Source organism: Mytilus trossulus, chromosome 6 (genome assembly GCF_036588685.1).
Source record: "Mytilus trossulus isolate FHL-02 chromosome 6, PNRI_Mtr1.1.1.hap1, whole genome shotgun sequence".
In the NCBI taxonomy this organism is placed as follows: domain Eukaryota; kingdom Metazoa; phylum Mollusca; class Bivalvia; order Mytilida; family Mytilidae; genus Mytilus; species Mytilus trossulus.
In genome coordinates, this window is record NC_086378.1 from 52,226,641 (window position 1) to 52,298,729 (window position 72,089).

The 72,089-nt window shown below is 31.5% G+C and overlaps 5 protein-coding genes across 5 annotated transcripts; all 5 read right to left on the bottom strand.

The window, feature by feature from the left end:
• Positions 1 to 28,204: 28,204 nt before the first annotated feature.
• Positions 28,205 to 32,637, bottom strand: LOC134721508 (uncharacterized). The gene is made up of 3 exons (XM_063584583.1): positions 32,521 to 32,637; positions 31,605 to 31,666; positions 28,205 to 30,898 (listed from the first exon to the last, which is right to left on the bottom strand). Exon 3 carries the CDS (start codon positions 30,891 to 30,893, stop codon positions 30,039 to 30,041), a length of 855 nt encoding a protein of 284 aa, XP_063440653.1. The 5' UTR covers positions 30,894 to 30,898; positions 31,605 to 31,666; positions 32,521 to 32,637; the 3' UTR covers positions 28,205 to 30,038.
• A 1,235-nt stretch (positions 32,638 to 33,872) lies between these two features.
• LOC134723525 (uncharacterized) lies at positions 33,873 to 36,846 on the bottom strand. Its single transcript, XM_063587114.1, has 2 exons — positions 36,740 to 36,846; positions 33,873 to 36,164 (listed from the first exon to the last, which is right to left on the bottom strand). The coding sequence occupies exon 2, from the start codon at positions 36,153 to 36,155 to the stop codon at positions 35,259 to 35,261; it is 897 nt and encodes a 298-aa protein (XP_063443184.1). The 5' UTR covers positions 36,156 to 36,164; positions 36,740 to 36,846; the 3' UTR covers positions 33,873 to 35,258.
• A 6,659-nt stretch (positions 36,847 to 43,505) lies between these two features.
• Positions 43,506 to 49,306, bottom strand: LOC134721509 (uncharacterized). The gene is made up of 2 exons (XM_063584584.1): positions 49,201 to 49,306; positions 43,506 to 44,930 (listed from the first exon to the last, which is right to left on the bottom strand). Exon 2 carries the CDS (start codon positions 44,923 to 44,925, stop codon positions 44,038 to 44,040), a length of 888 nt encoding a protein of 295 aa, XP_063440654.1. The 5' UTR covers positions 44,926 to 44,930; positions 49,201 to 49,306; the 3' UTR covers positions 43,506 to 44,037.
• Positions 49,307 to 52,400: 3,094 nt separating this feature from the next.
• Positions 52,401 to 54,731, bottom strand: LOC134721510 (uncharacterized). Its single transcript, XM_063584585.1, has 3 exons — positions 54,651 to 54,731; positions 54,349 to 54,416; positions 52,401 to 53,858 (listed from the first exon to the last, which is right to left on the bottom strand). Exon 3 carries the CDS (start codon positions 53,846 to 53,848, stop codon positions 52,958 to 52,960), a length of 891 nt encoding a protein of 296 aa, XP_063440655.1. The 5' UTR covers positions 53,849 to 53,858; positions 54,349 to 54,416; positions 54,651 to 54,731; the 3' UTR covers positions 52,401 to 52,957.
• A 7,146-nt stretch (positions 54,732 to 61,877) lies between these two features.
• On the bottom strand, positions 61,878 to 65,556 carry LOC134721511 (uncharacterized). The gene is made up of 3 exons (XM_063584586.1): positions 65,456 to 65,556; positions 63,206 to 63,268; positions 61,878 to 62,841 (listed from the first exon to the last, which is right to left on the bottom strand). Exon 3 carries the CDS (start codon positions 62,834 to 62,836, stop codon positions 61,946 to 61,948), a length of 891 nt encoding a protein of 296 aa, XP_063440656.1. The 5' UTR covers positions 62,837 to 62,841; positions 63,206 to 63,268; positions 65,456 to 65,556; the 3' UTR covers positions 61,878 to 61,945.
• Positions 65,557 to 72,089: the final 6,533 nt, after the last annotated feature.

The window sequence follows — 72,089 nt, forward strand, 5'->3', positions numbered from 1 at the left end:
TGCAAAAGAATAGATAAGAATTTTTAAAAAAAAGTAATGATTGTCGTTTTACTGTTGTTTTCTGCATGGAATATCTAATTACGTTATACTCATCTAGTTTGTCAAGTTTATAGTTTAGTTATATGAAAATATGGAATAAATACATGTATTATTTAATTGCTCTGGTTCGTCTTGTGTTCGCGTGTCGTCATAAACAATATCAGAAGCGGTTTTCAATAGATTTGTATTCATGCTTCGGAATGTTTCCAAAATACGACACAAGGTATACATGTTCTATTGCAAGCCTGGAATTATGCATTAAAACAGGAAATTGTAAAAACGGTTTTTTATTTCTTTTTCTACGGTTATGTAAGTTTGAATCACTAGTATTGGGTTTTGGTACTTCAGATTTGATATCAAACGAAGGGCCTCAGTAAGACAACATTGACTTTCATCTGTTTAATATTGAAAAGACATTAACATCAAACTAGATTGAGTGTTTACGACTGTGCTACAAAGATTATGTCATAGATAAAATAATTAACTCATGACACAAATAAAAAGTTATACCACTGTGAATGAATGCACAACGATTTTTCAATTACAATACGAATTGACAATTCGTTTTATTATTTTCTGTCAATATTTCAATGTCATAATAAACGTTAAAAGTTGCAAACAGCACGTTTTTACATGATCTCAATTGGTAAAAAAAATAATTAAAAATCAATGCTTTGCAAGTTAACGGGCGAAAAAAAATACTTCTCTTTTTATATATGCTTTCTGGATATCTTAATCTAGAACTAACTTTAGAAATAAAGTGATATTCTAAAAACAACAACACCATTGCCTCAACTGTTAGACAATGAACAGATTTAAATTTAGTCTCGTTTGTAACAACTTTTTTTTTTAATCTATAATCATTATCATAATCGATACTACGTTTAAAACGGGATTACATTTAAATTTGAATTTTTTACAAATGTATTTTTCTTTAAATTTATTTGATTTGAATGATTTTTCAGTCATTTACAATAGACTCCCATTTACTTGTATACTTGTCATTTAAGGCTGAGATTACCCATAGTGTTTGGTGTGAATCGTGTATTTAGTTTGTCCATAAAAAGAAGACGTGGTATGATTGCCAATGAGACAACTCTCCACGAGAGACCAAAATGAGACAGAAACTAACAACTATAGTTCACCGTACGGCCTTTAACAATGAGCAAAGCCCATACCGCATAGTCAGCTATAAAAGGCCCCGAAATGACAATGTAAAACAATTCAAACGAGAAAACTAACGCCTTTATTCATTTTAAAAAAAAATAAAGAAAAACAAATATGTAACATTCAAACAAACGATAACAAATGAATAACAATATTCTTATAGTGTTCGTTGCAAATATAGATTGATTATATGATTGATGAAACAAAACCATAATTCATAATACATGTATAAATAAACAACAGACTCAATAAGTGCTAAAAATTAGAAAAAAAATAAAAAGGTTCAGATTGATGTTACCTTAATCGCTTTGATATTCAACCTTATTACTTGGAGTTACTTAGTAAGAAGACTAATCATATGATAACGTAATATCAAGCAAATGTTTTAATCATTAACGATTTATTTTGGTGGAATTTTTTAAATACTATAAATTGAGAAACGCTTCTACTACTATTACTATTACTTCTATTACTAAAATGCGGTCGGTGAGTGTAGCAATAAGATGATAAATGATACATGTTCCTTTATCTATCGTAATTCACAATAATTAATCTGGCAAATGTGTATATTTTACAAAATCCATGAGCTCGCTTTCAATAACTGTAAGTTTAAATTAATAAGATTATAGCATTAGAATATATCAAGGCACCAGTAGTTTACCGCTGTTGAAATGTATTCTTTTAATTTCTTATCTTTCATTTTCAGAAATGATGTTTACTTTGTTGCTATGCCATTTTTCTCGATTAGAAATTGAATTCTGACTCCACATTTATAACATTTGTGAACTTATATCCAGCCTCATGTTTATATACTTATCCAAAGTTACGAATTTTTGTTAGAGATTGTCTTAAGTCTTAACAAACTATTTTTGTCCCAGGGTTGTGTGTTGATCATTAAGATTAAGTGTAGTTGACAGAAACCTGATTATCTCTGCCAAATTTATAAAAGAAAACTTCTTTTGAATTAAGGAGATTTAGTCTTGATATATTGCATAAATCGATCAAATAGGGAATCATATTGTTGACGTCTCAATATATAGACTTGCCTTTTGCGTACCTGACTATCTACACGTTACCATATACCCCAAATTACGTTCTTTCCATATTCAATAATTATATGATTCTAGTATTGAACAGTGTCGCATGTTATAACGCAGTCCCACTGGGCCACGATCGCACTTCGATCTGTGAAAAAATGCAAATTTTGATGATCGTAGTACGATCGTGTAGATCGCAGTAAGGTCGCAAGATCGCAATGAGCGTGGTTAACTTTGAACATGTTCAAAACAATCGTGGTGCGGTAGTGGCGAAATCAGGTCGCAGTAGAAGCGTAGTGAGAGCGCAGTGAGGTCGTAGTAAGATCGCAAAGGTCGCTCTTCCATCGTGGCGAACGCGTAACGAAAGCGTGATTCTATTAGGAGAGACTGCGCTACGATCTCACAGCGACATTATTTTGACCTCACTGCGCCCATCACGTTCTCCCTGCGATCCAACTACGCTTCCACTACGACTATTAAACGTTTACACTACGCTGTTTAAGACCATAGTACGATTCTCACACGCCCGTGCCATCCTCATTACGCTCTTCTTACGACCTTACTACGTTCATACTACGACCATTAATCTCATTGTAATTTTCACATAAAATATATTAAATTTCTCCAGCTTAAGTGTGTTTGTATGTTATTATACTTCTTGTCCATTTTCTCTAACGGCTCAAAATCTTCTATTTATTATATCGATTAGACCGTTGGTTTTCCCGTTTGAATAATTAAACAGTAGTGGGTGTGAGCCAATGCTCCTTGTTGAAGGTTGTACCTTGGATTATAATGGTTTACCTTTATAAATTATCACTTGGATTGAGAGTTGTCTCATTGGTACTCATACCACATCTTCCTACATCTATTGACACATCTGTGTCATCTCTGCTATCGTTCACTAAAATATCGTCATTTGAGCTTTAAGGAACAGCAATATGTTGTAATTTAGGTTGGATTGTTCGGTTCAACATCTCTGCTTAATCCGGATTCGTTACTATCAGAGCTCCCTCTGCCTATACATCAACTCCTACCACCACGCACATGTGTTCTAGTAGATGTTGGTGGCATGACAATATTGTTTTCGCAAACTTTTCGTATTATTCAGAAATAGAAGGAATGCAACTGTATTGATATGGAACACGATGTAGACGTTTGTCCTTGAGAACCAGGAACATACATATATAGATATACTGTTCCCAGTTGAGAACGTAGTAAGATCGTGGTATGAACTTGGGAACAATATGTTCCGGTATGAACGTAGTATAATCGTGATAAAAACGTGCTATCATCGCAGTAGAAGCGTGGTAAGATCGTGTTGCAATCGGATAACTCGTAGTGAGGTCGTAGAGAGATCGTGATGAGCGTAGAAAGATCTTGATAAACGTGATGGGGTCGCAGAATAAGCGCGATGAGAACGTGGTATAATCGTATCGGTATCGTTGTAAAAGCGTAATGAGGACGGAGTAGCGTCAGAACAGAAATTCACATTTTCATGCCGCTCGTACCGTGTTTTAATGGGATTGGGGATTGGGGATTGGGGATTTACAAAAGAACAAATATATAATGACACTGGACACTCATAAAAAATAAATTTCATCGCTAAAATTTGCATATGTATCAAAAATACAGTCCTGAAAATGCATAAAGAAATACATTTTATACGAAACTAAGATAAATATTGTCTGAAGTTTCAGTGCTTATTTCATTAGATTGAAAAATATATTGATGTAGAAATGTTACAAAATATATGTAGTTTACGAAGCAGTTATTTTTGTACGTCAAAGACTCTTCTAACAGTTGTATACATCGAATGACAGCAAACATGAGCAAACAATATAATCATACAATTTCACATATAAAAAGACATGGAAATTCGGTTCGAATGTTGATCTGATCAGTCCATTCATCATTAGTATAGATTTGTAAATACCACCACGTGCCTGGTTGAGGGTACGATGGCATCCAGTTTGTGTATACCAAGGGTGTACCATCGTCATATATCCAAACACCATTAACATTTGTTCGGCCCTGGATAGCAACCCTTTCTATTGTTCGACCCTCTGAAATATTGAAATTTATCTCGAATCATAAAATTTGAAAGTATGAAAAGTACTAATAAACAGTGCTTTTTGTAAGCACTGAAGACTAACCGTTACATATGATACATAAAAAAAACTCGTCCAAACATTGTATTGGAAAAGTATAGGATGATATTGTGTTACAAGAATTCAAACAAAAAGCGAAATTTAATTCTTTTAATAATATTTTTTACGCATCGAAACGGTGCTGGCTATCATCAAAATAAATTAAACATAGTTTCTCTGTTGAAATTTTATCACCACTTATATAGCGTCATAAATCAAAGTCAAATTATATTGTATTCCGTCTTCTTTTGAAACTTATATATGATGATAGAGCACACTTTTATTTGTTTAAAAAGTTTTTCCAATGAATTTGTAATCGATTCTGTCTTTGGTGTTGGTGTGTGGAAATATCTCTGTGCCAACTATAAACGGTTACACATAATTAAACGTCAGATAAGAACTAAATGTTTAGGTGGTAAGCATTGAAGTTTATTTGGAATGATGGACCAAACGTAGTTATAAGTATACCACACATGATCTGATTATAAAAAGATGGCTCACTAGTGCATATTCCATTGTATATCAAGTTTATCAGAGTCAATTATACAGGCCTATAAAGTGATAAAATAATTCCAATTATGACGGAATAAGGAAAGAAACAAGTTTTTTTCTATTTTCTTATTGTTATTCTGCATATAAGACTTGAAAAAAAATACTGAATAAATAAAATACAATTAATATTGATTCAACACATTATAACCTATTAAGTTGTTGTTGCTGTTCCAATTGTTTCGATTTTTTTCTTTTTTTGTATGATATTGTTTATATTGGTTGAAATATTATCTCTAAAAATATTTAATTGTTTTATCTCAGTTCGTTTAACCTTTTACACAACCTGTCCCTCTTTGATTATTCAGATGAGACGGCAAGTGTGGATATTGTTGCTTTGTAAATTGATAAAGAATCGTAGTATTCATTTTTTTTTAAATATCGTTTTCTTCATCTGACGATCATAAATTCATATTCAAATACTAGTCGAATTCTGTGAAATTTTCTTATCATTCTCTGACATTTTGATTTATTCTATAGTAATAAGTGATGTATGAACATGTATATAGTTTCTATCACAAATACGGGTCCACAAAAAGGGGTACACATTTAGTCCCATTTGAGATAAACAAAATCTCTGTAGAGAATAAAATATTATTTTAGTCTGTTTGTATTGTTCACATGCTATTGTTAAAAAAAAAGTTTTGTACGACTGTCATACATATGAGTGGTAACGCTGAATGTAAAACAGGTTTTATATACCATATGCTACATAAGAATATGCTTGTTTCAAATCAAGAGTATGACAGTGGTTATCCGTTTGTTTGGTGTGTTTGCGATTTTGATTTACCCATATGAATACAAACTTTCTATTTTGAATTTTCCTCGGGAATAAGTATTTTGTTTTTTTTACTTTTTAGTAAACATTTAAGTGCAGTTTTCGTATTAAAGCAGATTATTTGACGTAGTTAATATATATACATATTTTAGTTACTTTTTAATATGTTTTCCTTTTTCTATTTTTTTATTTAATGGGACAATGAGGCAAAGAGGTAGAAAAATCAATACTTAGAACAAGTACGAAATCACCAATATTAGCCCGAAATCTATCATTCGGTGATAATAACATTTTTTTTTCAAGTCTTTACAATTTAAGAAAGAAGTGTAATATTAGGTATATATAATAGACAGTCAAGCAGTGGAACATCGATTTGAAAACGAAATAAATCTATATTTGTGAGGTATATTGTACATCTACTTCTAAAAAGGTAGTTTAAAGCCTCGGTCACACCTTACCGGATAGTTCCAACTTAACCTTTAGACGTCCGTCAAGATCCGTTGCATGTCCGTTAAGCGTACGTTTTATCCGTCGACCGCGTTCTGTCCGGTGGAAAAATTTGAGCATGTTCAAAACTTTGAACGGACGTCCAACGGATACAAATCTGTTGAACGTCCGTTAGGCGTCCGTTTTGTACGGTACTCGTCCATTTCATTTCCGTTTTGTATGCGTTACATGTCTGTTATACATCTGTTGGAGCTCTGGAAGATAAATTCAACAACGGACTTATACCGGACGCTTAACAGTTGAAACAGGTGTTGAACGAATGAGAAACGGACTTCTACCGGACGTATAACTGATAAAACGGATGATGAAAGGATCTGAAACAGATAAATGCCAATTGAAATAGTTCATGAAATCTTATTATTCATAATCGATCTTACAGTTAAATCACGTCTTCACAATCAAGCAGCTCTTTTTCGGGCCAGACACTGTCCTTTGGCGGAAAAACAAACCAAAAACCAGTTACACAGAAATATTTTGAATATTTATAAGATTTACAGGTATAATTACTGTCGCCTTTAAGCTGGGGTCACACATTCACGATTTTTACTACCGTTCTTGACAGGACCATTCCCGATTAAAATTTATTAAAAGTCTGATCAAGATCCTGTGAATTGTGGATGGAAATTCAAACTAAAATTAAAATTTGTAAAACAAATAATTTTATCACGACACCAATCAGAAAGTGTTCAGGAAGCCCCGATATTCAACCGTTTCTAAACGAATTAGTCCCGATAATCCCGTTCTCAATCAGCTTCTAATCCGATTTGTATTTTTCGCCAGGTAAAATTCGACCGAGTCTGTCACGACTGCGTACCGACTCTACCGAATGTAATCCGACAGAGATCAGACAGTGACCAGACAGTAAACCGACGTTGACAGAAGTTATCCGTTCGAAAACTGTCGGCATATTCGGGATGATCAGGTACTGTCGGAACGTTATCCTATCACGGTCCGCTCTATCGCATTGCAAACGGCTTTGTCGGGTCTCACTCGTATTGTATTCTGTAATTGTCGGGACTGTGACGTGGGTATTTTTGACGAATTTCGTATTAAAAACGGAACTGTTTCGGAACGGTTTCGGCAAAAAGCGGTTCGCAATCGACAATATCTTGATGCTATCTGAACTCAAACGGCAGAAAAACAGCTATGAAAAATTACTCCAGATCATTCCCGTTCCACAGGACACCGTCCAGAATACACAAGACATTGTTCGGAATTCGATCCGATAGAGCAGAATCTGTCACGACAAAGCCACGATTGTAATCCGACTAGACAAAATCGGCTGAGTTGCCCCGAATGTTACGGGACGCACCTAACTGTCGGGGTGCTTTGCCGAACTATTCGGAACCTTCCCGACCCGTAGGAATCTGTTACGAACTAAATCGACTGCGTTCAGAATATGATAGGACATTCCAGATAATTGAGGATATTAATCCGACATTTTCACCTTTCGTGTCGTATTGTTGTCTGATCTTAAACGGGAGCAATAATCGGCAATGTGTGAACCCCGCATTAAGTTTTCCGTATATCTTGTCCATCAGTTTTATCCGGTATGCTTCCGTTATGTGTCCGTTTTATGCGAAACTCGTCTGTTGGATGTACGTTCGACATCCGTTCTTACCGGTACGTTTCTGTTTCTCGTACGTTGCATATTTGGTTTGTATCCGTTATGCATTCGTTACACGTCCGTTTTATTTTGTCAGTGCATCAACGGACTCCCAACTGATAACAACTTTGTCAACGGACAACTTTCATTTTCATCCGTTAGTCGTCCGTTACTGATATTTGCTAAGGTGTGACCGCGGCTGAACATTTATGTTTTTACAGCAGTTTTTTTCCCAAATTGGAGTCAATTTGACAATACTGTGGATTTTTAATATTCGTTGGATACTCTTTTTCATGGAATTCGGTTGAACAGGGTAACCACGAACTAAAATGTTCAACAAATTGCAATTTGTTTTAAAGGAATGTATACATACTTTTACAAAACGGCCAACCTAAATATTCACGAATATGCAAGTTTTCCTCAATCCACGAGTATATTGATACATACGAAAAAAACAGAATCCATAGGTTACGTTTTAGTATTGTATTCATATTGTGTCATTGAGCAAACGTAATCGTCCAGTGAATGTTTACTTGTTTTTGTTTAAATTTCTTTTTGATGGATTCAATTGATATATCATATAGATACTAGTCAACAAAAGAAACTATACACGATTTTGAAATAAAATTTATCGAAAAGTATTGAATATAAAACAAAATGCGATACACTATTTTAAAAAGCTTTCATTTTATTTGCAATGTATGCACATGTGCATACATCAAAACTTGTCGGAAAGTATCTAAATTTCGTGTAAACGATCATAGGGTGCTAATTAGCTTTTGCGGAAAGTTAAATAAAAAATCGACACATAATTTTCTAAGTACTGAACAAAATTCAAATTTGATAAAAAAAAAAAATCAGTTAGCTTATCAAGTTATGTTCATGTTGTAGCTAATGGGTTGAATTATTGTTTTTTTTCAATATTCGGGGAAAAAAGGGTTTTTTGAAATCTCGAAAAATGCATTTTTTTTTATTATTTTCGTCTCAAATCAATGGTATAGATGTAAAAACAACACACAGTAAATTTGGAAACTTTCGGATTAGTTTTAAGATTGTAACCGCTTTTTGAATGTCACTTTACACATACTGTCTATGGTAAATCAGTTGATAATGTATACATTTTAACGATTTTTCGTGGGGCCGAACTTTGCTTAAAAAATAAACGAAGAAAGTGTATGATTTTTAAAAACAAATTGATGGCAAACACTGTCTTTACCTTCAAATGAGAAGTTGGCATCATTAGTTGGAACTTCAGTTTTTAAAATTGTCGTTTGAGGTAAATTTTGTAAAAAAAAAAAATCACGTCACGAAAGCAAATAAAAAAAAGTTTTCAACGGATTTATATTTCCATAATGATTAAGTATAACAACCTTCAATATTGGTCCAATGAACGGAAAACTGCATCTTTAATTTGAAAAATAATCTTGTATCGTTTCTTTCGTTGACCAGTATATATGTTGTTTTTATATCTTTACTTTACACTCCTGTCAATGGTTATAGTACAGGATGGCATCTGTTTAACTACATGAGATTGTCAAAACAGTACAAAATTTACTGCAGTATAGTACTATAGAACATAAAACAGTGGACCTATTGCACATTCTTTGAAATAGTTATCAAAGGTACAATGATTATAATTTATTACGCATGACGCACGTTTCGTCTACATAAGACTCATCAGTGACGCTTTTTTCAAAATAGTTATAAAGCCAAAAACGTACAAAGTTGAAGAGCATTAAATACTCAATATTCCAAAAACATGTGCTAAATACGGAAAAGGTCATCTTTGCCTTGACAAGTAACTCCTTAGTTTTTCAAGAAATTCAAAGTTTTGTAAAGAAACAAAAACTAAATTGCCATATAATAAGTGTTGTCAACTCGTTCACTTTTGCCTAGCCGATGTGTTTCAATTTGAAATGATTAAGCCTGTTACCCGTTTTATCAAGTGGACATTGATTCTATTAACATTGGTTTCATTGTACCTTTTTTTAGTTAGCATTTTTGTTTAAATTATGACGGAGTTTGCACGTTCAGATGTAGGTGTAAACAATATAAGAACAAAAATGAAATAATGAAGAAATTATAAAATTTAATCGTATTACTGATTTAAAGTTACTGTTAAAAAACATGTATTTTGATTATTTTTCCTTTCCTCAGGATCTACATTGTAGCCTTGATTGGAGATCGAAGTTTTAAATAATTTTATATTTTTTGATTAACAATAGCAATCAATATACAGGATAATTTATCTGTCAAATTAATTAACATAACGACGATTTTTAAAGAAAAACATAACTTTTTAATGATTTCACTACAAATTTATAATAAATCTATCAAATTTGAAAAAAAGTCCGGTGAACCGGTTAGCGTTTTTAGTATTCGGTTTTCGGTCGTTCAGACGGTTAACCGCTGACAACACTACCTATAATTGATCTGCATGACTTGTGATTATCAAAATGACCGTTTCAGTTAAACGTTTACTAGTATAGGTGAATCAATGTAGTTGGAAAGCTTACTCATTCAGCTGACTAAGAAATATAACATTATTGATAAGGACAAGCATGTGGACTGTGAATGAATAGATGGAAGGAAATGTAGTTCATAGTTGGTTGGATATATGTTGCATGAGATTATACACTTGAGAATCTGTTTTTAATTATTTTTGTATAATGACCTAACGTCTTTAACAATTTGGACAGGATGGAATGGAGAGGAGAAAAAAAATCCAAAATGATATCCAAATTCATACATCGAAACAAACTGACAATGCATTGGTAAGGCTATCTAACAAATCACGAAAAAAACAAAACAATGTAAACCCAATAAAAAATAATCTGAGGGTTTACGCTTTTTTTTTTACGTGCAGTCTAATATCGGGCATATGACTTGCTGATCATTTAGTGCATGATCTGTAAAAAGTAATCAAAGGTACCAGGATTATAATTTAGTACGCCATACTTGCGTTTCGTCTACATAAGACTCATCAGTGACGCTCATATCAAAAAAGTTATGAAGCCAAACAAATACAATGTTGAAGAGCACCGAGGATCCCAAATTCCAAAAAGTAGTGCCAAATACTTGCTTAAGTAATTTATGCCTGGGATAAGAAAATCCTTATTTTTTCGAAAAAAACAAAGTTTTGTAAACAGAAAATTTATAAAAATGACCACATCATTGATATTCAAGTCAACACAGAAGTGCTGACTACTGGGCTGGTGATACCCTCGGGGACGAAACCTCTACCAGCAGAGGAATCGATCCAGTGGTGTAAATAGTTAACAAAGGTAATTTAAATAGCATAATCGAACAATATAGTAAACGACATTGATAAAAACAAATTGTTAAGTCAACAGTCGGATAATTTTATTTCACAAGTATTATTATTTTATGAAATACAGTATGTCCTATAACTTTTCGTGATTCTGAATCAGTATTTGTATGACGTTTGTTGTATTTATAGAAGGATGTGCTATGTATCGACAAAATCTTACCCCTGACCCGTTTTGACTTCATGAAAATCTCTCAAGCTCTTTCTTGGTTTCAATAATAAAATTGATAAACTGTTTTTTTCATATTTCATACTCACCAAGTGCATGAGAAAAATAGGTCTGTTTCTCATGAGTGTCTATCTTTACCAATGCACCACCATAAGACAAACATGTTGGCTCCATTAAACCATTGTAGTTCATTTGTAATGCTGTATTGAAGTTATGGCATACATTAAGTTCCCTGTATAACAAGAATCCACTGTAGTTGTTATAATGGCATCGACTTCTTGCTGTTAAATTGGAAAAAAGAACTGTGTACAAAAAAATATAAAATCTGTTCACCCATAATAAGACGTGTCACGGTACTTGTCTATCCCAAATTCATGTATTTGGTTATTGATGTTATATTTGTTATTCTCGTGGGACTTTTGTCTGATGCCTGGTCCGTTTCTGTGTGTGTTTCTGTGTGTGTTACATTTTGTTGTTCTTTTTTTGATGCGTTTCCCTCGGTTTTAGTTTGTTACCCCGATTTTGGTTTTTTTCCCATTGATTTATGAGTTTTGAACAGCGGTATAATACTGTTGCCTTTATTTGGCTTTAATTACAGAAATTAAAAGTGATTTCCTCAACCATTCGTATTTATAAAGTTTTGTAGTTTCTTGTCTTTCTAAAAAAAATCCAACTGACATTTTATTGTTGTAGATTATTTAATAGTCTAACTAAAAAAATGTGTAAATTTATCAATGCGGCATGGCAGTTAAGATCACAAATAATCATTGCATAGCAGTTGTAACTATGTGCTTATAATGACCATATTGTATGGTTCTCTGTTTGTTTACTGTCATTATAATAATTGTAATTGTATATTATGTTATTTTGCTATAGCATTATGTTTGCTTCTGCAATAAAACATATTCATTCATTCAATAGTCTGTTTAGACTCACAGCAGATTTATACAATAAAAGTGGCAAAATCCGAAGAAAAAAAAGAAACTCGAAAATTGAAATAGTAAAGGCTTATATGACTTGCATGCATATTAAATTAATACGTGTGCTTTATATTATTTTAAGTTTTAAGTTTTATATCATAATAAAATAAGCCATCAATAATGATTTTTTTTATAGATATTTGTTATCTTACTATCTATAAGTAAGTATGCAATCCATCCTTGTTCAGTTTGGTCTGGATCTGGAAAATGGAATGCTTTTGAATGCAAAACACACTTCTGAGATATATCGTTATAGAAAAATGTTAAGCATTTCAAATTTCTAATGCATCCAAGATAACAAAACAAACGACTTTTTTCTGAAGTAATTCCTACTGCTCCTGAATACTGAATTTTTCCTTCGTATTTTGTTGCCTTCAAAGCTTTGAATAAGAATTTCTCACAATAAACAATAGTTGTCAGTAATATGATAAAACCGCATACATTCGTATATATCATAATTCAATAGTATTTGTGAAAACTATACTCGTAATATAAACTTATTTGTTACTTGATTTATTTGTTGTATAGTTATCCAAAAAAGCTAATCTTCAAATTCGCATAGTCACAATTTTTCTATATATATATATATATGTTTATCTAGGTGAAGATTGAACTAAGTTTGCAATATCCGTTCCCTAGCATAATTTATAGTTAAAAATATTAAGATCAAGGTTCTTGTATCAATGAACAAAACAGATAGTTATAACATGACTGTTCAATCATACTATTTCAGAAATAAATGTTTCCGATTTCAAATCACTATCTATTCAATCAATATTGGAATTACGTTTACCTGCCCGTTTACCTAAGAAATTACACAGAAGTGAGATCCCTGTTTAATTAATGCTTAACGAATGGTTATTTTTTCAATGTTAATTATACAGACTTTTTATCCTGGCTGAGTTATGTATGTGCATATACATTTACACTTATTCAACAGTCATTGTATTGTGTTTTTGTACTATTTTCTTAAGAGTTAGAATATCCGTCTGGTATTTCCAATTGTCGTCTATATAGTCCCGCCATCATCAGGTGTATGATGACATTTTTAAAAATACTAATAACGAATTAGAATTAATAGGAACACAACGTTGTTTGCCAAAGAAAAGGTTAAAAGAGATAACCCAGTCGAGAAATGTTCGTTAAATTAAGTCGGATAACACCGTCCTAAATCCATAAGGTGTCATTCATAAAATTACAATATACGTTAAGTAAAACAATCAATATCTTTCACAATTGCTGGTCAGGAGATCAAAACTTGATGTTATCCGTATTCAGAAGATTGTTTTCGAGTCTTCTGCTTTGGAAAGAAAATCATATATTTTTTAACCTGAAGTTCCTGTTTAATCTTTACTTAAACATTGAAACAACATGATATTTGCTCAAAAAAGTATTTTAACATTGAACTTAAAAATCTTTATTCTCAATTAATCAAAACACCAATTGTGTGTAATCAATGTATACTGAGCCTTAAAATTTAATCAACACATTTCTTTCATTTGTTTTTTGGTTGTTTCTGCAATTATTTTTTTTAAACATCATTGATATAATCCTTAGTTTTGGATGTAATTTTTAACAGTCTTACTTTTTTTCTGGATGATTAATTTCGCGCCATTTTAGCTTTCCACGTGTAATTGATGTTTTACCTTATGTACCTCTACTTTTAAAACAAAATTGTTTTTTTTTTCACTTACGTTCAGAAAAATACAATTGGTAAGAAAAACACAAAAAAAAAATGAAAAAAATTGCATGTGGCGTCAACCTGGCCTCCCAAAAAATGATCGTAAGAAGGCTATTGGAATGTTTGATGCCAGAATTAGTGTTTCTAATGTCGAGGCTTGATTAAATGTGCATTGGTCAACAGTTTGGAGACTTACAAACAGATATCGACAAATTGCAACTGCACGGGAAAGGTCGATATGTCGTAGACCAAGAAAAACTATCGTCAAGGGAGATGCGCTTCTTTTGCTTTACATCAACACGTGACAAGTTTTTACCGGCCACAATAGTAGTGCATTGACTAAGGGCAGCTACTGGTGAGCCTGCCAATCCTTCATTTATGCACTGAGGACATGGCCGAAAAATTGATTTTGAACAACACTATACTTTTTTCGCATTTTGACCCTCCCGCGCTCCATACAAAGAAAATTCTTATGAATGTGAGTGATACACAATCATGTTTCTTCTGACATGTCATAATTTCATTAATTTATTATTAAAATCATATGTTGTTACAATTTTGTAATAAAATAAAATTTCATTTTTTTGTTGCTTAACTTTTTTGGCGCAGTATATTACAAATTCCAATACTTTATATATGAATTATTATCATTTATATTGTACATATGTAACACCAAATATAATGCAGTTATTTCAGTTTCAACAATAAAGGACTTCGGCTATTTCAAATTTCTGTTTATATATATATATATATATATATATACAACTCGTCTAAACATCAACCCAACAATGTTAGATCTGTAAATTTGCTTTCGCAAATTTTTGGTTCTTCCCTCGCCGGGATTCGAACCCATGCTACTGTGATATCGTGACACCAAATCGCCTGCACTGCAGCCGTCCCGCTAGACCACACGACCACCTGGGCTCTCAAAAAAAGAGCTTTCGGTGGTCATATGTTACCTTTCCACGTCAGTTTTAATCTAGCGGCGTACTACATTACATGATATATAAGGCATGAAGATGTTATTGTTACAGATCAGCTAAATTATCTATAGTAAAGGATCCTACAAATTAATGTAAGATACAGTCACAGAAAATAATTATATTCATAAGTATGTCTGAGTCAGTGACAACCCTACAATAGATGTATCCATCGGATCGCCATCAATGATGGTGATACATGGCTGTGTACATAATGTATATACAACTCGTCTAAACATCAACCCAACAATGTTAGATCTGTAAATTTGCTTTCGCAAATTTTTGGTTCTTCCCTCGCCGGGATTCGAACCCATGCTACTGTGATATCGTGACACCAAATCGCCTGCACTGCAGCCGTCCCGCTAGACCACACGACCACCTGGGCTCTCAAAAAAAGAGCTTTCGGTGGTCATATGTTACCTTTCCACGTCAGTTTTAATCTAGCGGCGTACTACAGTACATGATATATAAGGCATGAAGATGTTATTGTTACAGATCAGCTAAATTATCTATAGTAAAGGATCCTACAAATTAATGTAAGATACAGTCACAGAAAATAATTATATTCATAAGTACGTCTGAGTCAGTGACAACCCTACAATAGATGTATCCATCGGATCGCCATCAATGATGGTGATACATGGCTGTGTACATAATGTATATACAACTCGTCTAAACATCAACCCAACAATGTTAGATCTGTAAATTTGCTTTCGCAAATTTTTGGTTCTTCCCTCGCCGGGATTCGAACCCATGCTACTGTGATATCGTGACACCAAATCGCCTGCACTGCAGCCGTCCCGCTAGACCACACGACCACCTGGGCTCTCAAAAAAAGAGCTTTCGGTGGTCATATGTTACCTTTCCACGTCAGTTTTAATCTAGCGGCGTACTACAGTATAAAAAATTAACATACATTGATCTCTAAAAAATTGTATAGTCCAAGTAAGAACAATCGAATATTTTCTTAGATGAATTGAATTTTTTAAACCAATGATACGTTTAAGGTGGAACACAGTGTACCTAACAACATTTTGGAAATATGATTCAGGATATAAGATGCATATAAAATAAAAAATAACAAAGCTAACGGTATATTTAAATTCAGGAAATGCATTATCTGTCGTATTTTCATTAATTTCTTTTCGTTAATAATCGCACTTATAGCCAGGTTTGATGAATCATATGCATGTATATATGCATATATGATAACGACTCGTACATTTATCAATTTCCAGTAGGATTTGACCGACTTATCTAAAGTTTGACAACTATCACAAGGAGTTTGACAACTACGATAAGGCAAGATAATTGTAGAAAGCTACATACTACAAACCTAAATGAACCAAAATTCAATCATACTCACTAAAACATATTTTTAAAAATATTCAAAATTCAGATGATTATATCGTTACTCGGATGAATGTCGCATTTCATAATCGACGCTACAGCATTGTATATTTACAACATAATTGTAACCTACATATTCCCATCTCTAGGTTGTGCATAATTATGCAGGCTTGTAGTATGCTTGCGCCATACATCCGCCCATCACATTATTCCAAAGCTTGATTGGACACATACATCGTGTTATACATGATATATTTTCAGAGAGAATTTGAAGCTCGTTTTCATTCACAGTAAATCATTATGTAAGAATAATAATGATAATTGACAAACAATTTAGAAATTCAAATGTGTCGTCACTTTGTGCGTTGATTGCTTTTAGCTAACTCGGCTTTGATTTTTTATGTGCTGGTTTAGGTTGTTTATGTAATGTATTCGTTTTTATTCTGTAGTTAGTCATGTTACTCATCACTTTGTTTTTATCATGTATATCTATTATAAAGTAATTTTATAAAATTTTAACCTTTGCAAAATTTTTCTGAATAATAAGGATGTACTTATCCCAGGCAGAAATCTCTAGCTGTATTGGGCACAACTTTTTGGAACTTTTGGTCCTTAGGTGCTCTCCAACTTTGTACTTGTTTTGGCTTTCGAAATTTTTATCTGAGCGTCTCTGGTTAGTCTTGTGTGGATGACACGCGTGTCTGGCATATCAGGTTTTGAACCTGGTTCATTTTATTAGCTATTATTCGTGTGTTTTTTTGTCCTATATGTTCTCGCATTTATTTGTATTGTAGTCCTCTCATGTAATGTTGTCATTTTAATGTTAATTTTAACATTGCCATAAAAGCGGACGAGTTGGCATGCCACAAACCATGATCACCTCACCATGTGTTCTTCAAATGTCCTGTACGAAGTCAGGAAATGGCCATTGATATATTATAGTTCGTTTCTGTGTGCGTTACATTTTATTGTAATGTTTCTGTTGTTTCGTAGTTCTCCTCTAATATTTGATGTTTTTCCCTCAGAATTTGTTTTTTTCTCAATCGATTTATGAATTTCGAATAGCGCTTTACTACTGTTGCTGATACTTACTTGAAAAAAAATATTTGTACATCAATCCGAGTACAATCTTATCCTATCATATCAACTATATTAGTACAAACATAGTACAAAGATAGTGACAGACTGTCAAAACATTCAATAATGCATCCGCAAGTTCAATGGCAGGGATTTTTTGTATAGTCTTGATAGATTCATATTTTTCTAAATTTGAATATATTCAAGCCTTAGAAATAGTGAGTGTTTCTGATACATTTATGAATTATTCAAGATATGTAAAGGTTACAGTAGTATACATATGTTCAAAACTCATAAATCGATAGAAAAAAAATCAGGTCAAAAACCAAATCCAAGGGAAACGTATCAATACTAGAGAATGACCACACAAGATTAAAATGTAACACACACAGAAACGAACTAAACAGTAGACAAAATCCGATGAGAATAACAAATATAACGTCTAAAACTAAATACATGAATATGGGATAGAAAAGTACAGTGACACGTCTTATAATAATGTGACTTCACATCCAAATATAAGAGGAAACAAAGAACACAAAAGAAACACAACATTAAAATGTAACACACACAAAAACTTTAAACTATAATATTTGTGTCTTTTCTTCATATATTAACAGCCATGTGTTTTCCCAATGAGAACTCCTTTAATGGTGCTACACAATGAGTCCTATTAAATATACTATAAAAACAAAACTCAACGGGGAATTTCAACAAGACTCTGGTGGATAGTTTATGGACTCCTACCCTTTAAATTGTGCATAATTTTAAGTCTTCCCCAACTATTTAATAAAATATCATTCATATTCTGTACCTTGTAACGATTGTTTTTTCGTTAAAAATATGAATATAATTGATGCTGTGCATATAAGGAGTGTTTTCATATGCATTGTGTCTGCCATACTAACTGAGATCATCACTTGTATTACAGTAGCGTTATTTTTCCTCAGTTTTAAGTTTTCAGTGCCGTGTTTTGTAGATTTTGGTTTGTTTTTTACTGTGTGTCGTTTAATATCATGTCGTTGTCAGTTTTCAATTGTATTATAACTTTGGATATCCGTGGTGTATCATCCGTCTCTTTCTGTCTCATGTCTAGAGAAATTTGTCTCATATTTGACAACAGTAGTCATACCAGTACAAAACTCTATGACAAACGAGAAATTTCCAATTTTCAAATTAAAAATAAATCCTCACCTTTGCAGCAATACTCCATCCGTTTATGGATCGGAATTTCTCATTGCATACAATAATCAAAAGCTTGCATCTAGCTCTGCTATTGACACTTTGAAAAAGATAATCGTTATCCTACTAAAAGATAAACGAGCCAAGTTTTGTTCAAATAGCGTTTTGACCTTTTTTCAAAAATGTTCATCGAAAGTATCAGTCCCTCATATATGAGTATTCAGTGCCTACTACACGGTTATCAAAAGATGATCTAGAGTTATATATTATAAGTTTTGAAGTTGTATCTCTTTGTATTTTCTTACAGTTTTAACTTTATATGTCCGTGAGTTGACATGTTTCTTTTTAGTATGTCTCTTGATGTGACTCTATATATATGCATATTTCTATCGTGATTTTTGCTTGAGCGTACTTACAACAAGTGGGTCTATATATATGATTTGAATCAAGTATAAATTAAACGGATTTATCATATACAAATTCGCTCAGTCAAAGATTTATATTTTTTTGTATCATTATTAGGTGTTTTATTTGTTTCGGTTATTCTATCATGGCTATATATTAGCTTTTAAGTATTAGGTCTCCAGAGCTCGTGATAAAGGAACATACAAATGCTAAAAGCGCTCTATTTTTTTTTCTCACTTTTTTAAGCAATAGTTTTATCTAGTCAGAAGTATTGGCACCGACATGAATTATATTTGTTTTTCTTAAATCGTGTGTTTATAGACTTGTACGTCACGACAAATGTAAACTTTTCCCTCAATCTGGCAATTGTCATGATTTTACTATGATTTAAGGTCTTTTTTATATATCATGTAAATTTTCAACAGTTTATGTTCGAATACATAGCTGACTTCCAAATATTCGACCTTGAGTATCCGGATCAACGTCACAACGTAAAGGTGACTCAGACACACGAAATGTATGACGTATTATGTTGATATTTCACAATACGGGGAATCAACATAACTTTATCATAGTGAAATCGTGTCAGACGCACGAAGTTAATGAAGTTTTTTTAAAATTAATTTCACTGGATCGATTACATTACTTGTGGATCATAAGATGCGACAAGTCCTAAAACTAAAGTTGCTCTCCAAAATTAATTTATTTAAGTCTATAATAGGAAGAGGCAGCTATAAAGATTCAAAATATTTTACATGAAATAAATACTAATACTCTTTTTGTTAAGTAAATGAGACTTTAATCCTAAATATGTTGTTATTTGTATTCATTGTATTCATCATTCATATAATATCCAAGTTTACAATTAATTTCTTTTTTTTAATTTGAAAAGATTTTTAGAAGTTAATAACATTATATCATCTTACTGTGTTTAAAAAATCACCTTAAGGTCTGAGAACTCAATCTGTACCGATCAATGACAGTTAAACGGAGGACATACGGAGTCCGTGTATCATCTGTACCTGTTTTTCATGATTTGAGTACAATCATGTTGAGAAAAAAAATTAGTTAGGGTAATTTGTCATCAGTCAATTCACTTCTAGAAATTGATCATTTTCTATTCTAGATTATATAACAATTGTTACTAGAATATCTTGTCCATGTCCTAGATGTCAAATATTTACAACGCTTACATCATGCAATTGTTTTGATCAATACATAATCCGGTTTGACATTTATAGATGACAATGTTCAGTTCACAAGATATTCCGTTGTTTGTAAAATCTAGACGCAGTTAGTCTTTTCAAACAAGAGAACACTGTAGAAAATTTTAAAAAAACTTTCAGTACATTGTATTCAATAGTGTGTACTTTCTGACATCAATATTGTGTTACCTGTGTAAATAATTCTATTCAGCACAGAAATTGGGACTCGGAACTACTTTGAAATGTTCTATTTCTAAGTGACAGTTTATGTGGTTATCAACATATTAAAAGTGCAATACAGTAAATGTACTATAGAAAACATATATGAAATTTATATATTAAGAAATAATGAATGGACGTCATTAGCTTCCATTATTTATCCTTATATGTTTACGAACACGAATCAAACCAACATTCGAGGATAATATTAGATTACGGTGCGTGCAACAGACACAATCATCAACTGAATATTTAATATGTATATGCATTTGATATGGTATTCCTTTGTACACTTCATTCAAACTATAAGTGATAAGATGACATACTACATAAACATATAATTGATATATATTTATGTAGCACTCGTATAATGCCGCTGCTAATGTGGTCACTACTATCGAATTTTGCAATAAGTTGTTTAAAAAATCAATGAGCTAAGCTGTTGAAAGAATTTGAAGGGATGTATTAAAAAAACAATGTTCCAATTCCCCCAAGCCAAACTGAACCCAATAGAGTTTTGACAAAAACCCATTTTGCTCGTTAAATGTTGAGGTAGTTATATATAGATTCTACTACTTCATCGAATGTAATACGATGTTTATCAACTCGAGACACTTAAATTTTCAAATTTGAAAGGCGAGGCTGGCCGAGCGTTTTAAATATTTAAAATTTAACTGTTGAGAGTTGATAAATATCGTATTACACGGGATTTTGTGGTGGAAACGGTTTCTTTTATGATTATCAAACAATACACAGGCAAACTTTTTCCTTTTTGCGACTGATCTGCTAAAAAATGTGTTTTTTTCTATGTGACGTCATCAGGCATGGTCGTCTTTTTTGTTTATGTCATCACAATAGGAAATTCAGAGTAAAACAAGAAAATTCAACGTCACAATCGAATTTTAACCAATGAAAAACTGAGACCAAGCGAACCACACGTTGGTTATTTTTTTGTATACAATGGGTGCACTAAGGGATAAATTGACGAAGAATTAGAGAAACATATAATATATATTTCAAGTTTTTATTAATGTGCGTCCCAATTAAGGAAATATTCAATAAATAAAATCTTGTTCGGATTGAACAAAATTGTACTGTTTTATCTTTGTTTTTTTCCCTCAATATTACAAGCATTTTTCATTTGAAGATATCAACGATATCATTTCGAAATAATTCTATATTAAGAAGAAACCAAAATAAACAGAAGAAGTAAAAACGAAATTCATGAAAGAGGGACGAAAGATACCAGAGAGATAGTCGAACGTATAAATCGAAAATGAACTGACAATACCATGGCTAAAAATGTAAAAGACAAACAGACAAACAATAGTTTACATGACACAACATATATAAAGTTAAAGAATACGAACCCAACCAAAAAACTAGGAGTAATCTCAGGTGCTCAGGAAGGGTAAGCAGATCCTGCTCCTCATGTGGCACCCGTTGTGTTGCTCTTGTTATAACAAATCCGGTAAATAGTCAAATTCGGTAGGTCACATTCATGAAAGGGAATGGGATTGTAGTTACGACGTGAGAAACATATCCGATAACATCTGTGAAACGGGTTTTCCATAACGGTCATCCAACTCGTGATGGCGTCCATAAAATTGTCGAAGGGAAGATTTCAACTTCACCCTTTGGTATTCTTGGTTTAAAAGCTTCCTTGTGAGCAGCAACGATTTATCAAAGAATAGATAGCATGTTTTTGGTTAAAAGTATAAATTTATATTTAATATAAATGTTAGGTACATTATTTTACGCCTTCTTTTAAACCTTGCATTGTTTTCGAAAACAAAAGTAGAGTACTTTTTACGGAACTCCAATTCTGAAGTTGTACTGTTAAACCATCCGTTTTGAGATGATATCGTAGGAAATCTTTGTATGCAAAAGCTATAAAATACCTATTTTTGGGGATTTATCTTTAATTTCTTTGCTTAGGGTCATATAAATGGATACAATGTTTCCACAATCATAAATTGACATTTATCTCGTTAAAGTATTATTTAGACCAAATTGAACTAAATTTTCTGCATTTTTTAACATAAAATTTGCAGATATTTCCAGTTGTTTGTTATTAAAAAAGAGTCCATATGGAGTCCATGAATAATATGCATAAAGAGAAAACATTTGTGATCTCGTAAGAAATCTAGTTAAAGTAATTTGTCATCCATCAATTCACTGGGAACTTTTCAGTTTCGGTTGAGAAACATTTAACTATAAAGATGCCTAGATTATATACCAACTATAGTAAGAATATCTTGTCCATGTCAAAGATTTACACCACTCACATCATGTGCAATACTTAATCCAGTTTGACATTTATAGATGACAATGTTCAGTTCACAAGATATTCCGTTGTTGGTGAAATCTAAAATATTTTCAAACAATAGATCAGTGTAGAAATGAAAAAGATCTGTCAGTACGTTGATCTGAATGATATATATTATCTGCAAGTAGTATTGGGTTATCGGTGCAATTGATTGTTTAACTTACAGTTTACAACTTAAGTGTACGGTAACTGTTTGTCTGTCACCAACATGTATAGTTTTTGTAGAAAGATGTAGCATCATTGTCATTGACCAATTTACCTGTTTAACCTGTTTTAGTTTGAACTATGAAAGAAAAACGGCTCGACAATAGAAAAAAATATTATCGAGCAGGGTAAGTCGATTGTTTAGTGTGTGGATAAAATATACTAGTTTCTCTTCAATATCAAAAAAAAAAAAAAAATCTTCAAGCAAACATTGGGACTCCGAGTGACTTTGACATTCTGAACATTGCAAAGAGCAAAACAAACTTTTAAGAATATACAGCATGTGTTTTTTAAATGAAAAAAATCATATATATAAATGTTTTATGTTTTACATTAATGTATGAATTCACTTAAACCTTGCATTGTTTCCAAAAACTAAAAGATTTTAGCACTTATAACGGGTTATCAAATTAAAGCTTGCACGCCTGAATTCAATAGTATAATTCAAGTCTTTTTCAACGGAGGTGTATGATTTTTTTTCTGAAGTTAAACCATCAAATCACTGTCTCAAATAATGAAGATTTGAGATTTCACCAACAGTTTTTACTCCACCTTTTCGTTATGTGATTTGTACGGAGCCTGTAGTGCAGTGGCAGTCATTAGATGATTTCGTCCTTGTTGTGTGACAATTTATGTTAATTTTTTATTTTGTACTTTAATTTAAACGTTAGTTTTGTGGTTATAATCCTGCTACTTTTGATAACTATTAACACCACTGAGTCTATGCCACTAAAGGTAAACGTTCGTCCCCGAGGGTTAAACCAGCCAAGTAGTCAGCACTTCGTTGTTGAACTGAATATTAATTATAATTTTCATTTTTATAAATTTTCTGTTTACAAAACTATGAATGTTTTAAAACACTTAGGATTTTCTCATTAAAGATTGACTTAACCGTATTTGTCACAACTTTTTTCGAAGTTTGTTTCCTCAACGCTCTTGAACTTTGTACTTGTTTGCCTTAACTGTTTTGATCTGAGCGTGATTAATGAGTCATATGTATACGAAACGCGCGTCTTGTGTATTAAACAATAATCCACGATAACTTGATAACTTGATAACTTTTGAGTAGTTTTACATTTGTGATTTCAGGGCCTTTAATAGCTGACTGTGCTGCATGGGGTTTGCTCATTGTCCATAGTTGCACGGTGACACATAGCTATTAATTTCTGTGTTATTTGGGCTCTTAAAGAGAGTTGTCTTATTGGCAATCATACCACACCTTTTTTTTAATCAATTTGACATGGAACTTTTAATGTACGTGTTTTACTCCTTTTTCAAATCTGTATAGGTCATATATGTGTTTACATCCTCATCCTTTTGTTCCATTAGGAGATTTTTTTTTATGAAATTATAGTGTTAAATCGTTGTCTCAGGTTTGGTGAATGGTTGAGATTTTACTAACATATTTTAATAGCCTTTTGTTAAGTTATGTATGTAATATGGATGGAGCCTGTAGTTCAGAACCTCTCATTAGACGAATTCTCTGGTTTTATCCATTTGAATGCTGTCAATTGACCCCCATTTATCGTTTTTTAAATCTTTTACATGTATAATTATAAGCCATTCGTAAAAGTCTTATAAAAATTTTTTTTTTAATAGCTTTTTTTTTTAAATCGTTTTGAAACTGAAAAAGCGAACTTCCTTAAGCATTACTCGGCTATATAGGGGCCTGTAATTTTTATGATGTCGTTTGTTGCTGTGTTACTTATAGTATAACTAATCGCCGTATTTGAATTTCAAAAATAAAGCAACGCGTGACTGAACGACGCATGGATTAAACGAGTGCGCAGCCGGAGTCTAAGACATAGAAGCGTTTGGTCACAAGTTGTCTTATTTTTTATATTCAAATACGGCAATTATTTATACTTATTATTATAGAGATTCAAAATAACAAATCCATATTTTTATACTAACGTTTATATTTGGATTCCCTTCATTGTCGATTTCACTTGCATTTTTTTTTACGTACATGTATACATATATATATGTGTATTGCACACAACTGTCAAAATGCCAAATTCCGATTGTCACCTCCAGAAGATTGATTCATATTTAGCAGCTATTGTGAATTGAAGAGTTGTTTTAATGCATCTAAGGTATTGATTGTTGATGTGTGACATATTTAACCAAAAAGTTTTAAGTGTCGATGAGGAAATCTTCAGTTTGAAGTCTCAAGTGAGCGTGAATTTTGATGTGTGTCGTGAAAGTAACCACGCCGCCTTTTTCAAAACTGGAGGTTGAGTTTATTTTGTGTTATTGTGGTGTGAATATTGAAACGATTGAAAGATTTGGATTATAAGAAATTCCTATGACAAAGTCTATATGGTTACTGTGAATTAACTGTGTGTCAGCTGTTGATTAAATAGGAAAAATAGGGAAACACACGTATGAAATGTATGTCACTTTAGTATGACAAGTGTTTTGAAACACATTTATATGGTTGATATGAAGTTATATAAACCTGTGTATTAAATACTGAAATTTTGATTAGAAAGATAGTCATATACAGAATGTCAACTATTAATCAGAGTCAGAATCATTGACTGTTAAGGGAAGAATTCTTTTGAATTTCTTCTGTGTTGTCGGTTCTGGACGTAAATCAGTTTCATGTTGACTTTTCTCATTTCCAGAGTAACTAAAAACGTTAAATGTTCCACCATTGATGTAGTTGTTTCCTTGAAAGTAAGAGGACATTTTATTATCCGAAGTCATTGTCAGCACATTTGTCATGTAGTTTTTGAATAAGATGTTTTCTGGCACTATGATTTGTTAGATTCCTTTCACCAATGATTGTTGGATAAGCATTACATTTTTGAAGTTAAGCTATATATATAGTATTTATTCACATTGTTGACTCTATAAACCATGCATGCTAATATTGCCTATTGACAAAATGGTTTATGGCAAGGACAAAGGGTCTTTGGTGACTTGAAATTAAAGATACTACCGACACAGATAAATCTGCTTCATATTTGGACCTTTTTCTCGAAATGACTACTGATGGTAGGTTAAATACCAAAATGTATGACAAACGCGATGATCTAAATTATCCTATAGTCAACTTTCCATTTCTGTGTAGCAACATCCCAGCGGCACCAGCATATGGAGTATGTGTGTCTCAATTGATACGTTACTCTAGAGCTAGCTGAAAGTACGTTGATTTTTATGAACGAGGAATACTGTTATCTCAAAAGTTGCTTATACAGGGCTATGAACCAATCAAATTAAGGTCATCACTCAAGAAATTTTACAGTCGCAATTATGACCTGATTGGCAAAAATGATAAAAGTATTTCGGAAATCATATCTGGTATTCTTCCTCAGTCATAAGAACCTTCGATCATTACCGAACTGGACACAGAACTAACACGACGGGTGCCGTATACGGTGCAGAAAATGCTTACCATTCCAGAGCACCTGATTTCACTCCCAGTTTTTAGTGGAGTTTGTGTTGATTCTTTATTATTATTTATAACTGTTCATGTAAATGTCCTTTGGTTATGCGAGTCTTTGTTAACTCCTTGATTTTGATTATTATTGTCGTGGTCATTTTTGTTGGTCTTTTACTTTGGCAAATGCAGAAAGCATTAACTGGACAGCGTTTTTTATCAGGATGGGCCCTGACTTTTGTTTTGATTTGTTTCATGTTGTTAGGAAAGTTTCTTGTTTTGGTTTGACATTCATGCGTAGACAGAGATGTTCCCCACCTTTGGAGTCTACTCCAATACAAATATCTCCAAAGTTTAGATTCATTTGCTCTTAACCACCACGTATCCGAAGAACTAGAGTTAGAGTTAAATGTAATAATTTATTGTTAAGCGTTTACTTCTCTAAATTGGCTAGATGTATAGGGGAGGGTTTTGATCTTATAAACATGTTTAAACCCGCCGCATTTTTGCGCCTGTATACAGTCAGGAGCCCTAGCATTTGTTAGTCTTGTTTGATTTTAAATGTTAGTTTCTTGCGTACAACTTAGATTTTGAAATGATAAATTATTATTGAACTAATATATATTTGTTTAGGGGCCAGCTGAAGGACGCCTCCGTAGAATATTTCACTACATTGAAGACCTGTTGGTGACCTTCTGCTGTTGTCTGTTCTATGGTCGGGTTGTTGTCTCTTTGACACTTTTCCCATTTCCGTTATCAGTGTTATGGTAAAAAAGCATGTATTAATAATGAATCATGTTCATAAAGTTTATCAATGTCTGAGTCAGTAAGCTCATCTGAAGCATTTGGCTTTTTTCGGTACCCCATACTTTAACTGTTTTTGTTTTGCCTGAAGAACTTTTCTACATTTTTCAAAATTCAGGACCCTTTGTAATATATGTACTTAAGGTTGAATTTTTCTGTTGATGTTACCTATCTACTCTACACATGAAGATGTTGATGGTTTATTTAGATCAGATTTACATCTTTATCCTTATCTTGTGCTGTTACAACAATGTCCAAGGTTAATAGGGTGGTCACACACATGTTATACCGAGCCGCTTTTTTTATTTGTTTATCAACTCAGGAATTTGAATATGATAGTCGTGAATGTATGTCATATTTTGTTTTGCTCGTAGGAATACTGATCATTTCTTTGATATTCTCTTTTTTTTTTTACCAATTTGTCATACTCGAGCTATTTTTCGTTGTTTCATACAGTCCAGGTTTCAACAATTGTATTTCATATTCTCTGATCACTTACCAAGGCTGTCGTTGTAATTTACGGGACAGATAAATGAAATTGGTGGTCAGACTATATCAGTCAAATCGTATTTAGTATTCAAACGGTGATTGTATATTTACTCTGCACCTTAACCAATTCAGTCGGAAATCAAATGTGTCCACGCCACCTGTATATATTAGCATCTCTCATGGCCTTGCATCATTGATAGAGCTAATGATGTCTTATTGTTGGTAAGAAGTTTGTCGTTATAAAGAAGAAGAAAAAATTATGGAATTATAAGAAATGGTATGATGAACAAAATTACGTATTTTAAATTACACTTGTCATCAAATAAAAACTGTCTTCCTTTTGTCAATACCAGTGAACAAAATTGGGTTAACTCTCTTTGGATGTGTTGATAAATACAAAACAATAATTTCATTAAAGTTGTAAGCCTGATACATTTATTTTGACAGTCGTTTTGTTGTTAATTCTCAAAAAAGATTTATTAATTTGGTTTTCAAAACTTTTTTTTGTCGCGAACAACAATTTTTCATAGCATATTATAATAATCATCATATGGTTCATTATAGAAGGATAAGTAGATTCAGAATGATTGAATAATAATATTTATTATATAGATGATGGTGATTTATATGATTTTCCCATTGTGATAAATTCCGATAATCTCATATGTGAAATAACTCGTTTATCTTGACTCGCGAGACTTTCCGCGCCATTTTACAGGAACTACTTTTTTCACACGCAAATACACAAGTTTTGATTTAAGAAGCACAACTGTGTATAAATGATATATGCACGATAATAACAAAAAACGTTTCCTCTTTAATGCTTCACTAGCTTGAGTTTCGATTAAAATAGATAATATCATTATGGATGTCGAAATACAGTTTGCTATTTACATCGCATTGTTTAGTGATGTGGTGTGACGAATTCAGAGCAAATACATATTAACTCGGCTTCGTATGATGAACAATACATACAAGATTGTAAACACAACAATTGTACGGACAATTTAATGAACATTTTCAGTTTATTAATGAATATCTTTTCAACGAAATTATGTCCTCTTTTGGTAAATAAGAAGTATTTTACAGTTATGATCGTCTTTTAAAGCGATAAAAACATCACAAACATGCAATTAACAATTAAAATACGGCATAATAAAGGGTATGATACTTTAAAAGCGTCCTTCACCCTCCTTCTGTTCTATAAAAAAAAGTGTCTGCTTTTTCGGAATATTCCAAAATGTCTTATTATTTTTGATCCTATGCTACTGCCATATTAGGCCAAATTCTTGAACAAAAATATTTCGAGTTAGAAGCAGCGGAATTTCTAGACTTAAATATGATAGCTAGAATTTCACAGGAAGCTGAAGAAGGGGCTGAGGCACAACAGGCAAATAAAAAATCAACAGAAAGTTCAAGATTTCAAGACATAAATTATGAAGAAATCGACAATTTTCTTGAAGCCACTACAAATGAAAATACAAATAGAAAAGCAGTGTCTGGCATGAGCCTCTTTATAAAATATTTAGAGGAGTCTGGTGAAAAAATGTCTGCAGAATATCTAAATAAAAGTTTTTGCACCTATATCTTGGCTGTGATAAAAAGGATGGTAACCAATATGAACCATCAACACTGGAAGGCTTCATGTGTAGAATATATTGGCATTCAATTCAAATATTGATAAACTTCAAACGTATATGTATTCCACTTTACAGAACGTAACCTGATTACTTTGATTTAAACTATACTGTGTTGGAACAAACATATAACCTTCATTCCTAAAGGAAAAAACTATGGAATTTCCAGTGGACATTATGTTTATAAATATTTCTTCGTCGTGGAACATATGTGATGGAGTGACAGAAACAAACAAGTTTATTTTAAAAAATAAACAGCTGTCAAAAATACATGAAATATAAATCTACTAAAAATTAGAGTAAAAAGTCTTACTTAAATGTGTGTTAATTTGTTTGAATCAAATCTCTTGATAAGTGTTATAACAGTTAAATTATAAAAAGATATACGTAAATGGATTGTGATGCGCTTGTCTTATAAAATAAAAGATCATCATAAGTGTTAAATCATAGAATAAATTGTAAGCTTTTAGAATCTAGAATATTTACATTTGTACATTTGTATGTTCCATGGTATCAAAATGCGCTTGTATATTTCGTTTTTTTCTATAGATTCCCATGAGCAGTATTTTGACGCACACAAATCTTAAAAGATTTGTATAATCTGGACGATAATTTTCATTAATTGAATGATAAGGGGATTTTGTTTTCTCTATTTGTGCTATTCTATTTTTAAATCGATTCCATTTTATAAAAGGAAACTACCTAATAAAATGAAAATGAACCAGCTGAGATACTTGACTCAGATATCAATACGATTTTTTTCTCTCAGAAAATATTCAATCTAGCCTCCGCTGTGTTTTTTTGGTGTTGCTGGAATATTGATTTCCGCAGTCTTGATGGATGATATCGTTGTTGGGAGCTTGGATTCTGTTATCATTTTAGTATTACAAAGGTTCATTTGTTTTGATGCAACAAAATAATCAGGTCCTTGTTGGCTGCTAATAGTGGATTTGCACTCGTGAACTCTTAGCTGACAAAGTTTACGTTGCGGACGAGAAATGTAATCGGTCATATCATTATCATATCCCATTTGTCTAAAAATTGGCCTGACAAAATCAATTGTTCCCTGGATTTGTCTGTTATGTTCCTCAACTAATGGTTTTATTTGCGATAGCGATAGATTAAAGTTTCCTCCAATCAGCACTTCTACCCCCGATAGAAATGCAAGGTATTGTGAAAGCCATAGAATTTGTCGAGCAAATTCATAGAGATCCTTTTGATAATTTGTTTGATGTGTTAGGTTCCAGTGCCAACTGATGCAATGAAATTGCTTGACAACATGTGAAGTTGGTTGTGGTGACAAGATACCCACTAGTGGGTACATCAATTTGTTCTTATCTATATTAGGAACCTTAAAGTCTCGTGTCTTGCCATACCAATTGGGTGTTGGTAACTTCAGTCTTGTAGTATCATACAGAAGCACAGTATCCAAGTTGAAAGCAACTTTCGCCGGTCTATAGTCTTTAAGTGCTACTGAGTTCATATCAGGATTGTCTCCGTGTAGAAACACAATATCGGGATCATTACGACTAATTACATCATCAAAATACAATATCCTGTCAGCTTGAAACTGCTTTCCATCACTCCCTAATTGATTCCAGCCAATGAGTTTAAGTCTGTCTGTATGTTTCCCCATTTTGCCTGTTTTTAAAGGAGTTTAAATGATTAAGTAATGAAATCTTTGTTGGCAAATATTGGTTCTAAATCTATATTCATTGAAATAGAATGGTGTATCAAACTACATAAATATGTGTGATAATCAATTATATGGGTTGTGTCTTTTGTAGAATCGAACGTCTAGTGTATACAAACGTAATCCTAGTATCCACGACGAGTTAATGTATAAGAAATATAGTGGTACTATTGCCTTGTGACCTTTGGTTGTAATATAAACAAACATGAGAAATGTTTTTATTTGTTTGTATATGACACAAATGATTCATTTTTTAGCTTAAAAAATACAAGTAGATCCTTTCTTTTCTACAAACAGAGTCCATGAAAATACCACAATAAAAAAAATACAAAACAATAACCCTTGTGTGATTGCTACTGTTCTGTCATTGGCTATTGTATTTTTTAGCAATGTGATATGCATGCATACGTTCGTGAATAGTTTTTTTAAACTGATTTTCAGAAAATGTAATTCATTTCTAAATATAAACATTAAGGTCGATTATCAAACTTGAGTCAATGAAAAATTTCTTTTGTAAGATATTAAGGAGTTTGTTAAATCATAATGGTAGGTAAGCTTTGTTTAGGTATTAACTGGTTTAGTTCTTTACTAATATTTCACTTTATTCATTTTTACACTTTGACACTTCAATCTAAGGACATATATATAACTTACTTTCTTTATATCTTTTATTTTCCCTTTAGTTCGGTTCGTTGAAATATAAATTAAGAATAGTCCTGAAATAATAATAATGTTTAAAATAGACTTGACTCCTGGAAATTAATGTCTCTTTATTTTTTTCATTATTAAACTTTTATTTATATTTATTGCTATTTTGTGTATCTTTCCTTTGATCTTTTTTTATGATAGTTTTTCATATTATGTTACTCGCTTGTGATGGAAAATTATCGCCAGAATTAACATGAAATTGACAAAGTCGTCATAGGTAGAATAGCGATAAATATATTATCATTGGTCATCTCAACTCGATCTCTTTTCTTGCTTTCGCCGTCCCGACTCAAGCGAGAAAAAGAATCTCGTTGAGGTTATCAACGATATTCTATAAGTATACATATTGATGCATGTATCAAAAAGTCATATCAACTATAGAAGTATCGGTTTCGAATAAAAAATAAAAAATAAAAAATATGAAAATAAAAAAAAACACTAAAAAATTACATTTCGTATGACTTCATTGTATTTATCTGATAAAAGCACAACACAATTTAAACATTGGAATTACATGGTATACATGTATTAATTTTTTGCAAAGTCTAAACAATACGATGTAGTAAATACAGAAACAAGTGTATGCACTACATAAAAAATAGATACCTTTGGCATGCCATAGAATACATTTCAGAATTAATCTGTTTCTTTGTATGTCTGCTGAACCTTTTAATCCCTATTTTCATTAATCGTTTTTTGTGCTTTCTTTTGGATTGCATGCTTTTTATACGACTACTTACACATGTTACATTATGCATGTATTATGTGTACTGTTAAAACAATGGTTGAAATATAATAAAAATTACCTATATTTAATATTAAGTTCGGCTGTAAATCTATAGGATGAAATTGAAATCCTTACCTGTATAAATGAAATGTAAGCTTATTGGATGCAACGTTGTTTGTAAGAAATATTCTATGCAGAAGGTAGTTAAAACTAACAGTCTAGAAATTTCCAACTATAAATAATGTCTTATCATAAAACTATAAATAAGTACTGGCTTATTTGGGTTTAATAGAATAAATTAAGATATAATAGAAAGTTTAAAATACGTACATGTAGACAAATACAATTTATAGAAACAAAATTTACGATGTATGGAAAATAGTTTGACTACCATTCCTGACATAACCTATTGTTATATATTTTGAGGGCAGTGAATTTTTGCATATTCGTTAATATGAAAAAAGGCGTGACTTCAAATGTGTACGTTTTCCACGAGCAAAATATTGTGCAAATCATGCATGTTTTATAGAACATGTACAAGTTACCGAACAAATGTCCTGTTTGATTTCAGACAAGATGAGGTATTATCATTTAATAAGAGCCATTGTTTACCCTTTAAATTGCAAATAATTATTCAAGCCTTCATAAAACATGTTCATTTTAAATATCATTATTAATAAATGAACAGATTTAGATTACGTAAAATGATTTTCTTTATCAAAGCATATATGTGCAACATCTTATTCTTAAATTTTTGCTGTGATACTTCAATCAACCAGAGACAATAGGACTTGGTACACATACAACAATGAACAAATTCCACACAATAAACTTAGCAAAAACATTCCTGCGTGAACAGATATAAAAAAATCCAAATGGGAAAACCAACGACGTGATGTATGCTCATAGCAAATAACATAAACCAACTCGCATCTTCGGAAAAGCTCTTCATCCTTTGTAGAGTCATAAAATACTGAATTCTGTCCTTGTAGTAACAAATAACACAATTCATTCTCTTTCCATGGATTATAAAATAGGAAATAACATGAATAATGAAACTTTTCCAATACCTAAAATAGAAGAGTCCCACATATAAGAATAGTCTCTTTTGTGGTACGATCACGATTGAAGCAATTTCGAATACTATATATTAAACCGATATATATTTATATATTGACTATTTACTCGGACTTTTTAATGGAAAATTCCTTTTTTGATAGTTCCTAACATTTTCATGTAAGGTTTCATATACCAAATAGTAGCTGCAATATTTCATGAAAATGGTGGGTGGAACTTAGGTTATAGAATATTCTTTTAAATATAATGAAACAGGTTTATTTTTTAAATGTTTTCACAATTTCAAACATTTTTAGATCTACAATATTATATTTTTTTCTATTTTATTAAATAACTGTATATGTACCTTACAAGAGTGAGTTTATATAATGTTAAAAGATACGTCAACAAATTATTCCTATCGATAAATTTTAAAGAACACTATTACATAAATTGATAATGTGTGTTATGCATAGAATATGATATGGCCAAATACAGCTTAGTTGATACATTTTTGAAAAATTGAAAATGCAAATAGAATTGACTTGTTAAATTTGAGTACATTCACATATTCATTTTATCACACAGTGCATTTCCTCGATAAAGTTTTGTTAATTTTCATTATAAATATATACCAAAAACACTGTCCAAGCAAATAAATAAAAAAAATGTTACGTAAAACTGAAAGGTTATGGAAGTTTTCCAATTGGGAAGAAACAGTTTAATAAATACAGAAAACTATGAGTTTACTAATTGTAAATATCCCCTTAACTAGTCATATTAGTTCATAAATTGTCCGTTAATTCTGTTTCATACGAAAACAAAAAGTATTTCCTTGTCTTTAAAGTAAGTATTATACTTGTGCAGTATGTGCAGTGTTTTTATTTTTCCAACTAATATTTGTAATATATCAATTTATCCCACGAGTCCATACAGAACTGTTCTAATCGTAAAATGTGTACCCAGTTAATTAGAGTAATCACATGCAGTCGATTAAACACAAAAAGTTTGATTCATAATCATTTAAATATTCACAATAATACATGAATACTCTGTGCGTGGTATCAGAGTAAGTTTACATACTCAATTAGAAAACGAAAGACACAATATTTATGTTTGTGTATCTAGGACCAGTTTTTCCCGGCATAATTGACATCTACATTAGGAAATTAGCGTATTTGTTAAATTTTGGAAGAGTAACTAGAAAATTTCATTTTATAGACAGAGATGAATATTTGAGTCCCTTTAATTGTACATGCATATTAAAAAAAAACTGGGTTCTGTATAATTTTCACACAATGCCACATCATAAAAATTATGCATTTTACAGTGTATAAGCCATAATTATATTGACTACAAGGTAAAAATGTTCATTGAATAATAATATATAAATTTATAAAAGGTAAATGTCTGGTCTTAATAGTCGTTGATAGTTCACCAAAGCAATAGCTATGCTTATGAAATCACAACCTCTTTTTTGGAAAAATAGATATCCAAATGTATCACTTTAAACAAAAAAGCTTACATGAGGGGAATTTACTTTGCTCAAAACATATCAACAATATCAAATTGCATACGTTTGTTTTTTAAAGTTAGATTAAAGTCGGGAACAAGCTTAAACCAATTACACTACTGAAACGGACAGTTTTAAAATCTAATTTGTTAAATAATTTCAAAAAGTTATTCCCCATTTTATGTGACTGTTTACTCTTAATCATAAAAAAATAAACAAATAACTACAAGTATGATAATGTTATAAGTACTAGTAATTCTAGAACAAATGTATTTCTTGTCTTTAAATGTTAAGCAAAACTAAATTAACCACCGTTGTGTCGTGGGGGTCTTGATGGGATGCACATTTCTGTCTTCGTTGGCAAAGGGCAGTAATTTTGAGTAGATGGCTTGGTTAATGTTAGTGTGGTACATCTTCCTGGGAGTGTGGATGTAGTCATCATTTCAGTTTTACATAGCTGCATTTCTTTTGATGCAACAAAATAGTCCGTTTCTTGGTTGATACCTGCTACAGACTTACACTGGTGAAGCTTAAGTTGTCGGAGAAGACGTCCTGGCCGATGTACATAATCTGTCATGTCATCCAGAAAGCCCATTTCTCTGAAGAAAGGTTTGACATTTTCTATTGAATTTTGAACTATTTGATTATGTTCATCTACGAGTTGTTGTACCTGTGGAAGTTTTAGATTAAAATCTCCTCCTATTAAAATCTCTACTCCAGTAATCCATCCTAGATATTGTGCCAACCATAAGTAACGGGAGGCAAACGTATACAGTTCCTGTGATGTTGTCTGCGTAAGCTCCCAGTGCCAACTGATACAATGAAACTGTTTCACGATATGTTGAGTAGGTTTCGGAGCCAGGATGTTAACTAAGGGATACAAAAGTTTGCCTTGTGTGATCCCAGGAACCACTAAAGATGATATAAGCTCGTGAGAGTTTTGAGTCTGCAATTGCAATCTCTTTGTATCGTATAAAAGTACAGTATCTTGATTATGAACGACTTGGGCTTGACGATAATCAGTCAACACTGGTGATGACATATCAGGCTTGTCTCCCGGCAAAAATAATAAATCGGGTTGATTTTGTCCGACTACATCGTTTAGATAAGAATTTCGATATTCCTGAAACTGCCTACCCTTTCTTCCAGAAGCGTTGAACTTCATACTAATGATGCTTAACCTGTCGGCTTCTCTTCCCATGTTATATTTCTGTAAGTATATAATACAATCGTTATTTCAGTAAGCAATTCTCTCAATATTTGGTAGACGTATGACGTAGACAAAAGATTTAATTCAAGGGAAGTAAGTCATGAGCACAACCGATATTATCAGAACTTTCGAAAGGGTTTTATGGATATGTATACGGATTTTGTCAATAATTCTTATTTTTTCGCACAAAACAAATAAGAAGTTTATATATAGTTAATAAATCGTTTCCGGTGATCTTTAAAGCACAGAACAATGATCATCTTCGCTGAGTAAATGTAGTTTCTATTGTAGAAGTAAAATCAAATCATGTTTAAGGGGGAATATTTGACAAGTATGAAGTTTTCTTTTTTATCTCGATTTGCAATGTTGACGATCGAGCTTTGTTGGCTGCTATATTTTGGCCTTTAATATTTGTATGACCTAATTTGTAAATATAATCAAGATAGTTATAAATTTAAACACTTTGAAAAATTCAACTTTAAAATTATCAAATTTTTACATTGAAAAATTGTAACAGAAGGATTAGATTAATTATGAAACTATGGAATATTTAATATGAAAATCTAGTTACTTACTGTTTGTTCCTATGCGTCCTATTCAATATTTTCTAATTTGATTCAGTTTGCTATGTTCAAAATATAACACTTAACCTGCAAAAATGTGTATCAATATCCTAAAAAAATGCATTATATAGATATTTGTTATAATTGAAGTGTGTTTTGATTGGATAACAGTATAAATATAAATAAATCTTAGTATGTTTGATATGACTAAATTTTAGAAATTTTCATTACGACAGGAACACGCGCGTTGTAGCATGATTCAAAGTTCAATGCTTACGTAATACTACATTGCTTTTTGATGATATGTTTAGACTGTTTTCACCTTATACGAATCAACGTATGTGCACATCCTTACCTTTGAAAATATATGTTTGATTGAGAGATCCAAAAACGTTTTTATAAAAATACCAAAATACCTTGGTTAATTACAAAACGGGAGAATTTCGATTAAAAACTCGAAGAGATCATAACTTAAACTTTGTCACCAAAACGGAACGAATCAAAAAGTAAATGTTATAAGCCTGAATTAGAACAGGAACTGAAAATGAGGATAAATCAGACGAAAGTTTTGTTAGCAGGAACTTCATAAAGCTTATAACTGACAGTGTGTATATTGTTCATCTAACTTTAATACATAACGGAGCTATGAAGAATGGTCAATAAAAACACTCCTTTGTTGTTCGTTTTGCATACTTTCTTCCTATTGTTACATTTTTGTCTTTCAATATTTAATATTTAAGAATTCCAGATAAAGGTAAAATCTGAAAACCGCATCTGACGGACAAAAGTAATGAATATTTTAATCATTGCAATCATTTCATATCCAGTCATTCATAATAACCCTATATCCTTCAATGATGTTATGTAACTTATCTCTACTGTTAAAACATTATTAGTTTCAAAAGTCATGTTCAATTTGCTTTATCCAGGGAATGTTTATGCACATGTACACATATAAACAAAGTCGATTGTTATTGTCAGCTCTTTGGTTAATTTGATGTTTCTTTGACACATTCCCAATTTCCATTCTCAATGTTATATAATCAAAGTCGATATATAGTTGAATGTAATTTGTTTCTCATGATAAATTTTAACATCAAGAAAAATAGAGAATTCATAAAATTATACCCCTCAAAATATTTATATTATACGTGATGAATAAGGTATCTTAAATTATCTGAAGAAAAAGTACTTTTTTTAACCTAAGCTTCAAGTAATTGACAAATATGAAACGGTTACCCTACCGAATCTACATTGCATTTTTACAAATATCTGTTTTTATTAATTCGTAATAAAATTATCAAATGAGTATTTCTGATTAGTAGCCTTGAATAGACTTTTAAATTCCGCGTGAATTATATAGAAATAGCCTTTAGAGACCGAAAGGCAAAATTTTCAATAAATCATCGTGTAGTACATATTAATAGTTGGCAGATTAGATAAGTATCAATATTTAGATAGGGTTATTCTGATAAAGGTAATAAAAGTGCATTATTGATAGTCCGTGCTACTCTGCACGATATCAGCATATTAGATAATACATTAATATTTTAGAAAGTTTCTAAACGTACTGAATACTGCATTTGTATAATCCAAGTAAGGTGTATACGTCATTCACAAATTTTGTACGATAAGAAGGTATCAAAATGTATATGTATGTATACAAAAATAGTTATTACGAAATAGCTAAACAAACCTCTATATTTGAAGGACCAGTCTGTTTAAGCCATATATTACCTGTATCCTAACTTTTGTGTTAAGATTTTAGCAAGGAAATCAATTGGTTCAATATTAACACAATTTCCGTCAGGTCTTGTATTGTGTTTTTAAATCATGTTTTCATTTGAGGTTTTAATTCACTGTTAATATTTAAAACAGGCAAAACAGCTTTTTAAGGCATTCTCCTCTCATTTAACTATTTTGATAATTGAAAGTACATTGGGCATTTAAGAAAATTGTATACTCTGAATATATTGACCAGCTTATTGTATTGTTTCCATAAGTATAGTGAATGTTTTTTTGTTTGTCAACGTGAACAATATCCATGTGTGAAATGTGTATATGTTACAGTGAATTTGAATAAAGGGGGATTATGAAGAATCCCTGATTTTCAGGGAATATGTAGAATCACTAAACTTATTAGTAATTATATATAATCCCTGATAATGACCAGTGATTTTACATAATTACTGAAAATTTTAATAATTATTCCACAAATTCCCTTATATAATTTCTGAGATAATGAATAATTTAAGGATCCTTTGTTTGATAAAAAAAAATAGAGACAAATTATCATTTTTAACCTTCATATTCCTTGCCAGTTGAAATAATTTGGCTTTTAAGCACAGATGATGATCTTAATGATATGACCAACACAGGGTTTCGGGACAAAGTTGGAAGCTAGACTTCAAAATTAATAATATTAAGATTCCTTTTATAGCGATAACTTTACATTATTAAAAGCCAGCGTTAAATAGATATTCGTGTTATATTTGTAAATCCATATGTACAGAGCATGTTATTTGTGGTACATGTGAAACAAATTATAGAACATCTTCTTTTTTTTAAATGAACAAGAAATTCAAACAGAGAGAACTTACGCATCTAAATGTATAGACAAACAAAGGATTGACAATTTGAACATAATTTTAGAGGAAGCTGGCACTCCATGTAATAATCTCATAGCGATTCCACAGGGTAAAATGGAAAGGGAATCCCAAAGACATAATGGTAATTGTTCACCAAAAGTTTGAAAAAGGCTATCGCCTGGGCCAAAAAAAATATATATTGAGCCAGAGACATATAATACAATGTATTTTATGTCTCTGCTTGCGCGAACCAGTATGAGGTTACAAATTCCCTTTTTTGGGGGGGGGGTGAGGGTTTGACCTTCAGATGTTTTTATTGAACACTTTTTTTCGCAGGCCGGTCATAACATTTGATTCGATATGTGAAGCAAAAGGTTTCTGAAATGTGGATATTGTGGCAAAAACAGATGTGAAGCATATTATCTTAAAAAAAAATTGCGTTCAACATTTTAATATATTTAATATATTGTGTTTAACATTTAAAAATAATAGGGTTATCATTTTGATATTTTATTCTTAACATTTTACAATTTATGTTTACACAGTGTAAAGCTGTTTTCATATGATTTTATAGCATAAACTATTTGACTTTATAATTCATTTTCTTTATAAATAAAACTCTTTCTTCATTTCAGTTATTATGTATAATTCCTGACGTTTTTTCTAGTGATTGTACATAATCACTGAAAATTTTAGTGATTATATATAATCCCTAAACTAGCCAGCGGATCTACATAATCCCTGAAAGTTTCAGGAATTCTTCATAATCACTGATTATAGAAATTCACTGTAACGTATACTTATAATAACAACAGTACAATGGTTTGGAGTAAGCTATGTGGAACATCTTATATATCATATACACATGATACATAAGCACGAACATCAGGGTTATTTATAAATAAAGCGTCGAGTTAACTGTGTTGAAAACATATTTCATTTTAAAGATTTGTTAAACTGCACTAAAACCAATGTACAAAAAAGTGGGCACTTAAATCAAATGCATGTATGCCTGGTGGATTTTTTATGTGTTAAAAGATCTTTAGGACATAAACGTAAAACAATGAGTTTACGAAAACAAAATTTCTATGCCATGACCTTCATGAATACAAATAGAACGTATCTTATAATATACATTGTATGCAGGTAAATTACATCAGGACTGTTGGTGATGTGTGCACGGTTTCAAAATTGAGAAGGGTATGAGGCAATATCAGTTTACATTAGTTGATGACGTTAAGAAAATGAAACTGTAAGACCTGTCAATAAATTTATTCATTTCTTACATCCACATTCACCCTTCACCTGGTACATGGATGTCAAATGAAACACAAATGAGACAAAAAAAAAGGCACATTACAAGCAATCTCACAAAAATATATTATAAGCTGACCGTTTATCTTTATAGATTAAGTCATATAACTATGAAAGAAGAAGTACATACAATTTGTACAAACCGAACTACGTTATTATATAAAAAAAACACTCGCGATCTCATCATAAAACGTTAGGTAGGTGATTAGGAGCAAAGTAAGGTTATCATGGTTATTTAATTTTTCACAGCAATCTATATTATCAAATTCAAGTTGTTTTACATAAGATAAAAATTGTAGCTCTAGTCCTTCATTTTATTTTTTTCCTTACTTTTGTAATAAGATATTCATAGATAGGTTAAACCAGTGCGATATTATCCATCGAATAAAATTGTGAAGTAAGTCGCTAGTTTTCAATTCAAAACTTTCACTGCAGAAATTTAGATTTTCACAATTTCTTAATAAAAGTTCTTGTCACTTGATCTTAAATGTCGACGTATTGAATATGACGAACACTAATGATTTCACCAGTGAAGCAGTGTTTGCTTATATTTTCAGAGGAAATAATTATACACAGTTTTTAATTGGATTTAAGTTTTTAGTTTTCTATGTAGAAGTTAGTGAACGTGTTTGTTTTTCTGTCGTCTTTGTTAGTTTTTACAAGCAATTTTATGTTAAATGTACCTTTTTAATGTACATAACTCATTCAGTGCTCGGGTAAATACTCATTCGAAGCATCAATCTATTTTTGAAATTTCTGGCAATTCTTCACTATAGTATCATATTTCTGTCCTGTTATTGATCCCCGCTGATTTTAAAACTCGTCCAACACAAAAGTTATACAAACTGAAGATATAAACGGCATAGATGACTGCCAAGGAAAACACACTGACGAGCCAGCACATTGCAAATTCAAATGAAATTTTAAGAAACAACAGAAAAAGTTAACGGCTGATTTTAGGACGACCAGAAATTGCTGATGCAAATTTCGAATCGATATGCATTTCATAACAATATTCCAAAATGTTGTGGTTTGAATTCGATTTCCGAACGTGTCCAAAATATTTGATGCTATAAACCCTTGATTGACACTTATGTTCATAAACAAATCAAAAATCGAAAAGAAACTGACAACGCCATGGCTAAAATAGAAAAAGACAAACAAACAAACAATAGTACACAAACACAACATAGACATATAAAGACCAAGCAAAACGAAACACATCCAAAAATGGGGTTGGTCTGAGGTATTCTGGAAGAGAAAACAGATCCTACTACCTGCTCATGTACAAAATGTAGTACAGATACGGTAATAAGTCTTATTCGGTAGGTCACATTTGTGACAAGGGTACAGGGTTGTAGAAACGACAAAAGGAACATATCCACTATCATTTGTGAAACGGGTATTTCATACCGGACAACCAACTCGTGATTGTGTCCCTAAAATAACGACGGTATGGTTTCAACCTCTCCATTTTGGAACTCGTGGATTTTAGCTTCCTTGTGAGCAGCAACCCTCTTTCAAGGAAATAATGATAGGAAATTAGGAAATACAAGCCCCGGAGTTTTATATTACTTGAAAAATGTATACTCCGTATACAGGTGCTGTTGGAATGTTGGTACAGAGCAATGAAATGTGCTGAATTGGGAAGCTGAAATTTATCACTTTTGTCGAGAAAAAAAAAATTTCAACCGACTCTCACTGTCAATGTCTAGATGTATGTCAACTTTACCTGTTGTATCCTTTATCTCAACCGCCCCTCTTTTATCTGTAGTTTAATGAGAAAGATGCGTTCAAAATAGTCTTCAAATTTGGAATAAAGTGTTCAAGTGCACAAAGGCCCCAAAGTAAAATCATTTCCGATACACATATGTTGTCAAAATTCACTGTTTCATGTTTTTTCGGACAAAGAGACGTAGAGACGAAGAAAACATCGGCAGCAACCAATGATCCTACATGAACTTATTAAAACAATTCTAATGTCCATCATTATCCGTTTTTTTATCATTTAAAGCGTTGAATTCTTTTAATTGAGTTAATTGACAAATATAACTATTGAACTGTATTTAGCACCATGATACATGTAACAATAAACTCATCATAGATACAAGGACTAAATTTAGTATATACGCCAGACGCGCGTTTCGTCTATAAAAGACTTATCATTGACGGTCGATTCCAAAAAAGTTTAAAAGGCCAAATAAAGTACGAAGTTGAAGAGCATTGAGGACCAAAATTCCGAAAGGTTTTGCCAAATAACAATTATACTTAATAACTTTTTCATAGATATAAACCGTATTTTAACCAAATCATTTATCGACTTCTTACCATGAGAACCTGAATTCATACCGATTATTGATAGCGCTCATGTTGCCCAATGTAGATTTTCAATATTAAGTTTCAGTGCGGCACGGGGACTGCAATATCTGCTCAAAATTAATTGATTGAGCAATGCAATGATTTGTTTCATAGCTTTTTCTTCAATAGATCGTATTTAAGTAAGAAACCAACTAGAAACTATGATTAGATATAAAAGTTGACCTGAAGCAACTGACTGTTCGTTTTCTGCTTCTTAGGTGATGCAACACTTTTAATACTAAATGTTTTAAAAGTATTTATACATCCTCGGCATTCAAACATTTTGGTTTGAGTGTTCATGGTTGATGTATATTCGACAAAAAAAACATACTATTTATAAAACGTTCTGTAGTTGACTAGCATATATAAATATTTTTTTATATTTAATAAAAATAGGAAGAAAATATTTATAAACCAGTTATCGAAATGTTAATACAGTTGAATTAAATAAACACGTACAAATCTATTAATATACATTTTTATTCCATTATGATCTAACAATAATGATTTCATGTCTAAATATAGTTGTATATTGTTTATAAATTGTATACATCTGATATATACAGAACTATACAAAATTTCAATTGATGGTGCAATACAAAATGTACACAATAAGAGTATTGCTATATGTTAAAATTTTCACATGAACATTATCTCATGATCACATTTGTACTAATCTCACCAAAACAAATTAAAAAATTAATTACTGTATTGATGATGTATAATGATTTCTTCGAAACTTGACATATAGGATGTATAAGCGCATAACAGTTTTAAGTTATTCGTAACAGGCATTTCTATTACTTTTTAAGCTATTTACAGTTTTGTGTTTATTTAAAATATCATATTGCAAGGGAATGAAGTAATTACTGTAGTAAGCTATAGCCTAATAGGAGTTTGTCCTTTTTTCCCTTTTTTAAACGCTTTTTTTTTTTATTTTAATAACATATTTTAAATACATTTATTATTTATGTATTATATACATGTATATGTGGAATCGGATTGAATTTGCTAAATTTATTTTTGAGACATTTTTTTGAATATAACATTTTAGCCTCCATTATGTCTTGGTGGCCTTGCTGGAATATGCATTTCTGTCTTCATTGTTGGAGGACGCTCGTGTTCAATTTTGGGTTTCATCACCGCCGATTGAGCGCATCTCACTGGAACTTTTGATTCTGCAATTATATCAGTATTACCAAGTTGCATTTCTTTTGATGCAACGAAATACTCAGTTTGGTTGCTACCATCTGTAGAGATGCACGGGTGTAATTTAAGCTGACGGAGGCGACGTTCTGGTCTATGAGTATTATCCGTCATACTATCATCATACCCCATTAATCTGAACATTGGCTTGACATTTTCAATTGCTCCCTGGACGAGTTTGTTATGTGTTACCAAGAGGTCCTTTAATTTTTGGAGTGGCAAATTGAAATCTCCTCCAATCAGAACTTCTACACCATGTGTCCATGCCAGGTATTGCGCCAACCATAAATAACTTGTAGCTTGTTGTTCTAGTTCCTCGGATTCTGCTTTTGTGAGGCTGTGATGCCAGCTGATGCAGTGGAACTGCTTGACGACATGCTGAGTTGGTTGAGGTGATAATATGTTCATTAATGGGAAAATCATTTGGCCTAATTGTACACCAGGTACCTTCAATGTTGGTATTAAATCAAACCAATTTTGCATTTCTGGCTCTAATCGTTTGGAGTCGTACAGAAGGACAGTCTCCGAACTGAAAGCCAAATTTACTGGGCGGTAATCGTTGAGTGCGAATGAAGTCATATCTGGATTGTTACCTGGTAGAAACACCATATCGGGTTCATTCTGCCAGATTACATCATTCAAATAAGATTTTTGTTCAGATTGACACTGCTCTCCATTTCTACCAAACAGTTTCATGCTTATAATGTTGAGTCTGTCTGTATATTTCCCCATTTTACCTTTAAATACAATGAGTTTTTCATAAATATTATTCATTCATTCACAATCTCTATACATAGAATGGAACAATAAAACGAGATAATGATATTGTCAACTCTATTGAAACCCCAAAGAATATTGTCTCATATTCAGGTGGTACCTAACACTACAGGGAGATAACTTTGTAAAATCAGCTAACCGTTTTAATTACGTTGTGTCTGAAGTCAATATTAAGCTTCTCAATGATTAAAATAAGTGTATGTCAAACTGCTATATAACCAGTGTCTTTTTTTCTGACAAAACGGTTGGTTAAAATTTTTTGAAATTTGTATATTTTTGTCAAAGGGTCAAAGTAAATACTTTGTTAAAATTTTATGAAAATTAAACGAGTCAAATTAATTTTAGTGAAAGTGTTGGGTACCACCTTAAGCATTGGTAAATTCATCAAAGCAGTCAGTACTGCAGGGATGTTTAGATTGCTATAATGCTTGTAAGCGCATTTCTTTTTCTTTATGAAGATTATGTTACAATCCTTTGCTATGTTGGATTTTTTTGGCAAGGGGGGGATTTTTATACAAATATATCATGCTTATAAGGGGTATTTGCCAAAAATACCGGTTGAGAGGTTCAAATTTCCAGAGCCGATAGGCGAGGGAAATTTGATTACCTCGAAACCGGTATTTTTGGCAAATACCCCTTGTAAGCATGATATAATTGTTTAATTCCACCGAATGTTCCACCCCAGTAAGTTTATTATAATCAGGTATCATATGTAAGTTCTATTTGAATGTTTCATTTTTGTAAACACTGCCGCTGTGCTATTTGCGCAGTCAAATTGCAGTGACCGTATAATGGTCTATAATCATTTCTTATCATTTTTTTTTATGTAAAGTCACTAGCTGACCTTTTTGTGATAATTTGCTGATTCTCGGCGGACTACTACACTTAGTTCATCAGTTTGACTGAAGCGTAATACAAGTGGATTCCAGTTTTATGTGACCAGTTGATAGTTCATTTCCATTGAATTTTATTTATGACGTCATTAAAAGTACAGGTTCGCGGAATTTTAACGTCATTCAATAATGATGCTTTTTATTCTTAATATTTCATCTGGAACCGTATATTTAAAATGACCATGAATTTGTCATCTTAGAATAGAAATAATTAATTGAGTTATTTTTAGACATGGTTTTCCCCATCTGCCATGGTATTTGCTAGGGTATTCCCCATCTGCCATGGTATTTGCTAGCAAATTCCCCGGCACATGGAATTCCCTAATGACAAATACCCCGGCAGAGAAAAGAAAATATCAAAACATAGAAATTGGTTAAAAATACCATGTCTCTCATCCAATCAAAATACAGCATTATTACATAAGGTGGAATTATATGTAAAATACACATTGTAAAAAATATTTTAACGTAAGTTTATGGCAGAATTTGTTGATCGTCATTCTTGTGTAAACGCCGCGTTAATACCCTTATATATCACACAGCAGAAATCTTATTGTGAATGCTATCATTCCATTAAAAGCAAGAAGAATGATAATTGAAGAATTGATATGTCCATAAACTCGCACATAAACGATTATATCAAACAGATTTTCAGAAAATGAAATACAATTCTATAAATAGATTTGTGAGTCGATTATGTAACACTACGAATCGAAAATAGATAATGTGTTGTATGATAAAAAGGAATTTGTTAACAATAAAGGTAGAGTAGCTTTGTTTCAAATAGATGTTTATATGTTGGTAGACATGGTAGAAGAATACTATATTTTTCAAAATTTCTTGACCCTTTTCATTGACGTTCCACATTTAGGATATATATAACTTACCTTATAGTTACGTTAAATTATTTTTCAATTTATTTATTTGAAGTTTGACCCGTTTTGAAGTTCTGCTTGTGGAATGAAAATAAGATTTCTTGAAATAAATTAAGAAAATTTGAAATCAAAATTGATCGCGGACTGATTACGATATTGTCTTTTGAGTTCAAAATATACCACAGGGTGTTTGCTACAAACTCGAGGCTACAAAATCTATATATTCATAATAAAACGTCAATATTGTTCTATTTGGTGAATTTTAATGCATTGAATTTTCTCGTTTTATTGTTGCATATAAGTATATATCAGTAAACTTTTTATGATATTCTGAATGGAGAATGTATCCAAAGAAAGGGAATAAATAGACCACGATTAAGTTATGATCATAATGACGCATAACTCCCTAATAAAATAGGTATTTTAAGACAAAATTATTCGGGCACTGTTTAATTCCTTAATTTTATAATGGAATTACTTTTATCATTTTAAAATATTAAATATATTGTACTTTTGAATAAAAATAATTCATATTGTATTAAGCATATTTTGAAAATGACATATAATTATTTACTAACTCCTCAGTCAATCCTCGTTTTGTTGAAAAAGCTACAAATTTTGTTGCGAAATCTACGATGAGGTATAATAAAGAAATATTGAATTACTTATTTTCAATAATATGATAGAACAGGGATACTAACAACGTAGGTCCAACTTCTGATCCTCAACAATTTAAAAGAAGTGTCAAAACTCAAATACTAATATTTGTTTAAGTAAAACCCTCGTGTGCATTATGATTTCAGTCAATGTTCCAATTATCATCCAGTTTGATTGATTGTACACCCATAGTCAAACGTGAAATTGTTCGCGACACCCGACCTTCCTCTATCAATAACAGGCTGCTGCCACCGCTGATTTTTCAACAGAAAATGTATTTATACTTTATTAATTTCATAAAGTATTGTTCTTATTTATGTTTATTATACATGTTTTCTAATTGATACTAGCGATATTTTTGAAAATGTTTTATGAATTGCCTGGTTACTTTATCAGTAAATAAACCTACGGTTATTTGACAAGATTTCAGCTTCAGAAAAAGCTCCAGATAAATCAGAGCCATTTCCTATATTTACAACATTATACACAGTAGCAGGGGTATAGCAAGATTTTAAAAGTTATATGATATGCCTAATAAAATAATTAAATCAATCTAAAACACTATATGATATGAGAGTATATTAGTGTATGAGGCTGTACAATGACACATCAAGTTGATCACATCCACGTCTGGAAGATAATTGTCTCATGGGAAATCAAAGCGTACCAAGTCTGTTTCACTAGTCTTTTCATCGTCTATTAAACCGGTTTAAGGAAGTATACGCTTGTCATGTTTTGGGATTTTTGTCAGATTTTCGGAAGCCTCTGGATTTATTCATTTGAATGCCTTGAAAACATTGCCCGTTGACTCCCATTTTTCTTTTTTTAAATCTTTTGCATGTATAATGATAAGCCATCAGCAAAAGTCTTATAACATTTATATTATTTTTTAATTGTTTTTTTAGAACTTAAACTTGTCAAAGATAAAGCTATAAAGAGTCAAGAGAGAAAATTTTCCCGCCAGAAATTCAATGGCTTATATGTATTTTTATTTCGTTTGAAATAGGGTTTTTCCCGTTTGCTATTTGTAGTTAATATTTACAGATGGGAACTAGTATAACTAGTTCGGATACTGGTTTTGTAACAGTATGTGCTATTTATAAGTTTGATATTAGGTGCAGGAGGCACGAGGAAAGTTTTGGCGGTTTTTATGGGTGGGGTTTAAAGGTACTATATAAAGTTTGGGATTTAAATGTATTAGTATCGAAGGTGCTCGCAGTTACGTCGGATTGAAGTTGGTCACATAGGTATATGTGCAGTTGCTGCTATGTTTATTGTACGTACAGGCGTTGGAGGCATTAGCCGGGGGAAAAGAAACGATGCGAAAGAGGAACAATGTTATATGTCATGTGTTTATATAATGTTTCGATTGAAGAAATATGTGCAATTCAGTAAAATAAAATATTGTATCGCAAGAGAAAATAAGATGTTACTGCGAGCAACTAATCCTATATCTGTGTTTGTCTTGTTTATAGCTTAATGAATTAGAAATTTAATGCTTTAAATTCGGACGAGCAGGGCGAGGGAGAATTTAAATCTCGAAAACTATCACATTGACCAATATATATTTGTTGCTCTTTCTATTACGTTATTAATTCCCTATCAATATAAAATAGTGTTTTGAAAAGTTAATTATTTTGAAACTGACAAGCCAACTCCCTTACGAAATAAGATTGTTCTGTAGCTAAAGTTTTGTATTTTTCACTAGAAGCACTTGCATTGTGTGCAATCTGTTTGAATACAAATACAATATATGTAAGATATGGATAAAGAAGTAATGAATAAGACGAAAGTATAATCCTTACCTGTTCTTGGATGTCAGCTTATTGAATGCAGCGATGTCTATAAAAATTTTCTACGCCGCAAATGGTTTAAACCAAAATCTCAGAAAACTTCCAACTATAAATAGCGTGTACTAGTATTCTAATAATACGAAGCGGATTTTACGTTTCCTTAAATAGCTCGAGATGATATACAATGTTCTACAAACTTAACAGGAATGAAAGAAACATACTTATATCATTAGCAGATCACAGACAAATCTTAAATCTGAAACTGATTTCGCTATTTTCTTGGCAATTGAAAATAAAATAAAGACACATTGCAATCTTTAACAACAAAAACACTAAAGACCGATAACGAAGTAAATATAATGTGTATACATAGTTGCTTAAATAAAGTTCAACGTATCAATCGTCTAAAATCTCTTAGATTAGGATATCGATCATATCTGGATCCGTCTCCAATATTTTTAGTTTCGAGCAATTCTTTAAACAAATATAAAAAAGGTATAATCTTAACTGATATCTGTTACTTTACATTTTTTTTTCGTTTGAATTAAAAAAAAATATTGAACATGTGGCGTTATGTTTGAAAACAGTAAGGAATTAATGAAGTTACTATAATTAAGTAATAAATCTGTTCTATAATCTCCACTTATTAAAATGGTTGTTAGAATACTGCAACCCAATATAACGTCTTTACAATCACCTGTTTAATTATGGCAACAGTGACAACCGAGAGTACATTTGAGGAACAAGGTTTAGATTTCAAGGATCAATGTTAAAAATAATATGCACAAAAGGGAAGAAATTGTTTTTTTCCGGAATTCTCTCATCATTCTGATTTAGCCTCATTGTTGTGTTCATCTGAGAGAAAGACCGCTTCTTGCAAAATAAAGTATAGAAAAGGTGCATAACATACCACATACAAACGACAAACAACAAAGCAATAACTATATGCATAACATGAGTGAACACACTGGCACACAAAACATGAGTGAATATAAAGGTATTTTATTGTTCAAAAAAGACTTGCACAACAATAGCTCAGAAGACAAGCAAAATTATGGTAATGTCATAAAGTAAATCAGGATGATGTTCAATTAAACTGATTATATCAATGCAAAACTTTATGATTACCAGGATTGATTTCCATATTAGACAGGAAAACTTTCATTAAGGATGATACAATGTATGTGTATTTCGCAAACTTACAAACGTTCTATTTTGGTACATTTTTAGGGGCTTCTTTTTGTCATGGTATTTTTGTTTTGTATTGAATTTCTGTTTGTATGATTTTACTATTCGCTTATTCCTCTTTGTATATCTTCCCTCTTCCTATTGGTTTTCTGCTCCTGTTTACCTTGACTTCTCAGTTGTATTGTTTGTGTATTTTCCTCCAGATAGTGATTTTTATATCCCTTTATACACTGTTAGATCGATTTAAATTAGTTGTTATTTATTTCATTCATAATATAAAATTGAGGATGGAAATGGAAAATATGTCACAGATCAGACAACAACCGATTGGTGTACAAAATATCCAATCATTATATACAAATCCCGCAAGAAAATTTTACAAATAATACATTTTATAACATCATACAAGAGAACCTTTGATTAGAACCTGGGTTGTCATAAAAACATATATCAGGAGAAAAGACTTTTCGTTTGAATTTCTTTTGATATTATTTATGAAGTCATGCACGTGTAATAGGTATTAAGGTCATGAGTATATATTTTTATTCAGCTTTTAAAAAAGTCAAAAGTGAAAGTAGAATTTACAATTTTAGAAGAACTATTCACTAATTATAACTTTATGTGAACATCGTGCTAGCCTTAAACTATTAAATATGATCAAAGAGTAGAATATATGAATTGATTTTATTATTCATAACACACAATCCTTGAGAGACACTGACAGAAGAAAATAAAAAATGGGAGGGTTGAGATCTCATAAACATGTTTAACCCCGCCGCAGTTTTGCGCCTGTCTCAAGTCAGGAGCCTCTGACCTTTATTAGTCTTGTATATTTTTTAGTTTTAATTTCTTGTGTACAATTTGGAGTTAATAATTTTAGTATGGCATTCATTATCACAGAACTAGTATATATTTGTTTAGGGACCCGCTGAAGGACGCCTCCGGGTGCGGGAACTTCTCGCTTCATAGACGACATGTAGGTGATCTTCTGCTGTTGTTTATTCTATGGTCGGGTTGTTGTCTCTTTGACACATTCCCCATTTCCATTCATAATTTTATTACTCGTATCGAATGAAATACAATGTGCATTTTCCACGAAAAAATAAAGAGAGCGTATAATGTTATGCAGTGTTTATATAGACACTTATTCCTTTAAATATACATCGTCATCAGTAAAATATCCACAAAGTCATTTTGATTAAGTTTGATCAACCGCATACTGAGGAGTACAACTTGTCAAATCAAAAATCAACAACCGACTCAAAAAAACGATGGACGCACAAACAAAAGAAAACAACCTCGAAATGTATAGGATCCAACTAGCTGACTAAGTATCATACATAAATGATTTCCAAAAAAAAAACGATTATTTTTATAGTTTTCTGAACTCATTTGACTTAAATCATGTACAAAATGTATAAGCATGTTTGTTTATTATTTGGTAATTTTTACATTTTGTCATATAGTTTTGTCCAGATATTACCCTGTTTGTCTCTTCCTCATTTTAGAAGCAAATACTGTTGAAGATATAAAAGAGTCGTAACACGGGGCAACATTAAAATTTCAATTTATGATAACATTTCAAAACAATTGTGTGTGTTTTTGTTGGGTTTGTTTACTTGCTGTTGGTACAGTTAATTTAGATTTATAATAGTTATGTTCTCACGTTTCATCTATATGGTATCAAATGCTACAAGCGTCCCCCAACTACAGTTTTTGTTGTTATCTGTATTGAGTTCCTCTTTCGGTGACAATCGTGTCCATTGATTATTTATTTTACGGGATTTAAAAAAAAAAATTGAATAAAATTAATTGTTCAACAATATATCCTATGTGTCTCAAAACTCACATTACTACTTAGCTTCGAGCATGAAGGGTGTACATGATCGACAATAACATTATAATGTAAAGATTTTTCAAGTCATTTGTCAATCAAATGATTGCATCAATACAGCTTTTTATGTTGGGTTCGTTTTGCTTCTTCTCTTCTTTGCTACCCAATTTGATCAATAATTAAATTATGGTATATTAACATAAACTTTATTTATAAAAATTAAACTAAATACATATAAAACATATCTGTCCGAAGGAAGACAATACAATGTACACATAATTCCACATAAGGCTTGCATAAATCATTTTGTAAAACGAAGTAAATAATGTTTTATGTATCAATATTACACAGTGGATTCAGAAACTCCCTAATAAAAGAAGAGTATGTATATGTCTGCAAATATTAGTCTTCAACAAGTCATATAATGCTTTAAAGTGTAAACACAATATCATCGTTTCCAATCCATTTGAATCATAATAAATCAATCACAATATTAACATGTAAAATATCAAAATAATATAGTAAAACAGTCTTTATTTACAGAGTAATTACTACTTAATAAACCTATAAATTTCATAATTTTTTTTCTCGGATTTGTTACCTTTATTTATTTTTCTATTTTTGAAGGATAAAATAAACATATATACTAATAAAATGAAACCAGATAAAGGCGAAAGACAACCTTTACGAATAATACTTAGAATCTATATACAGGTAATTTAATAAACAAAATAAAAGGAAAAGATTTTAACCACCGTTGTGTCTTGGTGGCCTTGCTGGAATACACATCTGTGTCTTCGTTGGCAATGGACAGAAATTCTGTACAGCTGGCCTGTTCATCGTCAGAGTGGTGCATCTTCCTGGAAGTGTTGACGCTGTCATCATTTCGGTCTTACATAGATTCATTTCTTTTGATGCGACAAAGTAGTTGGTGTCCCCGTTAATCCCTGCCACCGACTTACACTTGTGGAGTTTAAGTTGTCGGAGTGCACATCCTGGTTCTTGTATATATTCTGTCATTTCATCCATATATCCATGTTTCCTGAAAAATGGTTTAATATCTTCGACGCCCTTTTGAATGAGGGTATTGTGTTCATCTAGAAGCTCTTGTATCTTCTTAATTGGCAAATTAAAGTCGCCTCCAATCAAGATCTCTACTTTAGAAGTCCATCCAAGATATTGTGCAAGCCATAGATACCGAGACGCAAACTGATAGAGTTCCTGTGATGTTGTTTGAGTAAGCTCCCAATGCCAGCTGATGCAATGAAATTTCTTGACCGTATGTTGAGTGGGTTTTGGAGCCAAGACTTCGAACAAAGGATACATTAACTTGCCTTGTTGTATGCCAGGAACTACCATAGATGGCACCATATCGTACCAATCTGGTGTACTCAATTTCAATCTCTTCGTATCGTACAAAAGTACAGTTTCGTGGTTATGATGGACTTGTGTTTGGCGATAATCATTTAGTTCTGAGGACGACATATCAGGATCGTCTCCGGGCAGAAATAATAAGTCGGGTTCATTGTCTCCGATTACATCTTTTAAATAAGACTTTCGATAGTCCTGATATTGCCGTCTTTTTCTTCCAGAAGCATTCATGCTAACGATTGTAAGTCTGTCTATATCTCTTCCCATATTTGATTTTCTGTAAGTATAGTTTAAATACTATTTGAGTAACTGATATCAGTAGTTCTGAATGCAAAGAACGGTGAAAATATAATTTGAAAAATGATCATGTCTATTAACTCGTCCATAAACTGATTGAACTTATTTTCAGAAAATGTACACTACCCTAAAAATAAATCCGCGATCGATTACATAATTTTACACACAAAATAATGATTAAACTTGTTGTACATTTAATGTGGATGTATATACACAAAGATAGTCGGTTTGGTTTGTATCCTTTTTTTTTGTGTAAATTTTTAACAATAGTTTTACTTTCCGCACCCGGGTTCTTTTTTCTTTTAGTATTCATTCGATTTCTGCTGGTTTCGTCTTTTATCTTTATTTTTGTCTGTTTACTCTTGTTAATGAAAAAATGAGATTTGAATATTAGTTAACTGTACGAATATGTGTTGGTTTAGTGTTTACACATGAGACATGAAATGAGATAATAACAATTAACTTCTTACTTTTTTCTGACCTTCTTTATATTGTAGTTGTTTAAATTCCTTTATTTGAATTGAAAATAACGCTATTTCTGAAAAAAAATCTTTATTTTACAAACATAAATATATTTTTTATTTTCTTGCAGTCCATTTTTTATGGATTTCTTTTTTGTGAACTCATGATTTAACTTTTACTTTCACAATCATCAAAACGATTTTTGAAAACTACTGTCATAAATGCACATATTTCATATATTAGTAAGTAAATACGACGTATTTAGCTCAGACAGTAAAGATACTGTTTGTGTAAAATTTAAAACACTAACCTGTATAGTTCTGTCGTCGAATGCACAACTGCAATACTTAATAACATGCGCAGTTAATAAAAATGAATCTCTGAAAACTTTCAGATGAATTTAGTATTCGATCATGAGCCTGAAATAGATTTGGGATTTTCCACATGTATAAAAATAGCTTTTGATTTGATAAAATTCAAAACCTCAGAGTTCAAAACATCAATATACCAAATCATTTACGATGTGATGATAATTTATAGATATGTGGATTTCTTATGAGAATTACAGTCAATTAGCGCTTGAACTGTTTCGAAAGATGAACATGCAATTAGTTTTCAACTATTTTAAGCTTTGACCTTTCCTTATGAAAATAAATCTAGACAATCACTTTCAAAGCATGAGCTAATAACGTGGTGTTATCATTTTTTGTACGAACTGATCGATATTATTATTGATACTTTGGTTGGGTTAACATGCAATAACGTTAAAATAAATAGTAAAGATTTGTCAAAAAATCCAAAATTTAATATTAAAAGAAAAATGTTTTTTATCAAACGTGTTAAAAATAAAGCCAACAGTTGTAGACCACTGTTCGAAATTCATAACTCGATTGCGAAAAAGAAACATAAATCAAGTTACAAACTAAAACCTAGGGAAACACACCAAATACAGAACGTTTTAGTGTATTTACTTTTCACCATTTTTATTGTGAAGTGGAGTTAGATTTTGAAATTGAATGCATACAATGTATCTTTATCAGTGTCCGTGTTGCATTTGTATAAACGTTTACACTTGTTTGGAAGTTAAACACATCAAAACTACCTTCCCTAGTTTTGAATGTAAATCGTGAAAATGTAAGCATACCATTTAGGTTATAGAGGACTTCATGTATTTAAACATACTGTCTTTGTTATAATTCGTTCCAATTTTTTGACATATATGTATAATACGTGCATGCCTGACGGACTTTTCAATAAATAAATGAAAGTGAAAATAAAAGCTAAATCGAGAGTTAACTATGTTAACAAACAGAACATAAGTTGATATCATTTTGAATAGGATTTTTCCAACTGTAATTAAATTCAAAACAGCAAATATTTATATAAACATAATAGGAGGGATTGTGAATGGTTTTCATTTTATAAAAATATACTCTATCAACAAGCTTAATCTCTTTAATCTAGGTCTGAAGCTTGCATGTCTGAATCTGCCTATGTAGAAAATAATGGATTAAACCTGGTGTTAAAGCTAGCTAAACCTCTCACTTGTATGACAGTCGCATCAAATTCCTTTATATTGACAACAATGTGTGTACTAAACAAAAAGACAAAATTGTTAAAAATGTCATACATCAAACTATTAGTTACATAGTGTGTTAGTGACCTAAAACCAAAAATACGGTGTCAGTAAATTCCATATGGGGTGAGAGTGTATTAAGTCACTAGCACACTATGTAACGAATGTATCCTACCGACTATATTCATTTGTTGAATATTTAGAATAGAGCTGTCACATTTCCATTCAAACCATATCTTATTATTATTATATAAAAGTGTTCAAGTGATCAATTTTAAGAACCTTCTTCCATTGGTCTGCACACAAAATAATAATGTCAGCAATAACAATTTAAGATCAGTAACCGTTGTATACAAATATTGAACTGAATTTTCAATACATTTGAATAATAAAATATTGCACAAGTCGTAAGTCCACTACTAACTGTGTATTGAAATAAGCCCCCCCCCCCCTTTTTTTACCTACTAACCTAATATGGAATATACACGGTCTTCAAGCGGGCGCTTTTAACCAATCATATTCCTAGAAATATATAAGAGGTAAGATAAATGATAATACCGTCCACTATGCACCATACTCCCATTACAACATACACGTTTTCTTAAGGATTGTTTACCTTTTGAGGGTAAAATTACAAATCGAGTTCACACTGTCCAATTAAATTTCTTAGTCTTATATCGATTTGCTTTTCTACCACACGCGTTCATTATTATTATCATTAGTCTGTTCCTATTTATTCTCCATTTCTGCAAAATTATTGATTTAGTTTAGAATCATGTTGCTGTGTCATATTTCGTCTTACGATTGAAGATCTGTGCAGAATTAAATAATCTGTAAGTTATTTCGGAAAAGTTGAAACTGAATTAAATCGAATCAATTTTAATGCACAGACATATGAATGCTAAATGTGGTAGAGTTTCCGGGGTGTTTATCTGTAACTTTTAAGTAGTTTATTTTTATTTATTCTGACCAGCATCTATCCATGCAAACTACTCATGCTTTCCAATTTATTCGATATAATTCAACTCCGAGATACATTTTTTATATAAAAACACATTCGTGCAACCCAATCAGGAGTGGATTTTACATAGATAGATAAAATCGTATTATAAAAGAGCATTTTTGTTTTTTAATTTGAGGAATGCCGTTTTGTGATTCTTTGTTACATTTGTTTGTTTTTATAGTGATTTTAAAATGATAACAGAATGGTTACTGTTGCACCCCTATTTTTGACATTTTTACCTAATGTGTCTGTTTGTTTTGCTCCCGCATCGTCTCAATATAATGGAGTTGAATGCAACAGCCATTCAAGTCAGAGGTTTAGCTAGTTTTAAAACTAGATTAAATACATCTTTTTCTACATGGGAAAATGACTGTACCAAGTCCGAAATATGACAATGGTTATCCATTCGTTTGATGTGTTTGAGCTGTTGATTTTGTGATTTGATTTATAATGACTTTTCAATTTAAATTTTCCTTAGAATTCCGTATTTTTGAGATTGTACTTTTCTAGTGTAAATGAAATACCTTTTGAATTTACATGTTACATTTTTTTGAAGTAGATGATGCACAATAAAAGTAATCTGAGTTCTACAGTCTTTTTTAATTAAAAAAAGTATCATGTGTCTGAGCTTTTGATTTTGCCATTCGATTAGTGACTTTGCTTTTTGAATTTTTCTCGGTGTATTGCTTTATAGTTTTAGTTTCATTAATTATAATTATAGTCTATGTTTTAAAATCCACAGTTTTTTATTTAAGAATTTTGAAATGAAGAATAAGACGCGACAATTGGCACAAATGATAGTCGATTTCAAATTGAGATATTCGGAGTTATTTCTAGGTAAATCCAGAAAAGCTCAAATTTAACCGTGTTATTTTCATTCATATAATTTTGTTAATCAAGTTTTTTAAAAAATTCCTGTTGTATTAAAATTTTATGTTCTATCATAGACATGCTTATATATGGAATAAGTAAATTATATATATTTGATTAAGGAATCTGCATTTTGTAAATTTCTTATATACTTGTATTTCAACGACAGACAATTCCTTATGACACCTCTTAGAAAGGGTAATACCTGAAGTTCTCTGTAACAACACTGTGCCGACGACTTTTTAGAAAAGTTGCTGTTTCTTATCTTTTGTATAAAACAATAGAATGTGTAGATTTAACCTACTGAACTTTTATAAAGCGTATATTGATAATAATCACACTGCCTTTTCCGGGATCTTGATTTTACCTTTATCTTCAACGGGAAGCTGAATTTCAAAATATGAGATAAAAGTGATGATTTTTTCATTATTATTAATTATTGATTTTTAAATGATGACGTTCCCTTGTAAGCGTCTTATAGTGTTTATGTATTTTAACTTGTTCGATTTGCTCATGTGCGTAACAACATATTCGATTTGTAGCCTCTGACAAATCTCTGTATTACTGAAACATTATTTCAACAAGATTTTTGATCACTCAAACTAGTCAAAACATTTACTAAATGTTATCATCGGTACAAGGACACCATTTGTAAACAAATAAAAACAAATCAACAAGAACATATCTTTTACGTCTAGGTATTTCACAGCAATATTCTATACAAGGCATTTACCTTACAAAAAGTAACCAAGCCTTAAAACAGACTTATTTAAAAGGGATATAGTTGCTACTTGTATACTGTTGTAATGTCCATAAAGGTAACATATTTTGGTATAACTATTGATTCATCCATAGGGTCGTTTCAACGGAAATAAACTCCTTTATTCTAGGACCAGTTATTGACATGATACAGGAGGGATTTTGCTTGATTTTTGCTTTAATTACGAAATAATCTTTCAGTCAGTTTAGTTGAAGTGTAGAACCGGCATGTCAGTAACTGCTTGTAATCATTTGTTTATTCATCTATCCTTAGTTTCCTTTGTACCCATAAATCATTTGTAAATTGTAGCTTTCAAATTTGTACATTAATTTCGATTTAAACAAAATCCAATTTAAACTCGAAAATGAAGTCTTATGTGACAATGCTCAGTCATGATTCTACTTCGTCAAAATTATCTCCCCATTACGCCAGTTCCTTTTCACATTGCACTATTACAATCCTTATATGCCAGTAATTTTTTTAAACGACAAATGTATCAACTAGCAAATGAGCATCAGTTAATATCTTGTCTGCATTGATTCAACTAAAAACTATTGTCTGATCGGTTGTCAGGTGGAAATTAAAAAAAATCTAATTAAATATTTCTTGAAAGGGCAGACTAGATCTTTTTAGTGGTTGAAGACTATAAACCCTAGTTATCACACACACAAAATTATAATTTTTCAAAGACATGCAATTTCATCATCCAACTTGGAAGACTGTCACCAAGTACTTATAGTAAAAAACATAGCTATTCGATCACACCTACTCTGATTTTTTGATTCATTAGGTATTTCATTTGACCAATATATTTTATCTTTTAGCATTGTGATTTTTTATGTTATAAAGTCAACCTGTAGCTTTGATATATAAAAATGATAGAATCTGAAGCTACACGATGTATGAAATATTCTTGCGTTGTACGATATCAAGACAAAATATTCAAAATATTCAACAACAAAAAACTCAGACACGCCCTAAGATAAAAAGGTGCACTCGATTTTCACTTTTCGATACATTTATTACCGTTTATGGGAATTTTTTCTTGAGTCACATAATGAAAGTACAGACACGAAAATTACTGAACTAATAGATTGATATCTTTTCCGTCCGTGGTAATTTTTAAACATTAATCGGAGGTTATGCCTTTTTACTACATCCAACTTGAAAGATATTTATGTCGTCGACTTGATATCTAATTGTTCTGCTTAGCTGTTTTAGATAGATTGAAAACTTATGCAAATGGTGTTTTAAAAAAATCCAATTCGTAATTAAGAAGAAAATTGTCATTTTATTTGTTTCTATTAACTTTTAAAACTTGTGTTTCTATAGTAAACATTACAGTAAGCATTTATCGCCTCTCTAACAAAGAGCTTCGAATCTTTTGTTCTATTTCAACCGGTTTTCCGACTGTGCTGTTTTCTATGAAACAACCATTGACAAATTTCATCATGTTGTGCTTTTGCATGTTCCTGTTTTTAATTTTTATCACAAAACAAGTATTGTAACATAAATGGAGTTGAACCTAGCTTGCACTAAGTTTTATTCTGTATGCATTTCTGTGCATGTGGTATTATCTTTGTCCTTAAGTTTCGTTGTTGATAGCTGTGTCATTGATAATCGTACCAAATCTTCGAATTTTTATATTGTGATGGACTTTTTCAACTGCATATACTTGTTTTTAAAATATTGATAAGGAATAATAATGAAATATGTTTTATTTACAATGTAAGATGCTACAAAATGATAGTTACAATGTTGTAACACATATATTTAAAGCTTTTGCTCTTTTGATTAAAATTTGAAATTACTAACAAAGATTAAATAAGCCACTTATAATTTAGAAATGAGTCAATTACTTCGTAACATATACAAGCTTTGTCTTTCTTTCCATAAGTTCAAAAAATACATCAAATCCTTTTTTACATGTAATTTACTTAATGTAGTAGCAAATACAAGTAGTGGATATGTTTTTAAAAGAGATTCATTTTCGAAAATTCATTTCATCACCAAAACGAAACTATAAAATCGATTATATAACCTTTAGTCTGAACATTTCTCTCCAGACTGGACAGGTACATACTATTCATTTATTTTGAAGATGAAACAATTATCGAATGTAGGACTTTGAACTTTTTTTATTGATTTGTATGTTGCATGCTGATTTTCTTCTCTTTTTTATTTCATACACTTATTTTGCATCAATGCTTACAAACTAATACTATGATGCTTATATTATTGCTATGAGTTATACAAAGGATATAAATAAGTGTATGTAAATAGCAGTGACTCATAACAATGATACCATATTTTCCGGTCATTAAACTATTATTTATGAACTGACTTTTTCAACAAAATTGCCGATTGCATGCTTGCATTTAAATGACCATATGCAATTAAAAAAAAAGGAATACGAATAAAAAGTTTGGCTTACCTCTACATTATGTGGTATTAATATAATTGATTTAAAGGGTTTATATAAGTACTTCAAAATAAATGTTTCACTTAGTTGACAGAGCGAATGATTTAATTGCGATAACATAAATAAATGATAGCTAACCGTCAAAATAATTTACAAAAAGGATAACACATAAAGCTGAAGATGTACATACAAATGTTTAATAAATATGTCAAACATAAAATCTGTTTACAAGGATATGGCACTTTGAAATGCTTTTTTCTAAATATAATAAAGAAATTAACGATATAAAATCAATAACAAAATGTGATTTTAAAACCATAAAACTGAATTTCACAGAGTAATATAATCATGTGCAATAATACAGTACAGGAGCACAAGTTATTAACTATCAAATTGACAATCAAATACACAATTCACACAAAGGTAGATATTTTTTATTGGAATGTTAATTAATACTCAAACTTTGTGCTTTACATCCTGAACAATTTTGAGAATTGAAATGTGATTTAGTGATATTGAAAACAAAACCTAAATATTAACAAATAAATCACACTTTTATCTATTGTAAAGATTACAATTTTCGCGTGTTGTTTGTTTTCTTGAAAAATTATTCACACAATTTATTATGATTTTTAAGAAAAATCAAAATTAGGAACTCGAAAAAAGAAAATAGAACTTCGCAGACAATGCAAGTATGTTTTTCATATTCAATAGGTTTGATTCAATACAAATAAACAACTTTCACAAATATATATACGAAATAGAAAAAATGAAGGATCCTTATTCAAAAACAAAAGGGTGAAAAAAATAAATAAAACTTGTTTATTTTTTTTATTTTTTTTTTTTGCGGGATGCCCCTATTTGTCAATACATTATATTAAAAAAAAACATGAAAAAAACTCCCACCGTAGACATGATACCTAATTTTGATTGGTTACAAAACATAACCAAAAACCATATATATAGATTTGATTTTAACCACCGTTGTGTCTTGGCGGTCGTGCAGGAATACACATTTCTGTTCTCGTTGGTGCAGGACAGTATTGATGTTCAGCTGGTCTTGTTACAGTTAGATTTGTGCATCTGCCTGGCAGGATGGAAGTCGTCATCATTTCCGTATTACATAGCTGCATTTCCTTTGAGGCAACAAAGTATTCGGTTTCCTGGCTAACGCCTGAAATAGATCTACACTTGTGGAGTTTGAGTTGTCGAAGCCGTCGTCCCGGTCGATTAACATTATCCGTCATTTCATCCATGTATCCCATGTCCCTGAAAAAAGGTTTGACATCTTCAAATGCTTTTCGAACGAGTGTATTATGTTCATCTAGAAGCTTTTGAATAGTTTTAATGGGCAAATTAAAGTCGCCTCCTATCAGGATCTCTACTTCAGAAGTCCATCCAAGATATTGCGCCAGCCATAAGTAACGACGTGCAAACTGACAAAGTTCATCTGTTGTTGTTTGCGTGAGCTCCCAATGCCAGCTTATACAGTGGAACTTCTTGACAACATGTTGAGTCGGTTTAGGAGCCAGGATATCAACTAAGGGATACATGAGTTTGCCCGTGTGTATGCCAGGAACTACCAAGGATGGTATCAGATCGTACCAGTTTGGGGTTTTCAATTTCAACCTCTTCGTATCGTACAAAAGTACAGTCTCGTGATTATGAGCGACTTGTGCTTGACGATAATCAGTTAGGACTGGTGAAGACATGTCTGGCTCGTCTCCAGGCAAAAATAATATATCTGGCTCATCGTGTCCTATAATTTCGTCCAGGTAAGACTTTCGATAGTTTTGATACTGTTTTCCTTTCCTACCGGAAGCATTCATGCTAACTATCCTTAATCTATCTGTATCTCTTCCCATTTTGTCTGAAAGGGTAAAATGACGTTTTTGTAATGCTTTCTATGTTCATTCTTTATACACATGCAGCTACTTTTTAGATATTCACAGTGTATTGAAGTGTAAATCAACATTTGCTCTTAATTCCGCTAAACCGATTTCCAGAAAATGTAGTTAAAAACATAAACAGATCTATGCTATGCGGTTCAATAATTCCACGATTAAATATACATGTAGGTCAGTAATATAGGCGGATATGCAATACATGTAAATGTAAAGTTGATATTCTAATGCATTTGGAATTTATTTATCTGTATTTATTCTTATTTCATCTGATCATATCTTGTTTAACATATATTCAGAAGCTAAATTCTAATGACATATTTTGCTTACCTTCTTTTCTTCCAAGATATTTTTGTTGAAATTTGTTCGTTAAATTGATAACACAGTATTTACCTGAAATGACATTAAAAAAATTAGGTCAGTTTCTCATGTTCTAAAATATTTTAAAAACATTTGTCTTATACTATTATATTTTTTCATTTGTAGTTTGATTTTTATTATTTTGAAATTTCAGATACTTTTCCAAAAGTTAGACTTCCATATAATTGTTAACTCATTTTTTTTTAATTATTTCATTGATTTGATTATGATAAATAGTTTTTAAACAATTTAGGGTAATACATCTACTTACTTTTCGAACGCACTTGTGAAAATGCAAGGTGCAATAAATAAGGATTATTTATGTTTTCACTGAAAAGGGGTAAAGAAGAAATCCTTGAGTTGTTAATTGATAATTGATAAATTCAGTATTTTTCATTGATAATCTGAAATTCAAAACATCTTAGAAACTCTTTCTTATAAAAGCAAATAAACAAAAACAAACGGCTTATTTTATTTGTACATTGTCTCTCAAATATTTAAAACATATATATGTATTATAAAATCATTAGTGCGCACTTAAAATAATCCAATTTCTAACATTTTCGGAAAATAAGAAAAGTATGTTACATACGTATTGATCTAAATATATATTGCATCACAGGTGTGGAAATATCCACCAAACAAAGTTTGTTATTACCTGTGATAGTATTGTTATGCATTTTTAATTAATGGCATTTAACTTTGGAAATTAATTGAAAAAAATGTCAAATTTATAATAATGACTTATGAAGTATGACAAATGACATACCCAGTGGCGGATTCAGGCGGGGCGTGGCGGTCGTGCCCCCCCCCCCTTAAAATTGACAAAGCAAGGGTTGTCCTCAGCTTAATAAAGTATCTAAAGAGAATTTAGAAGAATATTTCAATAATTTTACCTCAAAAAACTTTTCGCCACGCTCCGCTCGCCGATCATGTAAGTTTGCGCCCCTAACCTAATATACTGGATCCGCCCCTGATACCTGATGGACATATTACAACTGAGAGGTATTCGGATTTCATTTACATTTTTGTTATTTTTTTTTCATTTTTTAGTAACTTAATAGGGATTTCTGTTTTACCAAAATATACAGTACAAAATTGTTTATCATTTTATATCAAAAACAAAAAATCAAATGTTGTATTTAGTTTCGAATTTAAAACTTTTAGCATATAACCGCCAAGGCTCCGTGTTGAAGGTCGTACATTGACCTGTAATGGTTTACTTTTTCTTAAATTGTTATTTGGATGGAGAGTTGTCTGATTGGCACTCACACCACATCTTCCTATATCTATGATACAATGATTCCGCATAATTTTGATATAATATAACAAATATAATATTCATAAAATATGTTATTTTTTGGGAAAATCTAGCTTAATTACATGTTACGCTATATATGTTTAGATCAATCCGTATGTAACATACGTTTCTTATTTTCAGAAAACGTACGAAATTGGACAATCACTTAACAATATAAATAGTGCACATAAATGATTTTGGATACATATACAATATATGTTTGAAATATATCATAGACAATATATAAGTGATATAAGACGCATTTCAGAAATTTAAAAAAAATAGTCACTAAATCAATTACCAATTACAAAGAATTAACACTTTATCACTGTTGTTTTAGAGTGAAAACATAAATATTCCTTCTTTATTGTTCCTAGCATATAAACAAGTTCGTGCGAAAAGAAAGTAATTATTTGAACTTAAATCTTTAAAAACTGTGTATCATAAAATGGTTAATAGTTATAATTTTTAAAAATTTAATACTTCTACGGAAGCAAACTCGGAGAAAGGTAGTCAGTATAGAATACCTGGGGGAAGAGGGGGAAGAGTAATTGTTTTTAAAAGTATAAAAATAAAAAGATGTGCTTTGATTGCCAAGGATAAAAAACTTCACAAGAGACTAAACGACAAATTAATTAATTAATTATTTGTCACCGTATGGCCTTCAACAATTAGCAAATGTAACTATTTCTTTATTTTTCTATGGATTAACTGACGTTGGCATCAATATGTATTAAAGCAAACTTAACTGTTTTGAAAATCTGCCTCATTAACTAACTGTTTAAGCAGATTTCTTTTTTAAATTAACAAAAAAGTTGAAAAGTGGTTATATATTTTTTTTAACAAACGAAAAGATGACATATGTGTTACTCATGTTACTTAGATAATAATAGATACAATAAAGTTTGAAAATGTCTTACCTTATACAACGTTTATTATGTATGATCCTTGAATGGTGAATTGAATTTGCGGAATAATATGCACAATGGCTGGTTTTAATGCAGATTTTCGGAAAATTTCAGCTATATATAGATTTCATCATCAAGGCTAAAAATAGATGTCGGATTTACTTGGATCCTAAAATGGCTTTACTTAGATGAATTTAAGTCAATGTAAATAATAGATTGAACATAAAAAAACATATGGATTACGTCATACAAATTCTAGAATATTTTAGACTTATATATTTACTACCCAGAAGAATAGACGTGCAATTGAATCAAGAACTTTACATTATGGCCTTTCTTCCAAATAGGGTAAAGATAAAAATGATAAGAATATTTGTTTACATGCGGTACGAAATTTCTACAAATTCAATCATTGAAGAGTTACCGTTTAAAATTTTGAAAAAAAGACAAAACAACATTTAGAATCGTTCATATGTTCTAGCAATACGAATTGAATGAAATCAGCATTCAATGCAAAACGATATACACAGCACTAGATGATCAAGTTGGCAGTATGGACGGACAGAGTCAGAGTGACCTCATGTACATTCACAATGCATAAGATTTCCAATGTCACATACTCGTCTAGAATGGTTATGTCCTACTTCTGAATGAATTTTCAATTGTCACAATGTGAGCTAGTGGCCAAGGCAGTCCAGTTGAATTGATGAAATAAACTAACAATTCTGAAATTGCTGAAGTAGCGATGCAACATAACGGTGTGCACTTGACCAAAACAAAAGATGGCTAGATGTTTCCAATAGGATTTAACCTCATTTCACAAGAAGAAATTTGTAAATTTTACTTCAGGTTCATAAAATACCTTGAAGTTAATTAAGAATTTAGTTCAACTTTTTTAAGTTGGCACTATGATACTGCAGCTATCAATTTAATTGTGATGTAGGCCGTATAACTTGTTAATAGATCATTTCTGAAAATCTTAAAAACTACTTTGAATAGAGGGGTGAATGATACCAAAGGCACATTCAAACTCATAGATCAAAAACAAACTGACAACGCCATTATCTAAAAAAGTAAAAAGACAAACAAGCGTAGTAATAATATAAAAGAACACAAGACACAACATAAAAAATAAATGACGTGTTATTTGTGTACTTTCATGGCATAGTCAGGAGCGTCGCATATTTATATTTCATTTAGCATTTAAAATTTTCATCGGGCCGTTGGTTGTTTAAGAATAGAGAGCACAATCAAGGGGGGTCCACAGGAATAGATTATTTACTTTTAATGAACTCTACATCTGCAAGGGTTTTTTTTTGTATTTGATTGAAAGAGAGAAAGACAGATGTAAGACAAATTGTGAATGGTCTTTTCTTCCTTTCTCCCATGCCAAGAAATTGCCTACGTTGAATTTTTGAAAACATCCCATGGAGCAAATTACATGGATGATTAATTTTGACCATTTGGTATATGGTTGTGTTTTAGGTGAGACAAACACGCGGGTCATTAATTGATTTATTGAATGAAATCAAATCTTTAATCACTTATGGATGCCGGAAGAGGTCAACTGGATTTTTTAGCTTATATAGGTAGTATCTTTAATTTCAAGCCTATTAAAAAGACCAACACATCAATTGTAACTGTTACGGTAGATCTAATGACAATTGACTAGTTCAGTTATTTTTGTTTTAACGTAAATCATAAAAATGTATTAAAGTGATGCATTCCCTATGATACAAGTATGGATCTCAACAGTGAGTAGGTTTTTGTGTTTAACGGGGGCGGTTTTAAGGTCCATCTTTCCTATCAATAATTCAATAATTGGAAGATCTTCAACAAACTACAGCAGGTGTGAAATATTTATATATGTAATAAACATTGGATTTGTGTCAACACATTTTAACAGATGATTCATAACATTAATATAGATTAATTAGACGAGATGTATATACATTATGTACACAGCCATGTATCACCATCATTGATGGCGATCCGATGGATACATCTGTTGTAGGATTGTCACTGACTCAGACGTACTTATGAATATAATTATTTTCTGTGACTGTATCTTACATTAATTTGTAGGATCCTTTACTATAGATAATTTAGCTGATCTGTAACAATAACATCTTCATGCCTTATATATCATGTACTGTAGTACGCCGCTAGATTAAAACTGACGTGGAAAGGTAACACATGCCCACCCAAAGCTCTTTTTTTGAGAGCCCAGGTGGTCGTGTGGTCTACCGGGACGGCTGCAGTGCAGGCGATTTGGTGTCACGATATCACAGTAGCATGACTTTGTTGGGTTGATGTTTAGACGAGTTATATATATATATATATATATATATATACAACTCGTCTAAACATCAACCCAACAATGTTAGATCTGTAAATTTGCTTTCGCAAATTTTTGGTTCTTCCCTCGCCGGGATTCATATATACAATATGATTCGACATTACCTGACAATGTTATAACACCATTGAGAAGCTAATAGTTTATTTCTTTCATCGGATTTAGTTTGTTAGTTTTTTACCCGGATTAGTTTTTGTTCAATCCAATTATTGAACAGCGGTATTCCCCTGTTGCCTTCATTTATACAAATCCCATATATGTGTTACAAATTTTAAACAACATATATATTATGTATATGGATAATGATTTTCAGAACATCATTTATGAAAGTAAAAATCCAATATTGCACAGTTAATATTTTCAGTCGAACATAAAAATAAACAGTTGTTTATTATATCTATATATTCATATGATGTCGAACTATATATACAAATCTCGAACAGTAGAGACGACACATTCAGTGAACAGTTACATCTATTGACATATTTTATCTAATTTAAACGTTTGGTGCGTCTGAAGCGCTTTTTAATTCCCATTCATTTGGAAACTTTTAATTCAAACAGTTTAAAGCCAAACACATAATTATATTTACGTGAATACGTGAATAACGAAATGAACGGAAAGGTAAAGAGAAATTTAAACATTTAACAATGCATTTTGAAGAAAACGTGGAAATACTTTTAAAACATATTTACGATCCTTGGAAATTTCCTTTAGATATTCTAAGTAACACTGATTCTAAAGTATATTTTTTTAAATGAAACGTATTTCCCAGTCCATTTTTATCTCGTTAATCTTCAATCTAACATTTGAGAGCTAAAGATTGAATATTTATGAAAAATCTGCAGTTGGTGTACAGTTATCTTATTATGTATTTACATACTTAGTACGATTTGTACGATTCGCTCGTGTATGTAACAATGTTTTAGATTTTAACGAGAGAAATTTATGTATTACTGAAAAATTATTACACCAGGGTTTTCGATATCACAAACTAGTCAAAACATTTACTAAATTTTATCATCGGTATAAAGACATCATTCGTAAATATAGCTCAACATGCAGACTTTTTATACGTTCAGGTATTTCACATCCAATTTTTTATGGAAATATTCTTTATAAAGCACAAAGGTGTCAGTATTCACCTCATAAACTTACAAAACCTTTGAATAGACTTATTAAGAAGGGATATAATTACGATACTGTTGTCAAGTCATTAAAGATTGCATATTTTGGCGTTAATATTGAGTCACTGATAAGGTCTTTGCGTCGGAACTAAACACATTTATTCTAAAAACAGTTGTTGGCATGACACGGGTTATGTTCTTCTCATATATGTTATGATGGTATGATACTAAACCCCTTACGGGAAGGATTGTGCCTGATGTTCATATGATGAAATCATAATCTTTCAGTCAGTTTAATTGAAGTCTGGAGCTGGCATGTCAGTTAACTGCTAGTAGTCTGTTGTTATTTATGTATTATTGTCATTTAGTTTATTTTCTTTGGTTACATCTTCTGACATCAGACTCGGACTTCTCTTGAACTGAATTTTAATGTGCGTATTGTTATGCTTTTACTTTTCTACACTGGTTAGAGGTATAGGGGGAGGGTTGAGATCTCACAAACATGTTTAACCCCGCCGCATTTTTGCGCCTGTCCCAAGTCAGGAGCCTCTGGCCTTTGTTAGTCTTGTATTATTTAAATTTTAGTTTCTTGTGTACAATTTGGAAATTAGTATGGCGTTCATTATCACTGAACTAGTATATATTTGTTTAGGGGCCAGCTGAAGGACGCCTCCGGGTGCGGGAATTTCTCGCTACATTGAAGACCTGTTGGTGACCTTCTGCTGTTGTGTTTTTTTATTTTGGTCGGGTTGTTGTCTCTTTGACACATTCCCCATTTCCATTCTCAATTTTATTAGACATATTTTGGAGAAAAAAACAAGTGGGATAGATGAAAAGATGGACACTTTGGTAGATCATTAATCTTCCTGACCCGTGACAACACATAAAAAATATAAGTTTATTTCAATGAGAATCAATTGGAAAATCTTGGGAAGAAAGATAAGGAGTTAGCAATATCCTTTCATTTAACTTTCCAGTATATACATGCAGATGATGTTCTCTTACTAAATAATTCAAAATTTTGGGAATTTATTGAATGAATCTATCCCATCGAGCTAGATATAAAGGATAAAACAGACACAGTTAATTCTGCCTCATATCTTGACTTACATCTATAAATTGACAATGTCAGTTGAAAACAAAACTTAACTACAAAAAAGATGATTCCGATTGTGAATTTTCCATTTATATGCAGCAAACATTCCAGCAGCGCCTGCATTTGGAGTATATATCTCCCAGTTGTAACGATTTTCCCGGGCTTGATTTCCTTATTAGAGGGTCTCTGCTCACAGAAAAGCATCTCTTCATAAATTTTACGGACGCCAACAGGAGTTGGTTGACCGTTATGGAATAACCGTTTCACAGCTGATATCGAATATGTTCTTTATGACGTAACTACACTCCCCTTTATTTTTCACGAATGTGACATACCGAATTAGACTTTTTACTGGAATCGTAATCATATGAGCAACTCTACGGTACCACATGTGAAGCAGGATCAGCTTACCCTTCCGGAAGACCTGAGATGACCCCGAGATTTTGGTGGAACTCATGAGATTCGTGTTGCTTAGTCTTTAGTTTTGTATGTTGGGTCTTGTATGCTATTAATTGTCCGTTTGTCTTTTTCTTTTTCAGCCATGGCGTTGTCAGTTTATTTTCGATCTTTGAGTTTTTACTGTCACTTTGATATCTTTCGCCTCTCTTTTTTATCCCTTTGTGTGTGATATTTTCGAGGACAACCTTACATACATGCACTAATTTGGTTAAAATGATTAAAAAGGATTGCATGATAAATAATATCATTTAAGTAATATAGTATAAGTGTTATGTTCAGTAATTTTTTTTTAAATGACAGTGACAATATCACCAAGCACAATACTATCCGTTCAATTACTCGGCTTTTCATAATTTGTTTTAGTACTGTGATATGTTTCTGCCTTTTTATAGCTAATCTTTTATATAATTTTATGGATGTAAGCTTTTCTTATTCATGTGTTATTGATTTTGTTTGAGTTTAACATTTGAATATGTACATAAAGGGAAATAACCGTGTTGTAAAAATCGACAAAGAAACAACTCTTCTGAGTTTTAATGTCCCTCTATCTGGTATCTCACCCTCTTTTAGAGAAACTGATTCCACCACCGAATCTCGTGCAAGGCGATATTTATTCTCAGTCGGGTTTTAAATTTGAAAATCTAGCTGTCTCGAATGGATAAATATCGTATCATACTCGTTGTCGTGGTAGAATCTATATGTATTTTTCTCCTCTCTTTCATGAACTATGTAACTCTCAATATAGAACCAAGCCAACAAACGTTGTAAAAGAGTGTGTAACTGATTTAGAGTACTGTGGAATACACATAATTCTTAAATGAATAGAAGATAACAGTTTCAAATAAAACACCCACTAAGGATGAGATTCCTGGCATAATTTGTTTTATAGCTGACCATGCTGTATGGGCTTTGCTTATTGTTGAAGGCCGTATCGTGACCTATAGTTGTTAATGTCTGTGTCTTTTTTGGTATATTGTGGGGAGTTATCTCATTGGCGATCATACCACATCTTCATTTTTATACAAGCGCTAAAAGGTGATTTCACCTCTTCGAACCAAGAACCAGATCTTCAAACATACGAATATAAAACATTTAAAAGGTAGAACGTATAAAAATCAAATAAGAAACAAAAAAGTATCTAATATAAAGCAACAAGATCGGTTGAGCACAAACACATATAAATAGGTCTTAAAAAGGTCATTTTATCTCAAAAAATTTAGAACTATAACCAGAGATAAGAAAATAAACAATTAAAAAGGGGGAAGGATATAAAAAATCGAATAAGTAACGAATAAGGAATAAGTAATAAGTAACGAAAAGGTAGCGAATAGGTAATAAGGAATAAGTAACAAAAGGTAACGAATAAGGAATAAGGAATAAGTAACGAATAGTTAACGAATAGGGAATAGGGAATAAGTAACGAATAGGTAACGAATAGGGAATAAGTAACGAATAGGTAACGAATAGGGAATAGGGAATAAGTAATGAATAGGTAACGAATAGGGAATAGGGAATAAGTAACGAATAGGTAACGAATAGGTAACGAATAGGGAATAGGGAATAAGTAACGAATAGGTAACGAATAGGGAATAGGGAATAAGTAACGAA

Coding starts and splice junctions, on each gene's coding strand:
- LOC134721511 (XM_063584586.1), bottom strand. CDS start 62,836: ATGGGAAGAGATACAGATAGATTAAGGATAGTTAGCATGAATGCTTCC.
- LOC134723525 (XM_063587114.1), bottom strand. CDS start 36,155: ATGGGAAGAGAAGCCGACAGGTTAAGCATCATTAGTATGAAGTTCAAC.
- LOC134721508 (XM_063584583.1), bottom strand. CDS start 30,893: ATGGGGAAACATACAGACAGACTTAAACTCATTGGCTGGAATCAATTA.
- LOC134721510 (XM_063584585.1), bottom strand. CDS start 53,848: ATGGGAAGAGATATAGACAGACTTACAATCGTTAGCATGAATGCTTCT.
- LOC134721509 (XM_063584584.1), bottom strand. CDS start 44,925: ATGGGGAAATATACAGACAGACTCAACATTATAAGCATGAAACTGTTT.